This window comes from Aptenodytes patagonicus, chromosome 14 (assembly GCF_965638725.1).
Source record: "Aptenodytes patagonicus chromosome 14, bAptPat1.pri.cur, whole genome shotgun sequence".
NCBI lineage: Eukaryota > Metazoa > Chordata > Aves > Sphenisciformes > Spheniscidae > Aptenodytes > Aptenodytes patagonicus.
This window is the reverse complement of record NC_134962.1, coordinates 11,422,139-11,490,362: the sequence shown is the minus strand read 5'-3', so window position 1 is coordinate 11,490,362 and position 68,224 is coordinate 11,422,139. Positions and strand designations below refer to the sequence as shown.

At 53.3% G+C, this 68,224-nt stretch overlaps 3 protein-coding genes across 4 annotated transcripts in view; 1 reads left to right on the top strand and 2 right to left on the bottom strand.

Annotated features, from left to right (window-relative positions):
* CCN5 (cellular communication network factor 5) overlaps window positions 1-2,121 on the bottom strand; it is a 5,742-nt gene extending 3,621 nt beyond the window's left edge. The window contains exon 1 of the mRNA XM_076351816.1: window positions 2,022-2,121. Coding sequence (XP_076207931.1) covers window positions 2,022-2,081 — 60 coding nt within the window. The 5' untranslated portion in view covers window positions 2,082-2,121. The remainder of the gene's footprint in view (window positions 1-2,021) is intronic.
* A 22,595-nt stretch (window positions 2,122-24,716) lies between these two features.
* Window positions 24,717-46,972, top strand: ADA (adenosine deaminase). The gene is made up of 11 exons (XM_076352150.1): window positions 24,717-24,778; window positions 32,439-32,500; window positions 35,801-35,923; window positions 36,073-36,216; window positions 37,055-37,170; window positions 39,351-39,475; window positions 41,987-42,058; window positions 42,339-42,440; window positions 43,191-43,258; window positions 43,761-43,890; window positions 45,175-46,972. The coding sequence occupies exons 1-11, from the start codon at window positions 24,743-24,745 to the stop codon at window positions 45,274-45,276; spliced, it is 1,080 nt and encodes a 359-aa protein (XP_076208265.1). The 5' UTR covers window positions 24,717-24,742; the 3' UTR covers window positions 45,277-46,972.
* Window positions 46,973-49,022: 2,050 nt separating this feature from the next.
* Window positions 49,023-66,633, bottom strand: PKIG (cAMP-dependent protein kinase inhibitor gamma). 2 transcript variants are annotated; one of them, XM_076352178.1, is made up of 4 exons: window positions 66,462-66,633; window positions 60,965-61,032; window positions 51,100-51,275; window positions 49,023-49,956 (listed from the first exon to the last, which is right to left on the bottom strand). In XM_076352178.1, the coding sequence occupies exons 3-4, from the start codon at window positions 51,248-51,250 to the stop codon at window positions 49,877-49,879; spliced, it is 231 nt and encodes a 76-aa protein (XP_076208293.1). In that variant the 5' UTR covers window positions 51,251-51,275; window positions 60,965-61,032; window positions 66,462-66,633; the 3' UTR covers window positions 49,023-49,876. The 2 variants fall into 2 exon arrangements, with proteins under 2 accessions (XP_076208293.1, XP_076208294.1); XM_076352179.1 differs by lacking the exons at window positions 60,965-61,032; window positions 66,462-66,633 and adding an exon at window positions 55,364-55,500.
* Window positions 66,634-68,224: the final 1,591 nt, after the last annotated feature.

The window sequence follows — 68,224 nt, the reverse complement described above, 5'->3', positions numbered from 1 at the left end:
CCCATGCCTGCTGCAGGGGCAGCGGGTTGTGCCCAGCCAGAGATGTGGCTTCGCGGGGGCTGAATGCACATGGTGAGGGCGCAGCACCTCACTCTGAACAGTCTTAACAGCTCTCATTCGTGCCAAGAAACAGGGCATCGCATTAGCAGTGGGGGAACTGAAGCCAAAGGAACCTCACTGCTTTCCTTCCTGGTCCAGCTGCCTCCCCTGCCTGTCCCTGGCTGCAGCATCCTCTGCCTGGCCTGGCCCGCTGGGTGAGGAGCCCTGAGATAGGCATGTTTTCAAGGACTGGGAGCTGCATTTCCCCCCCCCCAGCTAGACTGAGAAATTACTTTGGCAGGGCCGTGCACTGCAGTTGTTTGCCTACTCAGCCGGCTGTTAGCCAGGGCTGTGCCTGCAGGAGTTCACCCGGGCAGGTAGGTGTTTATATCCACGGCTCATTCTGCTTGCACAATTACCCTGGCACAAACAGCTTCTGCAGGCAGCGCTCGTGCTCCCGTCATGTCGTATCTGACAGGGCTGTTGCATATAGGGCCTGAAGCCAAGTGATTTGGCTCTGCAGTTTCGAAGTGAATTCTTTGCCAGTACTGGCCTAACAGTGCACATGTGAGCCCCACGCAGCAGCTCTGAGCCGCTCTCCGGCAGCCCTGCCGCTCTGCTTGCTGCATGGCCAGCACGTGCAACGCAGGCAGCAGTTCAGCAAATGTGCAACCAAAAAATTCAGCCCTGTGCTGGTCAAGATGCTGGTGCCTCTGCTGAGACTGCTGAGAGATCGATGGGTTCAGCTGGACCATGTGGATTTTAGATACCATGTTTCTTTCTCTTTTAGTTTCTCCCAGTAGCATCAGGTCTGACATGACCAGTTACAGAGAGAAGGTGGGTGCTGGTGTGCTATCTGTTCCCCATTTGCAGCAGTTCAGATGTTTTTTATGGGCCTGTAGAAATGTCAGTGCCAGGAGATAAAATATATCCGAAATGGGCTGGGCAGTCTGAGTCTTGTTCTAGTTTTATCAATGAGCACCATTGTGTGGCAGAAACCAGAGAGAGACTCGCGGCAGGGACCGAAGGACTGGCTGTGGTGGCCAGGTTTGGGCTGGAGGCACGAGGGCTCTTGGTGATTCTCCAGGCGCTCATGAGCGCCTGGGGCAGGAGTCATTTCTCCGTCACAGCTTACCCAGGCAGCCAAGGGCATTTTTCATCTTTCAGGAGGTTGCTATTACAAATCAATGTTTTAGAAAGATTAGCCAAGCCAACTCCATTAATCCATTTCCCCCCGCTCTTTGTAATTAACTTGTCTTTAGATGACAATGTAGCTCCTATCAGAGATCTTAACTGTCTGGGAAAGGAGTCAAATAGGCACAATGCTGCCATGATGTCCCTGCTTGCAGGTCTGCCTTGGGATTCAAGAAGCAATTAGAAGAACTTGGAGCTGAGATACCCAACACTTTTCAACTTTCCCATTCTCTGCACAGCAAGTATTTTCACACAGATCCAAGAGGGGAAAAAAAACCACACTACAACAACCCAAATCCTGTTGGAGGCATTGGCTTTGCATGAGCATCCTGGGGAGGGGGGGAGAGCTGAGTAATGCCGAGGCTGGTGCTCGCTGCTTGGCCCCCTGCCTCGGGAGCTTGGGCAGGGACCAAGGAGTCTGCAGGAGCCGCTACCGCTGAGCTGCTGCTCGCTGACTCGCAGGGACGCATACCACAGCCCCGGGTGTGGGAGAGCTGCAGGGACAGGGCGAGCAAACAGAGCGCATTGCTGTCATTCCTGCGTGCTCCGTGGACTTGCAAAACAGACGCCTTTGGCCCATGGCCGTTAAGACCCTGCTGCTTAATTGCAAATGTCTCTCACAAGCATAGCTCTGCCCCCCGTGGGATTGCATAAATACAGCCGGTCTGCCAGCCGGCATTAGCCACCGGGCTCGTTGAAACACCCCAGTCCTCCCTGCATCTCACTTTCAAGAACCGTGTGCTTTCCAGACGAAGGCTAAAGCCACCCCAGGGCCCCGTCTCCCTTACCTTGGAGAGGATGCAGAGGAGGGAGAGGAAGAGGAGCTGCTTCTCCAGCTGGAGCCTCATGCTGCTCTCCCCTCTGCCACTTCAGCACATCACCCCCCAGGCAGTTTGGAGGCAGCGGCGTGTTCGCAGGTTTTAAAGCCCCGAGTAGGTCCTGCTGGTGTTTATACTCTCCCCGCTCTGATGTCACTCACAGGCTCCAATATAAACATGAGTAGGTTTGGACAAGCCTCAACATTTTCTTTTTTTTTTCTTTTTTTTTTTTTTTCCAGCCCACATTCCAGCTGCCATTTCCACTCCCCTCAAGGTGAGAACGTGCCGTCCACCAAGACAGGGAGCAAAGGGAAGGGACCGTCTCCCCAGGAAGCATGGGAGAGGGGCTGGGGAGCCAGGCTGGTGGGGTGAACCCTCTCCTTGCTGCTAGCCATGACCGGGAGGGAAGGTGCATGCCTCTTCCTGCTGATCGATGTCTGCCCAGACAGAGCCGGTATCTTTCTTCTGGGTTTTGAAGGGTTTGGCGGGGCTGTCCCCGCTGCCAGTCTGGGACATTGCCACGACCAAGCAGGAACAGGGCACCCACCCCTATATTTTATGCTGAGCGCAGTGCATGGCAGGCTGCGGGAGAGGGGCGAGTTGCCCACACTGTACAGAGCCCTGAAGTCAAGGGCAGGATCCTGTCCCTCCATCGCTGGGGACACCGTGTGACTTGCTTTTGATTGCCAGCAACTCAAGCTGCAGTAGTTTGCCAGGCAAGCTCTCCAGGCCGTAGAAGTGCGATTCCCTTCTGAGTTTCTCTGGCACGGCAAGAGCATGAAAGGGATTTGCTGGGGGGGGTGGTGGTGCTGCCACAGCATCCCCCGTCCTGCGTGGGGCTGCGGCTGCCCAGGGAGGCTGCTGGGGCAGGGGGGGTTGGATGCACATCGTGTTGCATTGTCCCGAGGCTGGTACATGATGCCGAGGGGGCTGCAGTCTGGCCCTTGCAGAAGCGCTGCTGATTTCAAACCTTGTAAACCCCAGTTCAGCTCCTGAAAATATGACCGGCTTGAGCAATCATGAGAATTTAAAATCCAATTTCGAGGAAGAGGAGCGGGTGCTCAGCATTTGCCTCCCAATGCTTTACTGCTTTGCCATCTGCCCTGTCCAAGTTTTCCTCGCTCCCGCTGTGTCTGAGGACTTGAGGCTGGCTCTTAGGAAAGAAAAAACTAAACATCTCAAGACTTTCAGGAAACTGAGCCCCTTCTCTACATTCCCATCCCCCGGATCTTATCACAAGACGTAAGAAGGGGAATTTGTGAGTTCAGAGCTTGAAGGAAAGGCCTGAGCTCACATAAGGATGTGGGGTGCCCTGCAGCTCTCCCCAGCCCCTCTCCTGCACCCCCTTGCCTGCAGGACATGGTCTGGGGGCCAGCAGTGCTGCTTCTGCCCTGGCCCAAGGGACAGATCCTGGCGGCTGCGCACAGACATTCCGTGTCTTGCAGGCATGGTGAGAACTGCTGCTATATATCATATTTTATGATATATGTTGGCAAACACACAGGAGGAACTGGGTGCTGTATAAGCAAAGCACTGAAATTGTGCAACTGGGAGTGATGCCCCATCCCTCCCTTCAGCCTTTTGTCCCTTCCTTTTGCTTTGCAAAACAGGTCCTCAGTCATCTGAGCAGCCATCCCAACCTCAGCTCCGCCACTCGCCATAGCCTGGAAGCCAGGGCACGGAGTGGGGAGGGCAGAGCCCGGCAGGGAGGAGCACGCAGTCAGAGCTCTCCCGTTACCACCCCGATTCCCCGCTTTGGTTTTGCTTCGTTAGCTGCAATCAGTCTGTTAACGAGGTCATGGCTGCTTGTGGAAATACCAGGCCACCTTCCAAAGGCTGCTGTCACTTATCCCGGCGCTGGAGTCTCCGCTCCTCGTGGAGGAGCCCCAGCTCCCTGCGTTACCCAAGCCCTGCCAGGAGGCAACCCTGCCTGTCGCAGGGGAGGCGTGAGGACCGTGCATTGCTCCGTCCTCGCTAGCAGGGGGGTTCAGGCCCTACTGACGGGTGCTCACAAGCCAGAAGGTTGGATGCCAAAGGCTGGAGGCACATCTCGTGCTGCCATTTCCTCCTCTGCTCCCCAGAGCTGACGCCCTCCCGCCGGCCGCTGTGTTTCAGATGCTGCGGCTCAGCCAGACGTCCCAGGGGCGGCTGCGGTGGCTCTATCAGCAACGGCTCGATAGCAGCCAAAGCGCTGATCCAGCCTTGCCACAGGGGGACAGGGAGTTCAATTAATTATTCCAGGCTTGTGTTTATTAGGGACTTCTGATCAGTGGGCTTGACTTCATTTCCCAGTTGGAAATCAGGTGACAGTGCTGGCAAGGGAAATAAAAACCTCTTGGCGCCCTCAGTGAGCAGCTTTGGGAGCAGCCAACACCCCCATGTGTGAGGCCTCGGGGGGCAGCGAGGCACTCCCCGGGGAGGCTGGGGCTCAGGGCTGCTCAGGGAGCCCGCTGCCTGCCCTCTCTTGGGTACAGGTTCGGCTTTTTGGGTGGGGGCCCCTTCTTCACCCTCTCCCTCAGCTTGGGACAAGAGGGGACATTGTTTCCCTCCCCCCCCCCCCCCCCCCCGATGTCACTGAGATTTCGCTGCAGTAAGGTGGCATCACTGTGATGGTATGACATCACCAGGAAGCCAGCAGAGCTCAAGCAGCAACAGAGAGCTGCGGCACCGAGTCAAGCAGCGGGACAGGGGCCGAACCTGCCGCCCTACACCCAGCCCGCTGCCCATACTTCAGATGGCATCGGCAATCCCTGGCGGTACCTTGCTGCATTTTGGGGGTGCCCAGAGGAGCCAGCCGGAGGGGTACCCACAAAGTCCACCGTGACTCTGCCTTCCCGAGGAGGCTTTTCCGTGGGCGACATGGGCTTGAGCTTCCCTTCTCCCAGCTCTCGGGATCCCACATGCCCGCCCAGGTCACTGTGCCGGGGGGCCAGGGGCTGCAGGCAGGGCCCGGGAAAGTGATACAGCCCTTGCACAGGTTTTGATTTGTGAAGCTGCACGAGAGCAGCACATTAGCAGTTCATTTTATAAATACTCAGTTATAACCCTTCCCCTCTGGAGCACGTACCCCATATGTGTTCTGTACCATACGTGTGATTTCATAGCTAGTAATTAAGTCCATATGTTGTGCTCCGCAGTTTCCATGGTATTATTGTCAGGATTTTTGGGGGTTGTAATTTTTTTTTTTTTGTGGTCAGTTGTGCAAGAAAATAGTTGATACAGGGATCTGAATACATCTCCTTTGAGTTAGCCGATGGCAAGCTCTGCTGTTTCTATAGAAATGAAGGAACTGACCCAGTGAATTTACATTTTAGACAGCTGGGTTTTTTTCATGTCTGTGCCATTTAACATGCCATTGTGAATAACACTGCAAAGCTCTCATTTGTGCACTCTGCTCAGCTGAAATTGCATCCATCTGTGATGGATATAGACCATATTCTCCTTCCATCCCCTTCCTTTGCTCGAGACTCTCCCCTTCTTTACTCTACACTATGTGTTCAACAGCCTCCCTAGAGCTGGCTGAAGTCAGACCAGGGTCTGGATGTCCATCTCTGCCGAGGAGCACCTAGGCTGTCCTGGGTCCTTGCTGGGTCTGTTCCTATTCATATCAACAGTGGAATCATGGGTCTAGGGTGAGACCAGCTCCATACTTTGGTGGGGATGACGTTCCCTTTGCTTCTGGGCACCCCTGGCTCAAATCCCTGCTGCAGGGGAGCAGGGCTGTCCATGGAGAGTGGACAGCACTGGTGGGGAAGCTGGACAAACACCCAGCTTGGAAAAGCCAAGAGCCCCGAGATGAAAAGGAGACATCTCAGGTCTCCCTCAGCTGTTGGACACTTTGGGGTGGCTGCTGGCTGTTTTTCATGAGACTTCTGGGAACACCCCGGCTTTGGGAAACTTTGAAATACCTTTGTTTTTGGCAGGATGGGGAAGTTGTTTCCTACCCAGTACGAATCCGGCTCCAGTTTCAAACAGCACTGAGAGAGGTGGTGATGGCCATTTCCATCCCTGTCTGGCCATTTTTATTCCCTCTGGTTCTCGCACCTTAACTGGGGACTGGAGCCGGGCTGGGAGGACTGGCGACCCCGAGGGATGAGGGACAGGCCAGGCAATCTTTTACCTTGAGGTCACTGCTTCCACCCCAGACCCAGGCTGGGAGAGACTGAAAGTATTTACCATCTGGTGCCTGTCCAAGTGACTTGCGAGAAAAGAATTCAGGGCTGCCGTCCAGTTTCTGATGGTCAGGCAACTGCATCAGAAAACCTCGGCTTCAACTGGGACCAGCTGACCCCTCCAAGCTCCCAGCCGCCGCGGCGAGTCCAGCGAGGGAGCGAGCAACAGCCAGGCATTGCCCTCTCCAAAGGAGAAAGGGTCTTTCGGATGGGGAGCGGTGCATGGTGGTGGGGACACTTGATCCTTCACCATTTTCCAGGCATTTTTAAGTAGGTTTCATTAGAAAGAAGCACTGATAAATGGGACTCGGTGCTGGTTCTGGTCTCAAAGTCTGACATTGCCAAGAGGAAGGAGCTGAGCGATTACACAGGGAGCAAACGGACTATCACAACCAAGAAAGGGCTTGCTTAGCCAAAACTATAGTGAGATCTCATTGTTCAGATGGGGGGGCTTCTCATTAGTACAGCCCAGCCTTGTATCAGCTGTTGTGAAGGGACAAGGTTTTTTCTTAATAGACATATCAAACCCTGGGCAGTAATTCTGTGTGATTTTTTTTTTTCTGCAGTCCAGATGACAGCAATTCATAATTGTGCCCCTAAGTTAAACATTCAGATAACCCAAAGAATAAGACTTTTGTAAAACAAAGCCTGGAAACTTCAGCCAGATGAGTCTTTCCATTATTATTTGGAAAACAGTGTCAGAAATCATCACGTATCAAACTTTATGATCCTCTGAGAGTTTATTTTTGGTATCAAACATCATCAAACATAAACTTCTTTTAAAAAATCTCGCTAAAAGTTTTGTCTTTCAGACAAGATATAAACCCCAGATCCTGACCTTGTGTGGTTACTGACAGGCCCTTGGTATTTTCCATGGAGCTGCATGGCTAACTCATGTTTCCTGATCAAATTGCTCATTCTTTTTGACTATCTCTGTTTTTCTTGTGGTTTCAGGCTAAAATAGACAGTGTTTTTCCTTCAGTTCTTGTCTTGCTCGAGCGTGCTATGTGTTCTCAAGCAGCTGCCATGTCCCTTGCAGCATCAAATAGGCTGCAAATTGAGGCATGCACTAAGGTACAGCCAGTGATGCTTTTAGGTCTCGCCAAACTCACCTTGTAATTGCAGCCAGCTCTGCTTTAGAGAGGGAGAGGTTAGGTGATGTCTGTGTTTCCTTCCAGCCCTGTTTTCTGTGACTCTGGGAAGACCTTTGAGGATGCAAGTGCTGCACCCTTGCAGCAGCTAGTGTTGTGCCTGGGAAGTGGGTGGTGCTGGAAGAGGTTTGGGTGACACGGGTTGTGTCTGTTCCTAAATGTCACAATCCTTCACGTCCCCAGGGCTGGCCTTGCTCGCCATCAGCAGGAGCACTGCGAGCCAGAGCAGCCCAGGGCGCTGGTGGATCCAGGATGCTGGGACTGTCTGCAGGGAAAGGAGGGTGATGGTGTTGGGACAGGACGGGGCTGGGGAGGGGACAATGACCTGGGGCAAAGATAACCCTCTGGGTGGCATATCTCCAGTGGATGGTCTGTGCAGCTTCCCTGCAAACTCCTGGTTGTTGCTGGGACCTTCCCAAAGACCTTGTGCAGCAGGCACTTCTTAGCATCCTTGTTGACTGGAAGGAGTCTGGCTTGTGCAGGGAAGGGGCTTTCAGCTTAGGCATTGGGCACATTGGCAGGACTCAGCGCGATCGGCTGGTTTAGGGAGGACTGAAGAGCTGCCAGTTCACCTGTCTTGCACCAGTGCTTCGTTCACACCCAGCACTTAAAAAACCCAAATGACTGGTCACCACCCAAAACCAGTTGGCAAGGGGACCTGCTGCTACTCCCCAGGGCTCGCGCCAAAGGCTTTGGGGGTGAGTCCCGCTTCCTACCTCCACCCCAGGGAGTAAAGCAAGGGCTGGGCTTGCTCTCCATCTCCAGAGCAAGACTAGAAAGGCTGAGGCCAGTGATGCCTCCATGTGCAGAGGGGTCCCAGGCCCCCAGCCCTCCCCTATGCCCCCTCCCGATGCCAGAGACATCTGGAGACATCTCCCAAGCATGCACTTCACATAAACCACCTCCTCTTGTCCACATCCCCAGCCAAGTCAATAAAGACACGACTGAAACCTTTAGTGTGTGTGTGGGATCCAGCTGAGAAAAACAAACCTCTCGGTCTCACTATGGTTATGAAAGCAACGATGTCGCCTGGAAAGTATGTACCAGCAAGCAAAGAGAGCTGCCTGTGTTGAGGGGCGAGCAGAGGAGGTGGGCACCAGCTCAAATATGACTCAAAATCAGGGGAAATTATTTCTGATGAACGTAATTACTTCGGCTCCAGCCCTGATCAATATGAGGAGCTAAAATGCTCATAAACCGGCCGAGAATGCAAACTATGCAGAATGATTTGTAAAAGGTGTTTGGCTGGGCACGCTCTCGCCCGCCTGTCAGGCTGCCCACGGGGCAGGGTGACCTGCTGCTGTGTGAGGTGGGAGAGCAGCGACTTGCTAATTGCAAACCGGTGGCCACTAACGAGAATCCCCCCCCGAAGGAACAGGGAGGCGGCTGCCTCACACAGGTCCCGAGTCTAATTAAAAGCAACCAGCCTGCTTGGCTGGGCTTCTTCTGTGCTCTAACCTCAAAGCAAGAGCCAAGACTGGCCCTTTACAGCCAGGCTGGCTTATGCTGGCCCCCACGGTGTGGGGATGTTTTGGTGGGCTGGCACCCAGTGCAGCCTGGGCAGGGGCTCTGCGTGGGCACGTGGCGGGGGGGCTGGAGACCTGCAGGACCACAGGGACAGAGCTGGAGGGGATGGTGTCCTCAGACCTCATGCTGGCTGAGCCCGAGCTGTGTCAAGCGTGGTGTCAATCTGCACGGGAGATGCTTCCTCCTCAAGGGCATGGCTGTGTCTTGGGGAACTGCACCCACAAAAGCAGATCAGGAGGAGGAAGCGCAGCCTGGGAGATCCCCTGCAGCAAGTCCCTGCAAAGCTGGTGCCTGCGGTCATCTGGAGGTGGCAGGAATTTCCTCCTGAGAAAGCAAGCAGAGGCTGGGGGACAGTGTCCTAGGGCATGGGGGTCTCCCATGAACTGGTGGTTTCCCCGATGTGGTGAGGAAAGGGAAGGAGAAGGGCTGTGACAGTCTCATTTTTGTCCTGCTGTTCCCCAGGGAGACTGGAAAACCCCACCATGAAAGTCTCCCACCAGCCAGGCTTCTTCTCAGGAGAGCGTCCCCGGAAACCACAATGGCAGAGAGGCAGAAATAGGTAAAGAAGATGAGCCACCTGTGCCCTGGCACCGTGGAGCAGGAGGAGGTGGAGTGGTGAGTGCCTGAGCTGCTCTGCAGGCTCCGAGCTGCCGCTGCCCATCAAACAAGGTGATGTCTCCATCTTCTGCAGTGACAGCTCCATCTTTACCTGGCAGTGAGGCTGCAAGTTACAGCCACCACCTGATGCTGTTGCACTGCAGCCACCCCACCTCGCTCCCACGAGATGCTTGATTAGCAGTTGCAGGAAAACTCCCCAATTCTTATTTAATGGGACTCCGTTGTCTTTCAGCCTTTGTGGGGTCCCTGCACCCGCAGCCCTCCCAGCCATGGCAAGAGAGACTGTTCTGGAAGTTTTTCCTTTTCTGACTGAAGTTTTTTGAGGATTTTCTTAAAAAAGGGGAAAGGAGAAAAAAAAAAAAAGCCCGTCTGTGACTCGTGACTCACTGGGATGTGTCAGGTTCTGGATTAGCATCTGCTCGTTCTGGGCTGGTCCCCTTCGCCATGGATTGCCTTTTCTGCTTGCATAACCGGTCCAGTTCTGTTTCTGGCACAGAGATCGGCACCTCCCTGGCTCTGGCCGCACCACTGGGAACGGCTCCTCCAAGGAGCCTGCTGGTGACCTCCCTCTAAGAGCTCAGACAATCCGGGGCGAGAGGAGCCCGCCGAGCATCGCTGCCCCACCAAGCTGGCCACAGACCTCCAGGACCACCTGCAGAGACATCTCGGCGAGGCGGGCAGGGCGGTGTTGTGAAAACCATGTGTGCCTTGACAGCAGCCCAGATCCCTGCAGCCCCAGGCAAAAAATAGCAGGAGCTCCTGCCGCGGGTCACCAGAGCAAGGCTCCCGCCCGCGGCCATCGCCTCCACCCTGGGAAAAAGCCCAACGGCTCGTGGTGGAGCTGCAGCGGGACTGCCTCCTGCCCTCAGCCATGCTGGGAACTGGGGCAGCCTGGGCTGTACTGGGAATTGGAGGGCATCCTTCATGTAGTCCTCAAATCAAGACCCTTTGGGATTGGGTTTCCACCTGCTGCAGGGCTTTGGAGAGGGAAATATAGAAAGGGAGTGTTTGACCGATGAGACTGTCTGCACCTGGTTGCCCAGGGCTGGCAATGGCAGCCTGACTGTGACTTGGCTTGTCCCAGGAGCTGCTCCTGGCCAGGCTTCCCTCTCCGCTTTGGAGTCAGCCAGAGCCCGAGAGGAGCATCTCACAAGGCAGCTCCTCTCGTGGACCAAACTCCAGGAAGGGAAACACAGCCCAGAAGCCCTGGCACTGTGGGCCAGGACAGAAGTCTGCTCTCCCTGCTCTGGCCGAGCCCAATAAAGGATGACATCTCTTACAGGTACTGCCAAGGTGGCAACTTAGAGCGTGGAGAGCAGTGTGTGCGTGGGGCAGCAAGGCTGCTCTTCAGCCCTCGCTAACGGCCCAGGCTGGAGGGGACGTTTTGAGGTGCTTTTGCCTGCCGTGCATACTGTCCGTGCAGCATTTCCTACATTATCTCCATCTCCTTCCTGGGGCAGGGAGCTCCCCAGGCCACATGGAGAAATCCTGGTCTCCCCGTGCTGTGATTTTGCTGGAAACCACATCTAGCACAGCGTGGTTGGGGTTAGGAGAGCCGTTTTCCCGGTGGTTGACTGCACTCTCCACTGCCAGAAGCTGACCGCATTCAAACCCCGGTTTTCTTTACATCCCCCAGTCCTGCTGAGATGTGGTCTGCCGCCTGCGCAGGCGAAGCCACTCTGCTGGCCTGCCATCCAGAAAACATGCTCTGGATCGCCTGTATGAGAATTAAACACAAACACTTTGCAAACCGCAGTCCTTGAGTGCAAGGCAATGAGCCGAGAGCTGTGAAAGCAAAGGGGAAGATCCTCTGAGCTGCACAGGCGAAGCCGAGCCAGCCTGGTACACACAAGCAGGGAACCGACAAACGCAGAGGCTGTGGCTCCAAGTGACATCAGGTACCCTCTACGTCCAGCCCTGGCTTTGAGATCTCACTTTGCTGCTGCCGCTGTTCACCAGTCCCGCGTGTGATCCCCATCACAGAGGTGGTGCTGGGCGTGAGAGGAGACCAGCGGTGCAACCTCTGCTGCAGACCATCCCCCTTCTCCAGCAGCTTGGCCCAGGGATGCTCTGCTCAGCCCTGGGTCTCCGCAGCGGGGCTGAGCCGTGCCTCTAGCCTCGGCTGCCGCAGCCTAAACCTGTGCCATGACGGTGCCGCTGTGCCTTCCCCTGCATTGCAGTCACCCTTATGCCACCTTTGATAGCACCAAAGGTGCTACAACTCACAGAGAGGCAGCTTGAAGGTTCTGTGGTGACATGCAGCTTCTGCTCGGACCTGACCATGTCCTCTGCAGCCTGGTTGTCCTCCCTGTCCCCACGCAGGGCCACGGGCACCTGCTTCGAGCCAGCTTTCCTCTCCCAGGACCTTCCCCTCCCTCGGCTCGTCTGCGGGGTGAGAACCCAGCCTCTCTCCTCCTGCCTCTGAGGCCTGGGCCCTGGAAACATCTGCAAGGAAATAGCTGAAGGTATTGAAAGGGGAGACAGGAAACGCTCTGAATTTTTTTTTTCTAAATATAATGACACTAATGTTGTTTGCAGCATTAAAAATAGAAATCAAGGGAACCTGCCTTTTTCCTGTTTGCTTTCAGCTCTCGCTTTCCTGCCTGTCTCTGCGTTCTGGGGATCTGCGTGAAAATAAACCCAACAAAAAAGATCTCAGCAGTGTGCAAAGCAAAGCCAGATGGGTTTGGCTTCAGCTCCACCTTCCCCAAACTGGGCCATGCCCCCCCGTGCAGCACGGGGAGCTTGAGGCTGTGAGCTCCCCACCTTGGGCAGCTGTCCCCGCAGGCTCTGTGCTGCAGTGGGACCACACACTGACCCAGCCGCCGGGGACCCGGCCACTCTCACTGGGTGTCTCTGGGAGTGTGGCCGCCCTCCCACACCCCGCGTCCTGGCTCCGGTCACTCTCCTGACTTTCCCAAGTGTCTCAGTGCAGCAAGTCAGATCCGAGCACCGCTGCTGCTCTTCCTCCTGTGGCTGGCAGAGCTGTGCTTGTGCCTGCGGCTGGATCTGCTGGTGTGCTACCGCGGGAGCCCTGGGCACAATCCCCCCACGCCCACCTCTCCCGCTGGAGATGTTTCTCCAGATGCCTGTGGCTGGGCAGGAGCACATCCCTCTGCCATGCCTGACATGTGCCCGTTCCCAGGTCTCCCTCCCAGCCTCCGTTGGTGCATTGGGAGGATTTTGCTGCCAGTCTCTCACCAGCTCGTTAGAGAGCAATGGCCACGCTCAGCACCTGCATCGCTGAATTCAGAGGCTGATGGATTCAAATTCACTTTGGCAGCAGTGAGCCAGACCGGGGCACCCAGAGCTTGAGGGATCAGGATGTGGGAGCCAGCTCCCTGCCCTGTATGGGGAAAAGAAAAATGCTGGAGTGCAGCAAACCGGCCAGGGAGACAGTGTCTGAACAGCAACGTGCCTTTCATTCAGGAGGCGATACCACACCCCGGGTCAGTGCGGCTGCCTGCCTGCTGCAGGTGTTCAGATGAAAAGCTAGGCACTCATTTTTCAGCAGAGCAAACCGGGATGTGCGTGTCTTGGATGGAGGCTGCTGCCTGATTTATTGCAGACTCAGCTCTAGGTGCCTCAGGAGAGTAAATCTTGGCAGAGGATGAGAGGCGAGCGTGTATATGGATGGATTGCAGTGCACAAAATGCTGCATTGTAGTAACGCTGCCTGGAACGCGCCGAAGCCGGGAGCGGGGAGGATGAATGAGTCCTCCGGCCTGGTTTGCATTCCTCTGCCCTCCTGGTTCCTTTCTCGAGTTGGTGAACAGAGTAGGCAGGCAGCCCTGGGCTCTCCGTCTGTCTCGGAAAGCCATGAGGCAGACAAATGCCAGCCGGGAGCGTTGCTGGCACTGGCCTGGCAGAGCACGCGGAGCATGCTGGCAGCACCAGGGGACCCGCTCCGCTGTGCCGCAGGTTCCAGCCTTTGTGCAGCATCCCCCCCAAAGGCTGCTTTTTGCAAGGAGTGGTTTTCCGTATGGTGACAGCTTACCAGGTTGACCTCAGGTTGTTCTTTCAAAAGTCTTCAGTTAGCTGGAAATTAGACGTGTAAAATGTCACTGGACTATCATGAGTCACTGTCTGGGCCACTTTTATATCACAGAGCCAGTTCTCCTGTGTGTCATTGGAAAGTCCGCACTTGAACCTGGCATGATGTGATTTTAAAAACACCTCCACAAGAAGCTTCCCTGAGTTTCCTTCCCCCTCCAGCTGCTTTCCTGGCCCTGGCATAGCCCCGGCCCCTGGTAGCCAGCACGCCTCTTCTGCAGCTTTTCGGCTGCCTCTTCCCTGCCAGGCGTGTTTGGTCCCGCTAGCGCCCGGTCTCTCTGCTGTCAGCAAATGTTCGGGTCTTTCAGCAGCGGTGTGTCAGCAGTATCCAAAGGGGCCATTGATCTGCAGAGCGTGACAATGTCCTGGGCTGGCGGATCATGCCCAGCTGCTAACAGGACACCCCTCTGCTGATGGGGTTTCACTGGGGGCTTGCTGACTGTGCTTTTGGGACCCATTTGGGCACCAAACCTGTGGTGGGAATGGGATCCTGACCCCACCTGGTGCTGATCAGCAACCTGTCACGGTGTTAACTGGGGCTGAACCGGAACCATTGACAGAGGATGGACATACAGCCATGGGGACTGACAGCCCATCCCTGCGAGCTCCTCCCCTGCTTAAGGCATTGTACCTGCACAGTCCCTCTGTAAGGCACAGCGGGGTCACTGCCCCTGATTTACAGATGGGACCTGAACCGCAGGGACTTCCCAGGCTTATCCCCTCTGCCCGGTCCTGCTGCTGACCTGCAAGATATCCCATCCACAGCCAATGTCTTTGGTGTGAACGGGGAACGGGACACAGCCTTGGCATCTGGGCTGAGACCGGAGGAGAAAACAGCCCTTCCAAAGGACTTCAGCCATAACTTGTGTATTCAAATGCTCATCTTCTTTTCCCCAGCCAGGCCTAGCAGACGAACCGAAGGTCTCCAGGACGGTGGGCAGCGATCTCGGTCGGGGACCACCGCAAGCGGCTGGCCTTCCACGGCGCAGGTGCTCCCCGGCTGAATCGGGGCGCATCGCCCGCATCGCCCCGGCTCCGGGGGGGGGGGGGGCCTGGAGCCGCGGTCTGGGGCGGGGCGGGCGGCGGCGGTGCCGCAGCCCCGCCGCCCCCGGCTCCGCAGCCCCCGGCCCCGCAGCCCCCGGCCCTCAGCCTCGGTCCCGCCGCCCCGGCCCCGCAGTCCCCGGCCCCGCAGTCCCCGGCCCCGCAGTCCCCGGCCCCGCCGCCCGGCCCCGCAGTCCCCGGCCCCGCAGCCCCCGGCCCCGCCGCCCCGGCCCCGCAGCCCCCGGCCCCGCAGTCCCCGGCCCCGCCGCCCCGGCCCCGCAGTCCCCGGCCCCGCATCCCCCGGCCCCGCATCCCCCGGCCCCGCCGCCCCGGCCCCGCAGCCCCCGGCCCCGCCGCCCCGGCCCCGCAGCAGCGCACGGGCTCTGCTTCCCTCTCGTGGCCGCTCCGCTCGGGCTCCGCCGGGCGCAGGTGAGGGGCTGCACGCCTGGCCCCGCATCTCCCTCTAGCATCCCTGCCCTGGGCTCCCCGACTGCCCCCCCCCGGCACCCCCGCCCTCCCCCCCGGCACCCCCGCCCTGCACCCCGGCGTGCCTCCCCGTGCCTCTTCGCTGGGTGCCCACACAGGTTTAGCATAACATTGCGCCCACGGGTGCTGGAGGTGTGAGCAAGGCCAGCAGGCTTGCAGGCAGAGCCTGTTCTTTCTTTGCTCAGCACCGTTCCTGGATATTTACCTTTTGTTTTTAAGCAAAGCCTTTCTGGTGCCACTGGGGAAAAACTTTTTATAGCCAGACTTGCATCACGCCTGGGGAATGATTGGAAATGAAGCCAACTTCACTAGAGACAGCTGTCTAAAAATTGAAGCTGTTTTCTTCCCAATAATCTGTTTTCAATTTCTTCTGCAGCCCTTGAAGCCAAGAACAGAACAAAACAAGAGCTCCAGGAGATTCTATAGAATATTAATTGGGTCAGGGCCCTGGATTAGATAAATTAAAGTGTCTCCAGAAATTTCCAGCTCAACACAGCGAGGATCAGTTTCCCTTCAAATGTTTTTTGCTCGAGCAGGAAGCCGTGCCCAGTCAGCCCTGGGGCTTGCAGCCGCCTTTCGCCAGGGCAGCAGCCAGGCAGCCCCCCGTATGTCCCAGCAGCACCATCCCTGCTGGGAGCCAGCACTGAGAAGATGGGTGGGAGCACCTGGCTGTTCCCCTTCTCCCTCTGCTTCTTCTCCCCTTCACCTGCCTTTTTCTCCCTTCCTGCTATTTCTCCTTTTAATAGCACCCGATGCAATAGCCCCTAACATTGATATTTCTGCCGGTGGTCTGCAAGCCCAGTTTGAGGAATGAACATCTCCTGGGACCAGGACCCCACGTGTGAGTGCTATGACCCTCAGTTTGAGATCAGCCAGACCCTAGCTGGCACTGCAAGGTGGGTGATCTGGGCATCTTGGGATGGCAACCTTGAGCTGGGACCAAGGAGGACAATTTAAGTTACTGCTCTTTGGGCATGAAAATAGCTCCTTTATCACTCAAAACCACCTACAGTCAGGGATGGACCAGTGCCAGGACCAAACCCTGCTGTCTGCCAGGTTTAACAGCTCCACGGGGTCTCGCTGTGCCCCACATCAGGGTGGCAGATCCCCCAGCTTTGCTTTGCAGGACGTGACACTGCAAGTGTCAGACCCCTGAGAACACTAGTGGGCTTTAATGGCCCTGACCAGCCTCACCTGACCCCACACCCATGGGCCCAGGAGCTCTATTTAAGCTCAGCGCAGGGCATCAGGCTCTTCCTGAGTTATGCTGGAGTAGTGCTGGGCTCCAGGTCAGCTACAGTCAGTGCTTGGCTATGGTGCCCTTGGTCCTGACCTCAACCTGCTGACTGTCTTCCTGGCTTGGTGTCAGCCCTGTCCCATCACTATGGACCTGCCCGGTGCTTCTGGACCTGATCCTAACCCTGATGGGTAGACTGACTTCCCAGCTTGACTTGGGACCTGTCTACTGTGATATTGCCTTGTGATCTGTGCTCTTGGTTGGACCTGGCTGCCACCTCTGGGTCTGTGCTGCTCTCCTTGATGGCCCAACACCTGGGTTTGGGCACAGATCTGGATGTCTTGCCTGGACTGGGATGGAGATGAAGGTATGGGAGATGAAGGTATGGGACAATGATGGACTCTTTAGCCCTGGTCCACAGGTGCTGCTGAGAAGACTAGGGACTTCCTTCAGCTCTGGCACTGCTGTGCTACAGCCTGAGCAGGATGGCTTGGTCAGAGCCTGTACTAGTGGAATAACCCAGCATTAGATCCCTGATGTGGTGGGGTTTCAGACGGAGGGGATGCCCTCTCCCTCCTGGTGCTGAGAGGCCCCACAGGCAGCACCTCCCCATGTGTGACCTGTCCCATGCAGCGGCTCCCACATCCCTGCAGCAGCTGACCAGCCCCACTCTCATCCCTCTTCCCCCAGTCCCACCGCGAATGACTCTGTGGTGAAGGGCTGAGAGCTCGGTTAAAACCCCTGAATAAGCACAAAGCTGATCCTGTGGATCCTGGGGGGAGAAAAAAAACAACCAAAAACAGGCTCCAGAAGATGGCACCCTGCGGAGAGGTGAGATGTGGCATTGGGCTCACCAAGAGCTGGGAGCTCCCAAATCCCCTCGGGCCCTGCCTGCCCTGGGCTGGGGAGATCAGGGTTTTTCTGCTGCAACAGCATCCTGCTCATGAGCTGGGGCTGCGATATTAGAAAGAGTCTGAGGGGGGCAATATTATGCTGCTGTTTTCTGCTGCTCAGTCCCAACCAAAGTATCTCTAAGAAGGTTGGGTTTGGCAAAAGCGTTCTCCCTTTCTTCTTTTTTTGCCATTGCAGTGAAGAAGGGGGCTGTGTGGTGCTGACCTGCAGCATCACAGCTCTTCTGAGAAATGCTGTCCTCCTCCCCCCTCTGTCCTTTAGTGGCCCGGGTGGCAGTGTTTGGCCCAGCGCTTGTAATCTAATTACCTGGCTTATGCTGGGGGCTAGAGGGCAGCTCAGCCCCCCCAGTGCAACACGTGCAGCTAAACCCTGAGCACACAGAGTCTCCTCTGGGGCTGGAGAAGCTTGTTCCTGCTGGTCACAGCTCCCAGGTGTGTGTACACCACCATGACCAGGCGTTTCATTTGGGATCCTTGTTACTCTGCAACTTCTAGACAGTACTTGGCCACGGGACAGGGTGTGAAAACTGATCTAGCTCCTTCACAGCTGGGGTGGCCTGTGAGGATGGAAATCTGCTCCCAACGCAGCCCTGCATAATGGGAGGAATAGCTGGGGATGCACCGTGGATTTGGGGCTGCAGAGCTTTGCATACGTGTAAAACTGCACAAGCCTTGGCTCCTTGGGCCCTGATAAAATCAGAGGTTTCAGCCCATGTGTCTCCTGGTCCTAGTTCAAAAAGTGGATTTGAATAGAGACATGTGTTAACCAGCCACAGCTGGGCTTACGCTTAGCCTTGGGAGCTGTATCTGTGTTGCTCTGCTCAATGACCCCCTCGCAAGAGCAGGGCAGCCCGCTCGGTCTGGAATTTCCTCAAGAGAAGTGCTGCAGGAAGGGGTGCGTGGGGGAGTCGTTCCCGACGGGGCTTGGCATGCTTCCCTCTGCTCCTCCCCTGCAGGTCCCAGTGCGTCGGGCTGGGATGCTCTGAGCCAGGCCCAGAAGGGCTAGACCACCTCTGCAGGAGAGATCAGGTAGGTCTGAGTGGGGCATTGAGATCATGTTCCAGCCCCAGCCTGGACACCGTGCCGCTGCTTCTGCGGAGGTTTTGATCTGCAGGTGAGCTGTGCCTTTCGAGATGGTGCTAAAAACCCTCAGGAGAAGCACATTGTGCCAGACTGGGCTGAATCTGGGTGCAAATCTTGGTCTCTATTGGTGCATGGTGTCTACAAGGAGGGCAGCGACCTCAGTAGGGTGAGAAGGGCCTAATCCCCTCCATCCCGGCAGGATGGTTCCCCCTCCTGCAAAATGGCGAGGACGGCTCTGCCCAGCCTCACCCCTTGGCTCCTCTGAGCACTCCTGAAAGGCTTTGCTCAGGGTGGCAGAGCTGCGGTGCTGAGTCCCAGCTTTGTTACACCCAGTGCCTTGAATAGGGGATGTGTTTATTTAAGGAGCAACATAACAGAGGAATGTGCCCCGGCAACGAACCCACTTATTGCTGGGAATTGGACCGAGCTGCACTGGGACCTGTCCCAGCGTGGTGTGGGAACCCACTGGGACATGCTGGAGCATGCCTGGTTCACATCCCACTCTCCTCTGGGTTTCCCTTTGTGAAAATTGGGGCCAGGGCAAGGAGGGACTGGTGTGTGTCTGGGCTGGGCTCCCCTGGGGTGCAGGCACCGGGACGGTCTCCTGTCCCACATGGTGGGAGTCTCTGGACACTGACCCAGGCAGCGGGGCAGGAGGGGGGGACCTCTTATCCCAACCATCTACTGGTGGGAAGGTGGCTCCAGTCCTGCAAGTAGCATGAGGTTCAGTAATTCCCTGGCAGCAAAGCCTTCCTCCAGTGCCTGAGGCACCATCCATTGTGGTGGAGTGTTTCTTCCAGCATGCTTGGCCAGCAAAGCCTTGTACCCACCTACCCGCTTATCTCCTGGCCTCCTCAGGATGATCTTGGCTGATAATGATGTTGGCCTTAACCTGAGAAGAGGTCACGTCCCGGTGAGGTTTCTGTCTTAGCTGCTGCAGCTGGTTCAGACTTTTCTCAGTTCCTTCTCTTGACAGCACTGGCACAAGAGGGACGGGGCCACATCTTTCCACAGGATGGAGTCGGCTCCTTCTCTTTGCCCACAGGAGGAATCAAAGGACAGCCAGAGCCCAAGGGCCTAGGAGGAGACGAGCTGTCTGCACCTCACCTCCATGGCATGGCAACGTGAACCCTGCTTCCATTTGTGGTGATATTACCCTTGGTCTTGAACTTGCACACTTGATTTTAACACTGTGAAACAGGCTGACAAAGCGGGTAGGGCAGAGGGAAGGGTGGTGCTCCCGCCAAGGCAAAGCTGCCCCATGCTGTGGGGACTGTGTGCTCCTCTCACCTGCGGGCGCCGGGTCCATCTGCACCCTGTGATCTGAAGAGCTAGGTGCGAGCAGGGCTGCCTTTGTCCTTGAGTAACCCACAGCTTCCAGGGTGGGCTTTGGAGGCATTTTCAGGTCTGAAACACTGCCAGATCCAGACCACTGCTCTTTTTCACCTTTAAAGCTGTGCTATACTAATGTCCTGTGGGCCCTGGAGCAGCCTGATGTCCCCACAGCTCAATTCAAGCATCCCTTCTGGTCCAGGAGATGTTCCGAATAGTTTGAAATGCATTAGCATGGCCTGATGCTCGGTGTGAATTGGCCCTCCATGTTACAGTCTTAATCCGGTTAGGGGATCAGTGTGACAGGCTTGCAGTGGCCCACGTGGCTCTGCTGGCAGCTGCATCCCGGGATGTGCCCGTGTGCCCAGGCACCCGTGCTGGGCATGTTGTCACCAGCCTGGTGTGCATTTCTGTGCTGCTCAAAAATGCCCTGAAATGGGAAAATGCAACCTGTTTACAGGGTAGCCTCATCTGTACCCTAGGATATGTCTCAGGGGTGGGGGGTTCCACTGTGGAGGTTAATAGGCCTTTCTACTTTCAGGCTAGTGTTGCATTTACTGGTGCGAGGGTCGTGGTTTCCTTGGGAGCAGTGCCAGGCAGGAGCTCCCAGTGCGGTCTGCCCAGCGGCAGCTCTCAGGTGTACCCAGGTAGCCATCAGCCCTCCAAGGAGCTGCTCGGTGGCACCCTGTGGTTGCCCTAATGCTCTTGGGGCTGCAGTTGCATGAATATGAATATTCTTAGGAAAAGCTCATCACCCACTCCTTGCTGATGGAGAGCTGGGGGAAAGCCTGCCTGGGACCGTGGTGCAATGCAGGAGCTGCTTTTGCTTTCAGAGGCCAGTGTCGGGTCTGCTTCCAGCTCCTTTGAGAGCAGAGGGGAAATGAAATCCCTTCAGGGAGCAGGGTGGCTCCTCATCTGGGTTTTTGCCTTTCCCATTGACCGTAGGGTCCCCTGATCCCCAGCAGGAACCAAGCAGGATGCAGCTGAGTTCCCACCAGTGACTCCAGCATGGGGACTGGCGATGGCTTGCCCCGGGGCAGAGGTTTTCCCTACCCGGTGGGGAAGCTGCAGGAGTTAAATGGGAAATGCTGAGATAAGTTAGGGCTTTGTCTCAGAAACAAAAATTTTGCAGAAGCAAAGGACATTTGGGCTGAGAGCGTCCACTCTTGCAAAAACCACCAGTATAGCAGTGTGTTGTGTTTATACAGGACATCAGCATTTATAATCCCTTATTGGTAGAATAAATCTAAACACTTTTTCCACTCTTAGCCACTTACAATGGGCTGTAGTATGACACTTTGTATGGGTTTTTTTTTACCAGATACCAAACAGAAAACCCCAAAACCAAACAGCAAGGTGCTTTTTTCCTTGAAAATCTGAGCCCAGCATAAGCACACTTTTTAGTAGTTTTGGAAAGTTGTTTGCGGGTGTCAGCAACCCTGACACACAGCTGGTCTTAACCTGTGGGTGCAAGAGAAAGGGAGGAGGTTTTAATATAACCCCTGGGAAATAAGCGTTGGAATATCTTCCAAGATCAGTTTTACCCTTGCTTTGCTGCCTGGGATTTTCCTAAAAATACAAAAGATAAACAATCAACAGCAGGACCAGAGCCAGGGGCAGGCTCCCCCAGGGATGGCCCCAGAGCATCCTCATGTGGTGCCTCATGCTTGGCCAGATCACCCCAAGCATGAGGTGTGTCCTGTCCCTCTTAGCCTCCCTGCTAGCCTGTGCTGGCTTTCATGTGTGGTAATGCAGCCTGGGGTGCCTCTTGCATCTCCCAGCCCTGTTAGTGTGTGCACGGATCCCTCACCCTCACTCCAGCAGCCCTGGGAAGCAGCAGAGCTGGTGCTCCTGCAGCTGCCCAGATGTGCATCCTCCCGCCTGGGACTGCCTCCTCCTTCTGCTTGCACAGGTCAGGAGAGGCTCTGAACTTGGGGCAGCGACGTGAACCAAGTGAGCAAAATCACACTGGGGCCCTTCATAACTGTATTTTCCCCCCAAGCTGTGGCACGCTTTCTATTCCTAACAGCGAAGCTCTGGGGACCATCTGTCATGCTGAAGGGACAGAGGGGTTTGGTCTCTTTTCCGCTTCCAAAGCACCATTCCTCAAAGCTGAAGCCAGCACAGGGCTGGCTGTCTTTACACATGACTTAAAAGTACGACCAAAATGGAAGGGAAAGCAAATGAGATCTGAAGTGTTGGGCTGACACAAATGTCCAAGCAAGGGTTTGGGTGGAACAGAGGTCCCTGTCTGTGCCCCTCCGGCTTCCCAGGTGGGAAGTCACCATCAACCATTAAATGACAGACTCTTGTTCTTCTTCAGCCTTTCGGCTACAGAGAGATCTGGTGTTCTCTGTAGGAAAACATCCATTTAATATCAACAGTACAGCAGTTGTCGCAGCCACCTGATTAAGCCAGTGGTAAAGATGGATAAAGTGGATCAGGGTCAGGTCGATTAAAACCAGCCCAACCCCAAGCCTTATTTCTAAGGCTCTGCAACACAGTTACGTGCAATGAATGCGCTGTGCGGTCCTGGTGTTGACGCTCCTGGAAAGAGCTGAGTCTGCAGTGCACATGTATTTGCTAAGCAGAAAAAACCCATCAAAAAAGCCCTTACTGCGCCATTCCCGGCCGATGGGGCCAGTTCAGCTCCATTTGCCTCTTTCTGACCTTCACTAACAACGCTTCTCCCGGCAGAAAATTACCCACATGCTGTTTTTACCTGGTAATTTCCTTTAATCTCAAAGGCTCTAAGTGACCTCTGTCCTCCCAGTGTAGATGACACATGGAGCAAGGCTGTGCCCACAGAAGACCATTAGACAGCACCATGTATTCGCACCGGGACCATTTATGCTACAGCTGCTTTGAAGCAGAAGTCAGACCTCAAACATGTGATGCTGTGGGACATTCTCCAGGCAAAATAGATGTTTTTCAAGTGGCTGCGGAAAAAGCCCGTGATGTGGAGATGAAATGGTCCATGTGAGCCAGAGCTCACCTTCCCAGGGACAGTTTCACACCCAGTTGCTAATTTGCACGCTCAAGCATTTTATTTCTGCCGAGAGCCTCTGTGTGCACCCAGGGGAGTTTTGCCCAAATTCAGCATTTGTAAAGCTTTAGGAGCCTGGAACAATGTCACCTTCTGGTGACTCCAGAAATCACAAGTTTTAGTGCAGAAAATACCTGCTGCCTATTCCCACTGGTTTCCCGTGGGCCCGGCGCAGCGCTGCTCCATCCCACAGGCTCCTGAAAGCCCTGAGCAGTGCTGGCACCATGCTTGGCAGCTAACAGTTACTTTCCCCTGCCAGTCACTATTTTGTAAAGAATATTTTTGCCAGTTAACTGTGGCTAATAAGCTTTCATCTCTACCGTATGGATGCAGTCAGGGCATCTCTGAAAGGTGGTACTTAATAAAAGAAAACATGTTAATGAACTTTCCTCCCCAGCCAAGCCCTGTGCTTTTCCCACGGGCTCCGCTGCAGTGCACATACCCAAATGACCTTGGGATTCGAGCTGAAAAACTGCTGTTTTCTCAGTGCCTACTTGGCTTTGGGGCAGAAATTCCATCACTGCTCTCATGGCAAAGCTGGGGAGGAGTGACAAGGGATGTCGGTGACATTTCCTTGTGGTGCAATGAGTGTGCAGCATGTTCCGCATTTACTAAGCAGTGCCTAGCACTAGCCCCCACCTTTGGGGGGGGGGATTGCAGCCCCCACCTTCAGGGCTGCTCGCTCCCCTGGACTGTTTCATGACACCTTGCTGGGGCGGCAGTGTGGCTGTGACAGCGCAGGGCTGGAGGAGTGCCCAGCCCTCCCCAGCCCTCCCCGTCCCCGCAGGCAGGGCTCCGGCGTAGCTAATCCCCTGCTGCCAGCTTCCACAAACAGTGTCCTGCTGGTGTAAACACAGCTGGGGAAGGAGACGAGGAAACACTATTTTCCAACCATTTGTGGTAGCATTCACGCCTACAGCCCCAAGTGCTTTCTCTGCTTACATGCCAGAGCAAGTAATAATAGTATTTTACATTGATACAGTGGTTTTCATCTCCAAGGTTCCCTGCAGACCTGGCCTGTGGTCTGGGGATGGCCTCACCTGGGCAGGTGAACTCCAGTCATGCAGAACAAAACTGTGGTCCTTGGCTCTGCAGTGATTTTGGAAACATCACCTGCCTGCTCAGCACCTTCTGGGCAGCTTGGATCTCATCTCGCCCAGGGCTGCACGAGGACCCAAGGGAAGTTCCTCAAAGCTCACTCTGGGGAGTGGTTCCACGTTGCAGATTTGCCTTTAGCTAACTGGGTGTGACTTTGAGGGTGCTTCAGGATGGGAGTGGCTGAAAGCTCTGCTCTCTCCAGAACCGCAGAAGCCATGCTCGGTGGGAAGAAGCAGGACTCTCTGCCCCACTGTCCCTCAATGATGTGGGCTGCCATGTGCATCATCTATGGGAGAAGGCGGCAGGAGGCAGAGGAGCAGAGTAAAACATGGCCAGGTCACTAAAAATGAGAAATTAAATGCTGAGCATGAGTTTGCAGGAGCTGAAAGCAGGTGTATGATGGACCAAACAAGTCCGAAAAGCCATCGGACAAAGCAAGCGAGTCACCGAGCAGCAGCTTTGCAAGCAGGAAAGGGGGTGAGGGATGATCGCTCCTAACCTGAACAATTAAGTCCTTTTTTAGGTTAAAAAAAATATTGTCGCATTGGCTTAAGACTGCAATCAAAGCCGGAGATGACATTCCAGTTCTACGAGCTGAGCTGTTGTTTTACCGTGTTATATTTTCCGTCGGTGTTACCGGAGGAGGAGGGACTCCGCCCGGGCTCTCGGCTCCCGAAGGAAACGCGAGCCGGGGGGGGGCGGGGGGAGGCATTACCGGGCGGGATTTCGGGCACTCGGGGCGGCAGGAGACAGCCCTGACCGCCGGGATGCCGCGGTGCCGCGGTGCTCGGCGCTGCGCATGGCCGGGCCGGGGCAGGGCGGGGCGGGCCGGGGCGGGGCGGGCCCGGCAGGGGGCGGGCGAGCCCGGCCGGCGGAGCGGGGCGGAGCGGGGCGGCGGGCGCGGAGCGGAGCGGAGCGGAGCGGCGGCGGCAGCGGCATGGAGCGGGGGCTGTGCGTCTTCGGGGACCCCAAGGTGAGGTGGCGGCGCTGCCGGAGGCGCTGGGCTGGGAGCGCGGCGTGCACCGGGGCTGAGGTGCTGTGCGCGGCGGCTGGGAACCGGGACGTGCACCGGGGATGAGGCGCCGTGCACCGGGGGTGGGAGCCGGGGCGTGCACCGGGAGCGAGAACTGGAACGTGCACCGGCGCTGAGGCGCCGCGCACCGGGTCATGCACCGGAGCCGAGCCGCCGCATATGCACCCGGGGTGAGAGCCGGGGCATGACCCGGTGCTGGGGCGGCGTGCAGCGGGCTGGGAGCTGGGGCATGCCGCGGGGCACGGCGGCCGAGCCGCGACGGTGTGCCCTGAGGTGTCACTCGGCGGTACCAGCCGGGGTCTGCGCTGCCCCGGCCCGGGGCTCCCCGCAGGGACACGCAGGAGCTGCCCCGGGTGTCCCGGCCACCCCGCACATCCCGCCGCCGGAGCGGTGCTGGTCCCGGCTCCCCGCCGCGGGGACATCCCAGCGCCCAGCCCGGGCCGCTCTGCCGCTCCGGGCGGGAGGTGCGCTGGTAGCCTGGCTGGGGCACGGCTGGGGACGTGGGAAGCCCTGAAGGGTCCAGCACTCCAGCTGTTGCCTTGGTCTACTAAAACAAACGTTTTCTCTTGTTTTTTGGGTTTGTTGTTTGTTTTTTTTTCCTTGTTTTGTTTGGGGGTTTGGTTTTGTTTTATTTTTTGATTAATTTTTTTTTTTTTGGTGGTGTTTTTTTTCTTTTAAACATTTAGTTCAGTTATTCCTCACCCAACATACCGTCTTGGTGACTGCTGTCAGAGGGTGCTCCAGTCTTTCGCTCTCACCATGTGCTGTGTAAATACATCTCAAATAGGATCATACAGTAACATGTTTATTAATCAGATTATAAAAAAGTTGAGAAGAGGAAGATGAAACAGATGTGGTTAGCAATAACCCTGTATCTGATGGCAGAGCGCTGCCTTTGCTGCAGGACAGCTCAGCTCTTAGGCTGTGGTCTGGCTATGCTGGTGTATGGGGAGCAGGTTTTCTCTGCCTGGCTGCCTTTGAGCTCTGGCGCTGACTGTCAGGCGGCGTTGGGCTCTTGGTGGGCAGCGAGGGGCCGGGGCAGAGGAGACCAAGAAAAGTGATGTGAGGGTCATGGTGGTCCCGATCTGGGAGAACCTGAGTGGTGGCAACTGCGTGCAGCTTTCCTGGGAAGAAGATTGCCTCCGAAAACCCAAAAGGGTTTTTTTTTTTGTCGCTGTTTGCACCTCCTACCACTCCCAAACCATTTATCTCTCAGTTTGAGCTCGCACCAGAAACGTCTAGCGTACTTGGAAAAGCCTGTGTGCATGGGTCTGATCCATGCTTCGTTCCATCGCTGTGTGAGGTTTCCCTCTCGGGGAAGGTGACCCATGCAATAGCAGGCAAACCTTGATACCGAAATCCAGGGAGCATTGACATCTGCTAATGGTTAAAGCCTTTTTAAGGCTACTTCAATTTTGGGAGATGTTGGCATTTCACCAGCTCCACTAAGAACAAAAGCTGTTGGTTCACCCCAGTGATTTTAAACTTTTGGCTGAGAGAAGCAAGTTAAGTTCTTCTTTCACTTGTGCTTCTTCCTACTTTTCCAGTGTGTGGGAGAGTGGGATGCTGAAGAGAGAGACCTAGGAAAAACTGTGCAGGGTTTGACCGCTAAGATCAGGCTTCTGTTGTCTGGTTGCTGGCAATTACGAGACTGGTTTTCCTGAGTCAGGCAGTCCTTTTCAGTCCTGTGAACCTGCTAAGTCAGGCTTGGGGGGAAAAAAAAAAATGGGTCTGAAGTCAGTTAATGAGCCCTATTCATTCCCCTGGACCCTCTGCCATTGGAAACGATCAGTTTTGTGTTTTAGAGATGTTTCTGGTAACTGGAGCAGCTTCAAGCCCCGGCTGAATGCGGGGCCGGGGCTGCCTCCGTGTTTTTTGGGAACTCGCTGACTCCTGGCTACTGCAGTGGATGAACAGGGAGCTGCTGGGGCTGCCGGTGAGTGACTTTGAACCCTGCTTATCATTGGCCATAAAAGAGCAGAAAAGACTGCCGTTCCTTGGACGCCAACCATCAGCCTCTTCCCTCTCTGCTCCACAACCAGAGCAGAGACGGTGTCCTCGCTCGCTGCTGGCTCCTCTCCCTGCAGACCAGCCCCGGCCTGGGGGCTTCGGGACACATGGCTCTCTTCTCCTGCGGCTCCTGTGTGCCTTGAGCCACATACGGGGAGCTGGATGGAAATGGGGGCTTCTGGGGTCAGGCCTGCACCCTCCCAGCAGCTCTGCTGCTGGATGCTTGTTTCCAAAATGAGCCCAGGTCGCGTTGGGCAGGTGTTCCCACAAGCCCTCCCGGGGCACACTGTGTGTGTCACGGCATTTCGGAGCCTGTCCCTCTCCAAAGGCAGGCAGTTGTCTCCGACATGTCCTTTGTATCTGGGAATTGGGAGAGATGGCCAGAACTGGCTGTAGCTGCGTGTGTCCCCGTCAATGGTTAGGAGAGCACCTGGTGACCAAATCCAGATGACACCGAAGGTGTCTGCTCTGCTGCAGAGCGCTGGCTGTACCCAGGCTGGTTTGGGTGGGCGTCCTGCCCTGCTCCCTGTAACACTGCAGCCTCCCCCTGCTTGAGACAGACCTGTCCGTCTGTGCCGAGCCGATAGTACAGGCATTTGCCTTGGGTGCAAAACTTAAAAACCAACCAAACAAACAAACAAAAAAATTTAAAAGGTGATCCTTATTGTGGGGAGTGCAAGTGCACGAGGGTGTGCCGAGGATGATGTTTTTCTTCGGCTCATCCACTTCTCACGCCCAACCTGACCCCTGAGTGGCTTGGCACGGGTCAAAGCCTGGTGCCGCCGAGGCTGCATTGAGCCCAGCCGTACCTTACGCAGCGATGCAGGTACTCATCCCTTCAGTAATGCTCTGCAGGCACACTCTCAGATAACCTTCCCGGCTCCACTTGTCAAACGTGCTGGCAGTAAGAGGCTGCCTTGGTGCTGCTCGAAGTGCAAGGACTCCGTTTATTGCTCCAAAGCGTTGCCTCGTTCCAGCCACGTGCAGGTGCGAGGTCTGTGATGGCTCAGAGAGGGATGTGGCCCTGCCACGCCGTGGGAGCTGTCCCTGCAAGAGGGTGACGCAGAGCCACCGTCGCCTATTAACGGCACCAGGAGCCTCGTAGCGAGGTTGGTGGAGGCTGGGAGGAATGGTACTGACAGCTGCTCAGCATGGGAGCATCCTCCTCAGTCACCAAAGCCGTGTATCATATGAATGCTCCTCTAGAAAGCACGAATATTTCTTGTAACGGAGCAGCGGGTGGGTCTTGTAGGCTCCCACGTTTCTCTTTTAAAGGCTCAAACCTTAAAGCGTATGGCAGATTCGTCTCCAAAACGCATTTGTGGGTGTCATCAGGTTTGAGGATAATACTGTGCCTCTTCCACTTCACATCCCTCTTGATCCACTCTCACCTCTTGCTTCTAAATGAGCATTTGTGGCGAGTTTATGATGAGGATAACTTTGTTCCTGACAGCACGCTTTCATAAAACCGGTATTTGGGGAACACAGTTCATTCTTTTTGCGGTGATTTGCATTTGTCTTATCTCTTGTTGAATTTTGCTCTCTATCAACATTTTCCTGCCATGTGTATCTAACAATTGGCAAATGACAGCTCTAATTACTCTGGTTTTCAGTTATTGAGATCAATAAAGTGAACTTTAAATTATCACCTTTTAATGTGCTGATAAATAGTCCTGGCCAAAGTCACTGCTAAGGTTTTTAAAATGATGAACTTTAGCGGCTGCCTGGATTATCTATTAATATCTGCTGGAAACCATCAAAATAAAAGGTGAGGTTGGTGTTACTTTTACCATGGTGTTAGGGCTGACTTTGTTCATTGTATATATTTAAAAAAAGACCCTAAAACCACCTGATACAGAAATTCCCTCGAGTGCCTTAGCTTGGATGGTACTTTTTATGCCACATAATAGGTGAACTGAGCAGTTAACTGCTCTGCCATGGTCCGCTGAGCAAACCCTAGAGTAATAGAGAAATTCTGTTGGGTTGACTGTAGCTGAAAATACTTTGAATGTTTGGTTAACTTTTTCCTCTTAATGTCACTAAATTGAAAATAATAAGACTTGATCTTTGAACGGAACACACTTGTTTGCAGTACCTCATTTTGTGTTTGAATTTATTTTTGAAGCTTATGAAGTTTCAAAGAAAACATTACAATATTTTCAGAAGAGAAAAGTCAAGCCAGAGCCCTTAAAACTTCTCCTTTTTTAAAATCTGACCAACTTGCTGATATCTGCACTAACAAGTCATGTGCCGTGGTTGAGCTAAAACTTTTTTTGCACAAAAATGGAAAGTGCTCGGTTCGCTCTGACAGCCTTGCTGGGGGTTGTCTGTGCTGAGGGCACACAGTTTATGGCCAGTTATGTCTTTTGAACTCATCCCTCTGGCTTTTGACAACTCTTTAGTAAAACTCGGAGATGTTATTGACTTGCCCTATGGTTTTTGACGCACTGGCTGGCGGTCAGTGAACTTGCTCTCAGCTGCAGCGCTGTGGAGGTGCAGAAGAAGGGCTGACGGGTGGCTATACCGTGCTGAGCCCCCTCCAAAGGTGGTCCTGAGGGCCCTCGCTGCATCTAGGGGAAGAGCAGTGCTCCTGCCCTAGGAAAGCGTTTGAGAGCTCTGCTGCTTTCTCGTTCTTCATCAGAACAAACGTTACCACATCCAGGTTTGCTGTGAGAAAGGAAGGCATCGCTGGTCCTGGCATGGCTGAAGGCTCCAGTGCTGGTGCAGCCTGTGGTGCCATAGGGGTCCTGGACCAAGTGTTGAGATCCTTATTTAATCTGTGCGCGCAGGCTTCCTCTCCAAATAAACTGGAGGGCTTGGGGTGGGAGACCACGTGTGCGTGGACCTCTGTGTGCCGAGGAGCAGAGCCCTGGAAGAGGTGCTGGGCTCCTGCGTTCACCTTATTTCTGCTTGCTCAGGCATTGCCTCCTGGAGCCACAGTTCGGAGAAAACTTTCATCTTTATCTGGGTACTTTCCTTGACTTAAAGCAAGGTCATGTCACCCACTTGTATCTGGAAAAGTCTTGTGCTTTGTTTACCCAAAACAAACACGCAGGAAGAGAGCTGAAGTGTAATCTGCAGCGAGCAGCCTCCCGCAGACCTGGAAACCTGCGGGGTTTGCGAGCAAGGCGCCTGGGGGAGCTGAGCTGCTCGGTTGTGCCTCTGCTGATTGCATCCTTATCTAGGGCCGGCTCTTGGTGGAGACCCTTGTAGGCACACCTTTACTTCTTCACTTGATTATCCTCTGGTAATCTAAATAGCATAGATTAGTTCTCAGCTGCAGAAAACAACCCCCCGAGCACTGATCTTGAGGAACCCCACAACTTTTTGGGTTGAGCAGCATTGCACAAGTGTTTCTTAGCACTTAGTTTAGGTCCCTCCAGACCCAAAGAAATGCATTGCAGGGGAGGAAGAGCCTGTTGCTGGTGTTGGAGAGGAACCTTGCTGCTTTACGTGCTTCTCGCCTGCAGTAGTGGCAGAAGGAGGTGGCTTGCATGGATGAAGGACGCCACTGAATTTGCTTTCACATTGATGGAAGTGTCGCGTTGGGATGTTCTTGCAGAAAATGCTTGAGAAACGTTTGGAGTGAGAAGACCTCACTAGGTTTGGGTTGCTTGGTTTTTATATCGAGCACGAGCAAGTTTCAAGCCTGTAACTCCATCAGAAGGTCACGAGGGCTGTTGAAAACCTCAGGGAATGGAGCTTGCATGGTTTTGAAATAGGAATCGGAGCTCAAGAGTGGAAAACGTGCCAGGCATCCACATCTGGCGATGCAGATCATGTCCGTAGTCTGTTACTTTATCTGCTGCTTCTCAGGACATTTAGTCCTCATAAGCAGGATTCCATAACTCGAGGTGGGGGGAAAGATCAGGTTTTGCCCTTTTAAAAACTTCATCCCTGTAGATTCAGATCGTGTCTTAAGGGTAGGAGAAGTGACAGGGATATCTTTTTACAACCTGCCAGCAGTGGTGTCTATGGGGATATACGTGACCCCTGGGCCAGCTGATTGCAACGGTGCAGGGTCAGAAGCTCAAGCTGCCCTGAGCCTGGCACCTGCATTTCGCATCCCACCAGTGCACATTTCAGTGGTAGCTTCATGGCCATGAAGCAGGTGGCCCGAACCCAAGTCCTGGCCCACCTCAGCAATGATGGCCTTTTGCAGCAGGAAGCGGTCAATGAAAACCCTGACCGTGAGTCAGAAGGTGGGTGTCTCTACCTGCATGGCAGGCATCTAGGGCTGCGGGAGGAGGTGGGGGTGGGAGCGAGCTCGTGGGCATCGGTGCTCGTCCCAGAGATGGGCATTGCCAGCCCTGCACCGGGGGCCGGGCCAGCGGCATTGAGCTCGCATCAGCTGCTCGTGGATGCGGATGCTTCAGAGGAGAACGAAAGGGTCTTGAGGTGGACAATTATGCATTGCCCTGCTTGTAGGGACCGCTTACTCATTTTTCTTCCAGCTCCTTGTAGTTATTGTTTGATACATACCCTGACGCTGGAGGGTTTGTGGGTTTTAATTGGTAACCCTGGGCGGTTTAGTTATCTGTGCAAATATCCAGTCCTCTTCTGAATCCTACTCAATTCTTACCCTCAGCGTCCTGCTGCAATCATCTACGCAGGAGAATTTGGACAATGTTATAACTAACAAGAACTTTGTGTATTAAGTTGCTGCTCTACAGTTTCATTAAAAAAATAAAATTGAATTAAATATGTATTTTGTAGGCTATTCCGTTGCTTAAAAGAAAACAGTTCTGGAAATATGAAGATCTAGCTGAAACATTTTACAGCTAATATTTTCCTTCCCGGTTTGACTTCCAAATTACATTTGTCATGTTCCTCCAAAAGCCCCAGCTGCCTAACGGAAAAAACTTGCTTTTGCTTTTCTGGGGCTCTTTCTCCAAAATTCATTGTTTCAGCAATAATCAGGAAACAGGGTTTCAGAGTGAAGCGATCTGAGTTACTGTCCCATTTTTAATGAGTCAAACTTTAAGTGTTTTATTTTGAAACCGGCTTGTTAGCTCTACGGGGCAACTCTTGTTCTTTTTATTTTTCACAGCACCTTGTGCTATGGGACTGACTCCATGTGTAGGGTTAGAAAGCCTGTATGCTCTGATAATGCCAAGTAATTAACAATATATCAGGAGCTGATTCTTGGAAGTGAAGTCAAAGTTCTCGTGTCATGACTCTTAGCAAATTAATTGATGCTTGGGTGTCTGTGATTCAAGAAGGAGCAAGCTGGAAAGCGCAGGTGCTTAGGGTTTGCTTTTTTTCACTCTTCCCAAACTCCGAACCGTGCAAACTAAATAAGGATAGGGCAGTTCCTGAAGATTACTGGAAACGGAATAAATTTCTAAAGAGCCATTAAGTGTGTGAGCTGCAGCAGCAATAAGAAAATATTTAGACAAACAATACTTACTTAGATATTGAAAAATAAACTTTATAATGATGGTGTTTTAAAAATGTTTTTGTGCTTTCTTGTCATGACTTTGTCCCCGTATTGGCTGCGTTTATACCTGTGTTAGCACCAGCTGCTTATGTCTAAACTTTTGCTGGAGCTCTAAGAGTACCTCACCGACTTCTCTTTATCTTATTGCAGGTCGAACTTCATGTCCACCTGGATGGAGCCATTAGACCAGAAACAATCTTGCACTTTGGCAGGTGAGTTGCGGGGGGAAGAAAGCTCTGGGAGCTGCAAGTCCAAAAGCATCAGTCCCTACTCCCATGCCTTCTGCTTGTCCAATTCTCCAACAGAAGAGCTTGTGCTGGCAGGCTGGGAAAGCTCTCTCCCTTGCCGTGGAGGCAGCAAACCTGGCTGGCGCTGGTCTCATCTCTGCACAGACGGGTCCTCTGGCTGCACGGTGCGAGGATATTGAGCACATCCCAGAAGGCGATGTTGCAGCGGGGCTGCACTGGTAGCAGGAGCGTGAGCGAGGTGGTCATCGGTCCCGTGAGCCAGGCAAGCTAAGAGGAGCCACCGTGGGAAAAGTACAGAAGATGTCTCATAAACAGAGCTGTCTGCCTTTGAAGTGTACCTGGGAAATGGCAGAATCAGTGTATTCTTGTTTCTTTTTCCACATTCCTAATTGCAAAAGCAAGTTAAATGAAAGCAGGCTGGGAGCGTCTTCTCAGTGGTGGTGCTGTACCACAGTCTTGGGAGGAAAAACCAGCTTGGGTGCTCCTCCCTGCCCTGCTGCTGCGTGCCTTTGAACCCCAGGCTGTCTGCCTGGTGCTAGCAGTCAAGGAGTCGTGCTCGTGTGAGGGTGACCTGGGAAAGCACTTGGCAGTGACTTAGAGAGGTTGTTTCCTTGACAGAGCCCACGTGCATCTTCTTGCTTCAGCGTAGCTTGTGTGGGAAGCACCAGGGTGAATGATTAACTGGTGCAAGGACCTGGCTCCACGGTTGTAAGCAAAATAAACTTAAGACTTCTTCCAGCTGTCACTATTCAAAAAGCTAACGGAGACTAGCAGATAGCCTCAGATCGAGAAAGTGGCAAGCTTACAGATTTCAGGAAACAGCTCTTGGGCACAACTCTGGTACTTTGGGGAGGAAATCGGTTCTGAGGAGGATGGGAAGTGGTTCTGGCATCCTGTGAGCCCAGCAGGCTCCAAGGCAATGCGATCCTAGGGGGAAATACTCTCTCTGCAGCTTTTTCTGCAGGGAGTGGCCATACATTTTGCAGTGCAGTCAGAGTAAAGAAGGTGGATCAGAGATGTCCATCTCATTTGTTGCAGGACATTGGCGTGGCGAGCTGAGTCAGAGTTCCTGCTGGCTCTGCCCGTGCCACTGGTGGGCTTGCAGGACTGGAATACAAGTCCCGATGGACAGGAGAATCGGTGCTGACTCCCTGGGGCTCTGCTGGGTCCCTGTTGCCAGCAAAGGACAAATGTTGGTGTAGTCCCCCAGGAGGGTTGTAGGAGCCCAGGAGACACCAGTCATCTAAGGATCCGTGCTTCTCTCTTGCTTAGGGCAGCAACTTTCTTTGCCCAAGTGTGTGCCGAGTTCCCTCTTATTTTTAAACAGCCCTGGCATCCCCCGGAGCTGCCAGCCCTCGGGTGGAGCAAGGCTGTGCTATTCATGGGCTCCAGAACTAACGCTCACACAAATGTAAAAGCAATGGAGCAGTGTAGGAGACTGTAGGGGACTGCCTTAATAACCTCACCCTGGACACAGAAAGCTGCTTGTGGTCTATTTTTAAAGGTAAAGAGCTGGAAATAAATTTGCCAGGTGGTGGCTGACCACATACAAATAACCCGAAGCTGCTGGGATGCACAAGCCCCCTTGGGCAGTGGCTGAACTCCGACGTTTTTAGCAGCTTTGGCTCCAATTCTGCAAGGTCTGGGTCAGGCTTTGCATCCCCCCTGCCTAGCCAAAGGGTTTAGAGCCGTGGCAGACCCCTCGTGGGACTGGGTGTCCCCAGGAGAGGTGCGCTCTCCGTGGTGGGATGGTGTGCGTGGTGCTGCCCATGGCTGGAGGTAGCTCTGGGCAGGATGCCGAGGTGCTGGCAGGCATGAGCACGTTCCCCTGGGGCAGCTTTGCTGCGGGAAGGCTCCCAGCTACCAGGTGGGTTGGATGGGGCAGCAGCAGCAGCTCCCAAAGCCATGGTGGCAAGATCCACCAGACCCCCTCAGTCGGAGACCTGGCTCCAGTGTCTCTGCGCTGTGGATCATCCCAAAGTGCTGTCGCCGCTGGCTGTGTGGAGGCAATCCTTCAGGAAGCACACGAAAGGGGTCAGGGAAATGGCTTTGCTGTAGGAAACTTTCCCTGGGCAGGTGGAAGAAGATGCGGGCCAGTTCTTGGAGGAGAGACCGATGTGTCAGTGCCACGGAAAGGGCAAGGCGGGGAGGAAAACCGATGCCTTGGCAGTGATGAACGTCCCCTGCCCGAGTGCCAGCAACTTAATCTTTGCAGACTGCATGTGAAGGCTGAGCGCGGGGCTGGTTTCCTTCCTGCCTGGGCAGGGAATGAGCAATGTGCCCTGGGCCCGGGAGCGGGGTCCTTTGGGCTGCTTCCCTGCGGATTGCTCATCGGGACGGCTGCTGGCATCGGGACGCTAAAGCTGTCTGTGGTGTTTTGTCGCTATTAGCAGAGAGATCCATCAGTCGGCTGTAATTCACTGTGGCAGGGAGGAGGATTAAAAACAAATGTCTAGTTATTACTCCTAATTCAGGTTGGCATTCATGGGCAGAGTGACAGCCTGTGAAGTGGGGGTGGCGAAGCCTGCCTGGGAAGCGTGCAGCATCCTTGGCTGGCACGCCCCTCGAGCCTGGCTGTCACCCCACCGGGGACACTTCCACCCACCCGGGACTCCAGGTGCTCCAGGGACAAACAGCTTCTTCCCTCTTGGAAGAGTTTAGGTGGGCTTTACCATCTCCATCCCTTTGGTGAGAGCGGTTGTTGGGACCGCCGTTTGCCCCTGCATGGGAGGTGTCCCCGTCAGAGAAGATGCCACCATGATATTTGGCTTGGGAACCAGCTCGCTCGCAGGAGCTGCCGGCATTAAGCCCGTGAGCCACGATGCTTCTGCGCCCATGATTCTGTGCCTGGGAGCATCTCCACAGTGTTTCAGGCCTTTGAGCCTACATAAGTAGAAATTAACTTTTCTAAAGAATTTTGGCAATTCTGCCGCTAGGACTAGGCGGTGCTAAGAAGTAATCCAGAGCCTCTTTAGATGAACTCCTTCTTAAGCTTAAAATGTGCTCTGGCTGTGTTCCTGCCGGGTCAGTCTGGGCTTGTATTTCGATTTGTTTGTGCTTTGCCTGTATTTTGGATTGCCTTCCTCCCCGCTGAGATTCAGGGCTGCATCTGCGAGGAGATTTTGGAAGGACAACGTGTGCTGTATCTTTTCTGTGAAGAAATGGAGGTTGATGCTGCCAGCTCGGGACACAATTGCTGTACGAAATGGACTGATTAAGAATGCGATAGCCTTCCCCTTCAGTAACATGTGGCTTCGTTTCCAGGAAAAGAGGGGTTCCTCTCCCTGGCAGCACTGTTGATGACCTCCTGAAGCATGTTAGCTACAAAACACCACTGACACTTACCGAATTTCTAGAGAAGTTTAATCACTATATGCCTGCCATTGCGTAAGTACCCCGCTTTTTGCTTCTTCCCCCTCAGTCCTTGGCAGGACCCCTTGGCTAATGTTGTTCAGCCTTGGAGGTCACCTCGCCCGTCCCCAGTGTGCCCTGAGGGTGATGAGTCCCGGTGATGGGTCCCACTGCCGTCCCTGCAGGGGTGACCGTGAGGCGGTGAGGAGGATCGCCTACGAGCTCGTGGAAACGAAAGCAAAAGAAGGCATCATCTATGTGGAGGTCCGGTACAGCCCTCACCTCCTGGCCAACTGCCGCGTGGATCCCATCCCCTGGGGCCAAACCGAGTGAGTGATCCCGCCGTGCCGGGGAGCTGGCGGGTGGCTGGTCGGGCATGGAGAAGCCAGCGTGTGTTCAAAGTCTGGAGTAACCAAACCTCCTCTCTCCTCCAACGCAGCAAGCGCCAGCACTCTTCCACCTCTCTTCCCCATCGATAGTATTTTTCCTCTTATAATATCTCTGTGTGCTGCTATGTTTTAACGTCCCTTGCTTTGGACACCTAATTCTGCATGTGCAGAGCAGCTGTCCTTAAACTTCTGGCTGAAGCGGTCTCTGTGTGAGGGAAAGCAGCGTTCAGATGTGGATTGCCTGCCCGCAAAATGTGAATTTGAGCTGGCAGAGACGGTGGGCAATGTTGGAGGGGGCTGGCAATCTGATCCCTTCTTTACCTGTCATCCCCACTATGATGTGTGCCTCTGATTAAATCAGTGCTGAGCTCTGTGGCCCCTTGCAAAATGTGCTGTGATGGGCGTTGAGCCCCCATGCTCGTCCCTGCCCAGCTGCAGGCAGTTGTGTGCCCCTAATAAGATGCTCTGGCAAAGAGCAGGTTCCTCTGCTCAGGCAGGATTGGCATCCAGTTCCACGAGGCTTTTCTAAATCTTACTATCATATTTGCATGCTTTTGTGCCCAACATCTTGTAAATCTGGGCATGGCATGGGTTTAAAAGGTGCTTTTCAGCTCTGGGCGGTCTCGTCGGGCTCCTCTGGATGTTAAGGCGAGCGGGACCCCGGACAGCCCGGGTTTTGCGTGGGGTGTCCCGTGGGGATGCTGGGCTGGACCTGCGGCTCCTGCCTGCTTCCCTGGCGGGTGTCCGGCCTCTCGCTGACAGCTTTTCTTTTCTGCAGGGGAGATCTCACTCCAGACGAAGTCGTTAACCTCGTAAATCAGGGACTACAGGATGGAGAAAGGGATTTCCGCATCAAAGCCAGGTCTATTCTATGCTGCATGCGCCATATGCCAAGTAATGTATTGCAGCTCCCCTGCTGCTCTGCTCCCCTTCCCTGACGCGTGGCGGGGGGTGACGTCCCCTGGGTTCAGGTCCCCGCAGAAATGTGGGGAAAGCCCCGGTCCCGTAGCCCTGGGTCCGATGCGGGACCAGACAGTGCTGAGAAGGAGGTTTTTTTCTTGGTGGGGGTCCTCTGCTCCCTTTACTATGGGGAAAGGGTCAGCTGGATGTGAGAGTGGGGGTCTGTGGGTACAGCCAGTATCTGAAAGGTTTCGCTAGAGAGACAAAGCGGGCTCTTCTGTCCTCTCCTGGAGGAGGTGCGATTTCTGCTCATACCTCGCTCCCTGCCCAAAAGCTGGAGCTCTCCTTGCGCCGTTGCCACAGCGAGCAGTTGCATCTGCCACGACCGTCTGGTGGGTCCGAGAGCGAACGGTCACAGGAGGACCAGGCGTGAGATCTCACACATTCCCTGCTCGTGGTCATGCTGCTACAGCAGCATACTCCTTCACTAGCCTGGACCATGGGTCAGCCAGAGGATCTGCTGGCTGCCGTCTCTGCTGGTTTAAGCTGAAAACACAAGTAAAATATACTTAAGTCACATATATAAAATATTTTTTATAAAATCGGCAGCTCTGAACTTCGTTGGTAACAGGTGCTGTGACCCAGAATAGGAAGAAAACCCGGTCTCCAGTGGTTCATTGGGCTGCTGAGTTCTGTGAGCATCTTCCTCTAGGGAAAGATGCAGTCAGAGCGAGGTTGTATGACAGTAGCTGTTCTATGTGAAGACTTTGTTATGAATATCTTCATATCTCACAACAGTTTTATGTAGGCTTAGTAGGGTAGATGGTGGAAAGATTTTTGCTAATGAGTACACGGTTAATTTGTGTCTAGAAATGTGAAAAATTATATTCTTGGAAACTGGGAGATTTGAGAGTGGGGTTTTTTTTTCCCTGCCTGCACAATCAACCCCAAACAGTACTTGGAAAACTTGACCCTTAAATTTCTGATTTCTAGGAAGAAAACTCCTTTCTTTGTAGAAACTGGAAAGCTGTAAGGCAGTGTCACACTACAGTCCCTGCCAACGCACAAGTGGTAAAGGCAGAAGGTGGCGGGAGCACCCGAGGGCATATGCAGCGTGGGCTTGCACAGCAGGAGGGATTGCTTGTGCAAACAACTGAGCTGGCATTCTCATGCCTGCCAGGGCACCAACTCTTACTTGTTAATAAAACAATGGCTCTAACCCAGTGAGTTGGAAACGGATGAAAAAAAGAAGATGAAATTGCACATGTTTTCTTATGTGTTTGTATGATTTTGGGATTGTGTGTACACAGCAGGTGCCTGTTAATAATTAACATCACCGTTTATCGCTGTTTCTTGGCCTTTTTGCTAAGGCCAAAGTGCTAAATGAGTTGGTAGATGCATGTCCTTTCTCAGAGGTTATCCTCTATCCTGATCAGAGATAGCTCTGAAGTAGTTGTTGGCCGCTCGTTACTCTCTTATCTTCTTGGCATCAGTGAGAAAAACTTTGCGAGTGTTAAAGGTCAGCCTTCCAGGAGGCTGACCAGCTCCTTCCCACCAGGAGTAGCATCCATCATCTTGTCTGGGGGAGTCAAGGATACTCTGCAACAGGCAGGGCTGACTGTTGTACAGTCAGAGATCCCCCCCCCGAGATCCCTCCCAGCCCAAACTCCTCTGTGACACAACACGTCCGACGGGCCGGTTCTTCCCTTTCTGCCCCCTTGCCCAGCCTGGGATGGGGTGAAAGCTCAGGAGCGAGTTGAGGGATTTCTCCCGCATACCATGTTACAGCACCTGGGCTGTGCAGTTCAGCTTACCTTGGGCCAACTGCAGAGTCACCACCGTGTTTGGAGGTTTTTTTCTGTTTTCTCTTTTTCTTTTTTTTCCCCTGCTGAAAGTGAGCAGAAAAACATGATGGGAGCAGCTTTATAGCTGGTAAATGCATTTGATTTCCCTTTGATTGACGATGGACTAATCAGTTGGCAGCTTTTATTTGCCTGAAGACGGCAGACCTTTCTAGGAGTTTGTTAGCTTTCTTTTTGAGCATCAAATTTTAGGAAAGACCAAAGAAAATAGCTCTAGCCTTCTAGTTATATGACCAGGATTTGTTTAGAAAAATGCTGAAGGTGTGACTCGTACCAATGCTTTCTCCTGAACCCTGGTGCTGTCTCTTCCAGGCTGGTCTCCAGAGGTGGTGGAGCTCTGCAAGAAGTATCGAAACAACTCTGTGGTGGCCATCGACCTGGCTGGGGATGAGTCCCTGAAGGTGGAGAATTCCTCCGAGCATAAGAAGGCTTACGAGGTTTGTTTAATAAGCTTCTTGAAATGATGAGAAAAACATATATTGAGGGGACATGCATGAGGGGACACGCAGTATGTTTTTCAGACTGCAAACAGCTGGGACAGCTTAAAAATTCGTTGCAGCTATTAAAAACCTTCTGTTAAATAGCAAAAGTATTTGTTTATATTTCCTAAATGATTAATGGCAGGCATCATTGCTTAAACATGGCCTTAGAGCTGAAGCTCGGCACACTACCCCGTAGCACTGAGTGCAACGCGAGTAACGTGGAGCCCATGTTTCCCCTGGCAGCACCCCGCTGCTGTCGGCTGGGGTCTGCTCCTGGGGCTCGGCGAAACCATGGCTGAAGGTGGAAGAGACTGGCCTTTCCAGTCTGGCAGAAATCACCTGAGGAGCAGAGAAGAAGCTGCAGTTTGAAGTGCTTTTATCTGATCATCTCGAATGCAAGCGCTGGAATGGCTTCAGGAGCCTGATCGGAGGCTCTCACTAGACCTCAGCGCTTTGCAGCGGCTCAAAGGGGAAGCTTTGCGCCTCGCTCCTCTTTGCTGGTGGGAGTTTGGGGTTGTTGGTCCCCTGCATCAGTGGGAGAGGAGGTTGTGCACCATCACTACTAAAAAGGATGGTGGTTTGCAAGCAGCACTCAGGGCTGAAATGACGCGGGGCTTTCTCAGGGTTTTTGCCGCTGTCAGCAGGAGCCGATACAAGGTCTGCCTGTGCTGCTGTGCCACGCTGGATGAACTGAGTGGTTATAAACTGAGACGCAGGCACAGGGTTTTATTAACCGACGGGCAGACGTGTCTCATCCTGCCCTGGTGTGCCAAGCAGTATACAGGTCCAGACTCCTCCGTCTGAAGGATGCGTCTTGTCGCTGTGCCGGGGGCTCGCTCAAACTCTGAGATGCTGAAGCAAACCCCGCTCCCGTCTGTTGGCCCCTCTTGGCCTGCGTGGCAGGGAAGTACATCCCCATAAATACTGCTGCTACTCTCTGTGGGGTATGTAATGCATCCAGGGAAATTGGAGAGACTTGTGATGTCCTTTGGGCGGGCACGTTCTGCCTGGGAGCTCTCGGGGCTGCTGGGGGGGGAAAGAGCAGATAATGGTGAAAATTCGACTGTGGCTGCTGGCTGCGGAGGAGCACCGGGAAGTGTAGAGCCAAGGATCCTAGGACCACCATGTCCAAGGAAGCAGGGATCCTTGGAGGAGAAGCCAAGGGAAGCACCATGTGTCCTCAGACAAATGGGCTGAAAAAGGGATTAAAGCACTGCAGGGAAGATATGCCCATGGATAGACGTTAGACACGAGCTCCCTCCTGGATGGAGGGGCTCAAGCTTCGGCAGCCAGGAGCATTGGTGGGGGAAGGGTCCTGGTGCATGTGCTCTTCCTGACCCCTCTGCTTGTATCCCTGGCTCCTGTTGGGATAGTTAGGGATGCCTGTCTTGGGAGTGGGGGGGTGATAGTTTCTGGTTTCTCTTCATCCTGTGTAGAAACAAGTGGAAAAAATCTCTGTGCTGGTGTGAGTCTGTCTCTCTTCTTGGTCTGGTACTTCAGCCAGAGGGATTTTATTATTTAAAAAAGTGGCGAAAATTAGCTGTTTGGGAAAAATCAACACTCACTTAAATGTAGGGAGCACAGAGTGCCTTTCAGGTCGATGCACACAGGGCTCTTCTGTAGACGTCCCAGGCAGAGCCTGACCTGACCTTCGCTGGGCCTGGGTGTGCAGCGCATGAGGAGCTGAAAATTAAGTAACTGAAAAAAAAAAAAAATCATGACTGAAAAGCCCTGAAGGAGTGCCCGGGAAGAGCATCTGCTGCGAGATGGGACTTGCAGCCTGCCTGCCGCCGCTGGCTGGGTGGCCCTTCTCCAGCAAGGCAGGAGCCAGGCTTCCCTCGAGGCTGCACGGCTTCCCAAAGCCCAGGTGGTCTGTGGCCGCCCTGGCAAGGGATTTTTCGGCATGGCTATGGAGAGCATCTTGAAATGCCCCCAAAGCTGCACCCTCAGGGTCCTCCCAGCTGGGCTGCCTCCGTCCCCAGCCCCTTACAGGAGGGAGGCACTCAGGGTCTGAGCATCGCTTCATCTCTGCCCTGGGGGCTTTTAAATTCTTCCACTTGGCTGCAGCTTGCCAAAAAGGTAGAAGTTTCAAAGACAGGAATTGCTGCAAGGTTCATGCAGAAGGGCAAGTGGGTGGAGGAAGGAGAGCTTCGAGCTTGCTGCTGTCTGGAGAGGAGACAGCGGTGAGCTCACCCGGTATTAAAAGATCCTGGGGGAGTCTGGCTGGGCTCCAAGGGAAGGTAACCAGGCTTTCTAAGTTTCTCTGCTTCTGGCATCACTGAGCTCTTCTCGCAGCCTGTGCTACAGCAGAGAGCATGCAACTCTCGGGGTGCAGGGCTCGTGGTTTGGGGGCTCTTCACGCAGAGTCCTGTTGCTTGCTGTGCCCCCAAGAGCGGTGCCGGCCCAGGGGTTTGCTGACCTTGCTGGGGGTGATGAGACAGGAGCATGTCCTCCCTTGCTTTGCAGGAAGCTGAAAGATGCGGGATTCATCGTACTGTCCATGCTGGAGAGGCCGGCCCGCCTGCCATGATCAAGGAGGTACGAGGAGCTGCTGGCTCGGGGCAGATAGAAGGGCAGTGGTGGGAAGTGCCCCTGCATCCCCTGCACCGGGGAGAGAGGAGCCCAAGTCCTCTCCGTATTCATAGCAGAGCAAACATCGGGGACCCAGGCAGAGATCTGGCCCCGACGGCTCAGAGAAGGATCTCCCTGGAGCTGGTTCGGTGGCGTGGGCTGCACCCATGGTGGGGCAGGGATCTCTGGGCAGGCAGGAGTTGAGCTGGTGCTCGAAGGCTTTACGTGGTTTTCCTGTGCTCCCTAGGCAGTTTATCTCCTGAAGGCCGAGCGCATTGGCCATGGCTACCATGTCCTGGAGGACCCTGAGCTCTACAAGGAGCTGTTGAGAACAAAGATGCATTTTGAGGTAAGGATGTGTGGTGGGAGGGTGACAGCCAGGTAGCTGCTCTCCGAGTGGAAAATCAGCCCTTGCTTGGGCTGTGCTACAGCCAGGGACACGACCTGACACCCAAGTGCTGACCGCATGTATGGTGACATTGCCATTGAACCTGGATGACTAAAGCTCCACAGCAAAAATGGTGGTGACACCTGCCTTTTTGCTGGGATCTTTGCTGCGAGCACAGCAGCTTGCGGGAGGTGTGTAGCAGAGAGAAATGGATCCTGTTCTGGCTGAGGATAAATTTTGGGCAGCTTGTTCACTAATTTATGTACCTCAAGCCTGCAGGCTTCTCCTCCTGCAAAGCAGGCTGCTGTACTGGAGCCTGTCTGGGTGGAGGGTGGAAGTGCCTGGGAGTTACTGTGCATGGGCAGATTTCCTTGGCTTTTCCCCTGAATGAGTATATCCAACTAATATATGGAATACATATGTATATACTTAATGCCAGTGGTTTCTTAGCTGTGGTTGACACATGGCCGGTGGCTGACTGGCCATGGGAAATATCCCACCGGTTCCTGCTGCCGTCACGTGGGCCGTGGGCTCTTCGCATCCATGTCCTGGGACATGCACTGCTCCGTTGGAGCGGCGCTGAGGGGTAGCTGTGAACAAAGCTCTAAACCTGTATCAGGCTTTACCAGCGTGCTTAGCTATCTACGTACACAGCTGTGGTTCAGATCTGCGTGGTTGATTCTGGTTTTTGTGTTTAACTCCCCCAAACAGGTCTGCCCTTGGTCCAGTTATCTTACTGGAGCATGTCTCCCGGACTTCAGGAAACACCCCGTAGCACAGTAAGACTTCTCAATTATGTGCAATCTTAAATAACCAGGATTTGGGTTGATTATAGCTGCTTTATTGCTTTACAAAGGTAACACACTTCTAACCACTCAGAAAAATGTGGTACATCCTCACCCTTTGGCACAGAGGGGCCTGGTGCAGCTGGAGGGGGTGCGGGGGTCCCTCGGGGAGGCTGTCCTGTCCCTCCTGCCCCTGCTCTGAGCTGTGGGGCACAAGATGCTGCACACCGGCCATTAGCCCTAGTTTGTGGGTGAGAGCTGAGGTTGCTGAACCTCTAAGCGAGAGACACCCCGATGCTCTGCTGCTCTCTCCACTGGAGAAGCAGAGCGGTGCAGAGCGGCGGTGAGACAAGCCGAGCCCTGTGTTTGTGTCCAGCAATGCAAGCTGCAGGGACAGCTGCGAGGTCTTTGCTTTTACTGCATTTTACCCTGAGAAGTGCATGACCAGTGCCATATCCAGTGTTTTACCTACCGGTTCAACCTGGTTTCCTTACAGATTTAGGAAGGATCGCGCTAACTACTCTATAAACACGGATGACCCCCTCATCTTTAACTCCAATATTGACAAGGATTACAGCATAGTGAAGGACTACATGGGCTTCACTGAAGAGGAGTTCAAGAGAGTGGTAAGTCGGCCTCAGTTGCATGCTCTGCTGATGTCCTGGTGTAGCCCGGAACAACCCGCTGCTTTTCTTTATAAGCGGAAGAGTTTTTTAATGGAAATCAGAAAATCCTGCACTGGCTTTCTAAGGACGAGGCTGGGGGTGGCTGCTGAGCTGGCTGGAGGGGGATGCTGGGAGCGCTGTGGGGTGTGGAGAGCAGGGGGATCCGAGTGCAGGGTGGGCTCTGCCCGGGCTGCATCACTTGGGCTGACTGCTTTGGGCTTTATGGGTAACAGGTCAGAGTGGAAATTGTCCACTGACGTCCTCACAGCAGGTCTTAGCAGTAAGGAAGGAAGGTGCCTGTTGCTTTTCTTTCTGGATTTGGAATTGCAGGTAGGTTATTTCAAGGCCTGGCCCAGAAATTAGAAAGGTTCAGCAGGTGCGGAGGTGCTTGCGGTTTTTGCACGTATAACATGAATATGCAACAACTGAGCTGGAAACAAAGCGACTGCTGGCTTCGGTTTTGGCGCGCACAGTCATTTATGTATCTTGATTACCTGCTTGATTTTCTAATTACTTACCCAAGACAGAAAGACAGGATAACAGTTTGGCTAAGCTGGTTACCAGGGGAAGCTTTCCTGGTTTGCATTGAGAGTCACGCTCAGCACTTTCACCTACACGTCTCCCAAGATATTTGCTTGGATTGGGAAGTGCAGGATGCACTTTACAAGAGAGCATCAGTCCTGCTCTCAGCTCTGGCTGGAGGAACAAGTCTCTTTCTCCTACAGACATCACTCTCTGGGTCTAGAAGGGGGAACAAGGATAGCCCTGAGCTCTGGGATCCTGGATCCACAGCTGTTCTGCTGCCAGCTGTCCTCTCCTCCTGCTCTTGCAAAAGCCAGGTTGTTCCTGTGTAATAAAAGAAAGGTCCCTGCACAAAACATACAAGCATGTTACGTTGCACAGCCAGGCTGTGTTCCAGCAGCGGCGCATCAGGCTGCCACCACCGCTGTGCTGGGAGAGGCTCTTGTCCGAAGGGGAGCTGGGAGTGTAGGAGCATATCTTAAAAACTCCAAAGTATTTCAAGACCTTCACTTGTGCCTGCCTCGTTCCTCTTGGGACTGTTGCTAGTGATGGGCAGAGCAGTTGCCCTGTAAAATGAGGCTGTGGAAATGAATCTTGGAGTGGAAACTTTACACTCTCCCTCGCCTGCGGCTGCTCAGAGCCAGATGTTGGGATGTGCAGAACCACATGTTCGTGTCTGATGTGTCTTAATGCCTCCCTTGTGTTCCCCCTCTGCCTCCCCAGAACATCAACGCAGCTCAGTCCAGCTTCTTACCTGAGAAGGAAAAGCAGGAACTGCTGGACACGCTGTATGACGCTTACGGGATGGTCCCCAACGCATCGTGACCCATCCCTGCGAGCCAGCATGGAGCGGTGGCCCTTCTTCATGCGTGCTTGACTCTCCTCTGTGCTAGCGGGAGCACAGGGAGAAGGTGCCTGGAGTCGGTATCTATTACTGGCACCCCTGTGTTAACCCTTACAGTCCTAAGCAGAATCAGGCTATCACATACACCTACCTGTATCCCCACAAACTCTCTCCCAAATGGATATCCAGCTTCCTATCTTGCTATTGTGCAAGCAGACCGAAACTGCCTCCTGGCCCGACTCCCTTCTCTATCTGCCAGACTTTCTGTACTGCAAATGCGAACAGGAGAACCTCCCCTGCTTTTTTTTTTTCCCCCCTCTTCCCCTGCTTTATCTGTCCTGCCCCACTGACCTGCCTAGCCCTTGTCTGCAGTGCAGAAATAACCACCTTTAACTGTGACTGTGGCCTCGGTTAATCTTCGCCTTTCTAGGAAAAAGGTGGGTTAGTGCTGACGGGGAGTGAGCAGGCGCTTCAGAAACAGAGGTTTTATTCCCATCCATGTGGGTAGGAGGGTTTGGCCACAGCTATATTTACCCAGCGTTAGTCTTGTACTAACAAGACTGGAACAAGAACAAGCTGGAAGCTGGTGCTCTTGCCCGTGCACAGGTCTGAAGGGCATTTAAAAAAACCAAACAATTGTTTTGGTATCCTTTCTTGGATAAGGACTGCCGTGTATCAGGCCTCCCAGTGTCACTGCCGCAGAAGCGCACACCTTGGGCTCGGGCTCCAGCTGTGCTCACAGCTGGCCATGACGATGCTCTCACATGCATAGGAAGTTGGAACATACTTTTACCATTTTGGGCCAAAATCTGCCTTCTGGGACTTTTCCCAGTTTTGTACTCATCCCAGAGAATTCCTGTGAACTGCAATTTGCTCTTCCTTTATCTTTGTTTAGGACTTGGAAAAAGACATGATTGATTGCCTGTTTTAACCCTTCTGCCCTCTTCCTGACCTGATGTAATCTTTAGGCACTATTAAAACTGAATAAGTAAATTAATAAGCTAGGGCCCAGTGTCACATGTTGACTCAGGTCCCATCTGAATTGCTTCTCTCACTCAACCACAACGCTGGCTAGAAGTCAGATCTTCAGTTTGGTGGAGAATTTATACAGAAATACTCACCAAAATTGCTTAGGAATTTTGGTGTATTGTAGTATTTTGACTTAATATGCAATAGAGCCGTGCATCCAGAGAGGAGACCATGACTTTCTTACGTGAGTATGTGCTGTGCTTTAGCATCCCAGGTGCCTGCCAAGATGCTTACTCCAAAGATACTGTACCAAAAAGTTGCCTTTGACAAGGGGCCGTGGTTACCATTACCACGGACAGTGTGTGAGACTGGTCCAGTCGCAGCCAGCAGCGACCACGTGCTGGGAGTATTTCCATTCTTTCTGGGCTTCCATATTTGTCTTCTGAGTAAAAAACTCATCTCTGAAGTACATGGTGCATATATACACCTATAAATATATAGCTAGATAGATGGTTATGAGAGAGTGAATTTCTTACTTTTATAAAGCAAATGATAAAGCATCACTTTTAAGAACATGATTGCAGTAAGAACCAGGCTTTTTTTGGGTAATTTTTCTGCAAAAATTGTTTCTGAAGATGAGTTGCTTGTTTGGATTCTGGACAGTTGATTGTTAATCCTGTTTAATAAAATAACAAATTTATATTAAAAGATAAACCCTCTTGCCTTTCTGTTTAAGGGAGACTGTTAGGAACCGTGGTCCGTGGTCCGCAACGTGAGCCATCGTAGCCCTGCTAGAGCACGAGGGATAATCGGTAGGTGTGATGGGGGTTTGGCAGCCCGATCCCTGCCTTCTCCTGTTGCCAGGTCGGAGCACTTTGAAAGTTAACACGGGGCAAGCCAGAGGGAAGGTACCCCTGCTCGCTCGCTAGACAGGCAAGTTGGATTTATGGATGCACATTGTTCCAACCTCACGTGTCCTTTTCCCTTCAGTAATCAAAGGGACACGTATCTCACCGCTAGAAGCGGCAGCACCATCGCTGTGTACTCTTCACTTTTTCAAGCACATATCAAAAATAGTGTACAATTTTTTTTTTTTCCCCCCTCTCCTGAGTTTTGCACAGTCAGTTGATGCTGAGAGCCCGAAGCGGTGCAGCCTGGGCTGCCTGGCTGTTGGACTGCACTGTCAGCTCAGGCAGGGGAGTGTTTGCTGAAAGACTTTCTGATCATTTAGTGCTCGGTTAGAGTTTCGGGAGGTCTGGCGTGCCCCTGTGTTCCACTGAACTGAAGGGCTCAGAGCATCCCTGTGCTCAGCAGCTTTGCAAGTCAGGATGTGGCTGGATTAAGCCAGTGCCCTTGGTCTTTCAGCACAATGGCGACGGCAGCTGACCTGGCTCTTTCACTTGCAGGGGGAACCTGATGCCTCTCGCCTGTCCTCTGAGGGTAGCTGGCCAACGGGTCCCTAATCGTCGGCCTAAATATAATTCTGGAACAGATATTTTCTGACCAAGGAGACCTAAGATTAGCCCATGTTTGACTGCTGGAGGCCTTGCGTGGTGCACAGTCCCTCTGCATTGCCTGTCGGCTTTCTTTGCGTGTGTCAGCATGAGCCAAAAATACTGTTCAGTGGCAGTGAGGAGAGCTGGAAATGGGGCTTAAAGACCCAACCGTGCAGTCAGCCAAGTCCAGGAGCTACCTGCTGTTTTGCCCCCGAGCACGGGGAAATGGGAGCAGGCTCTTGGCCGTCGTCCGGGCACAGAGCTGCAATAGTATCCAGGCAGCTCCGGGAGCCGAGCTGGTTTGCAGCTGCCAAAGCAGCAGATGCAGCCGCTACCTGGTTGCCAAATCTTTGTTTCCTGTGGGGGGCTGGAGCCATGGACATCTCTGTCCCGGCCCCGTGGCCATTGCTTCCCAGAGGCCCACAGACAATTGTCCCTCTGTCTGGCAGCCGCTTCTCTGCTTATTTATGGTCTTGTTTTCTCTGATAAATCTCAAACTCGTAACATACAGTTCTTCCCTAGGCTGTCAGGGTGATGCTTGTCCTTGTGTCACCAGTGGAGAGTATTTCTCAGGCCGGCTCTGCCTTGTCCCTGCCCCGGCCATTCATCCCAGCCAGGCTGTGGCTGCCTCCCGCAGCTCTGGCAGGATCGGCTCTGCCTGGGCTGGGTGAAATGCCAGCGATGTCCTCGTAGCTCTGTGCTGCAGAGGGAAGATGTGCTGCAGAGGGAAGATGCCTCTTCCCACTGGCACCTCTTCTGCTGGTGTCTGGGCCACTCCGCCAAGTCCCAAGCCAGCCTCGTGCTTGACTTCTGGGGTGGTAACGTGGAGGGGAGCAGTGCTCCCATGGGTGCATCATAGAATCACAGAATCGTTTAGGTTGGAAAAGACCTTTCAGATCATCGAGTCCAACCGTTAACCCAGCACTGCCAAGTCCACCGCTAAACCATGTCCCTAAGCACCACGTCTACACGTCTTTTAAACACCTCCAGGGTATGAAACACCCGTGGGAAAAGCGCTGCCTGGCAGCAAACCTGGGAAAGTGGGGGCAGGCTTTTAGCATTTTCTGTGTCCAACTACATCTGCTTCCACCTGGGTGCTGCAAACCCGTGGGGTTTCACAGACCCAAATGGAAGGGTCTCTCTTGTAACGCAGCTGCTTACCTCCCTATTAGGGGAAGCTGGTGTAACCACCCTGCAGCTCAACCAGCTACAAGGCAAAACAGAGGAAGAAGAAACATCCAGGCAGAAAAAAACACCTTCAGTACTTAAAGGCTGTGTTATTTATTCCAACAGCTTATGTAGTTTTATCAAACCATCTTTAACACAAAACATGTCTCCTAAAAGAGAGAATGGTGTGAGATCCTACCAGAGATCATCTCAGCTAACAGCTTGCAAAGTTAAGCCTGAATTTCAACAGTCAAACCAGCAAATTGTTTCTCCCCTCCCCTTAAGAATATCTTAAAATGCTAGAACCTGAAGAAAAAGATGCCTGTGGCTGGTGCTGCTGGGTCTGTAGGTGGAGCTCATCCACACAGAGCTGTGCTTTGGTCCTTTCCTGATGCTAAGCGGCAGCAGCACAGGTGAGTGGTGCTTGACATGAAGGCAGCGGGACTGGCCGGGTCCCTTCTCCACTGCCCACCCTGATGAGGGGCCGCATGGACAGTCCAGAGGCCAGGTCAGGTCTAAGATGCAGATGAGGGTGAGGCTTAGAAAAACCAATAATCTAAATTTCTAATCTATGGAAACAGAATAAATAATAGTCTAAATTTGCAAAGGAGGAAGGTACCTTGGACAGGAAAGTCTGATGTGTCTATTATTACTGAAATTGTTTTTTCCCCTAGGGGAAAATTGCAGCTAAGGCATCTTGAGAATGGCTCATATCACTACAACCACGGCAGTGTTGCTCTAAATCGTTAGGGATGGGAGCAGAAGTCTTTTGGAGGTGCCAGTCCTTTCACAGCATCTTGTGGCTCTCTAAACAAAAATGGTTGCAGCAGAGGCATTTGACAGACAACTTGCTGTTCCAGGTTGGCTTTTGTCCACAGATTCAATAGCAAATTCTTGTTTAATGTTCACAGCAAGGCCCTCCTCCTGCCCATCCCACCCCTGTACACTGTCATGGGGAGGGGCTGTTTTCTTGCCCCTTTGGTCTTGCTCCAGGGTCGTTCTCAGAAGAAGTGGCATCTCTTTGGCTTTCTGCAGAAGGGAGGATTGGGAAGAAAGCACGGTTACACTCTGCTGAGGACACAAGCGATCAGTAATTGATACAGCTGATTTTATTTAGATTGTCATCTGAAGACCTATCGCTACCCTCCCGTGGCCAGATATTTGGCTTAAGAGTATTGGGTTCTCCCTTCACGTCCCTGGAATACAGTCGCTTCTCAACACATCTGGTCACGCTGGGAGGGAGCCTCGGGGCAGGGATGCGCTCTCCTTGTCTAACCTGTGACTGCAACTTGCAAGTGCTCCAGGAATGTCTGCCCCACAGCCTGGCAGCTACCTGAGTTGCTCTCTGTTAGAAGAGCTCTAATTTGTGCTTATTATGGACAGGTGGATGGTCATGTGCTAGTATGGACATGTTGGCTTAATGGGTTTTAAAGTATTTTTATAGTTACAGATTGTAGGTTGGAGGAGTAAAAGAGAAAGGGCAAAAAATGAGTTTATCCCCTGCAGCGGTGCTGTATGTTTCGTGGCTTATTAGTGAAATCAGACTGGCTGGTTTGCTTGGGCTCTGAACGGCCAATTTATGCTGGTTGTAGCCAGCTGGTCGGCATATATTGAGCAGGGTGGTGCTGCTGCCATGTTTGGGCTACGGGGGAAGATTTGGAGATGGCTGGTGGTGTTTAAAATTATTTCTGTTGTTATTTAAAACACTACGGAACTATTTTAAGGCTGATTTAAAAAAATAAAAATACAACAACCAACAAAGAAAAAGCAAACCACAACCCAACCCACACTTGATTTTTATAAAGCCTAAGATATATCTGATGTGTAATTTGCCCTGGGAAGGCTGTCGGTCAGTCCGTGTCCTGTTTGAGCACCAGTGCCTCTACAAACCAGCCGAGCAAAGGGCCTTGGCTGGAGCATGCAGGGCTCGTGTGCCGGGAACCCCGGGACCATTCCGTTGGCTGCAAGAGCCCCTCGGCCCGGGGAGTCTCCCACTAGCTGAGCACCCTCCAAGCATGAAGGCGCTGACTGCAACGAGGAATGGGATGTTCCTCCTGAGCATCTGTGTGATGCTCCCAGAGACAGCACTGGTTAGCTGCACTGCCATTTTGTGCCTTGCCCTTCCAGCCTGCGTGCCAGGAGCTGGGCTTACTGGTGTCCGCGGCAGCTCACCTGCTCCTTCAACGGCGAGGTCCCCTAGGTCCTCGGTCAGCTTGCGCATGCTGATGGTGGTTGCATCTCGTTGGATGTCGTGGACAGCATTCCTCCGACCAGCCCGATCGCAGGAAATGAAGTCAGTGTACGTGCTGGACTCTACCTCCATTGCATCTCTATATGCCTGCAAAGCGCTGCAGAGAAAACACAGCTGTGAGGTCAAGGATGCTCAGCAAGCCTCGAGTCATGGCTCCCTCCAGGTTAGGTTACTTTGTGGAGTTAAATTACAGCATGAAAAAAATAGTCCCTGTAACTCTGCTCCGGTTCTTCTAACAGGAGCTACTGCAATCTCAGATATCAACCCCGTCACATGGGGCACCGTGCTGGGTGACCCACCGTGTCAGGTCACCCACTGTGCCAGCTGAGGGCAGGTAGGCAGGAGGGATCCGTCCCAGCTGCCTTACCGGCCCTTGTTCTGTCTTCCCATTGCAAAGCAAGGCAGAGAAGGCATTTGCCAATCCTTTTGAGTTTCTGGCTTTCTCCTTTAGGAGCTGCAGTGTCGTTTGCAGCAGAAAAAGCCCTCCTTCCTCCTCAAAATGCCATGGGAGCTTTGAATGGAGGCCAAATTTGGCTCACTGCATGGGGGATGGGGTGCCGATCCAACCTGAATCTGTAATGGGAAACGATCAGGGCCCCAATGGATATCCGCTCGAAAGCTGGGGGAGCAGGGGAGTATTTTATAGGTACAGGGCTTTGGATCAGTACTGGCCTCCACTGGTTGTCGGATGTCACTGAAAAAGCATTGGGCTGGACTGCTTTGAGATAAGCACTTTAACATGTGAAAATCAGCCCTTCTGTGAGATGTTTGGATCCCTTCACTCCAGGCTTGTGTCTGTGCCAAGCACAGAGCACGAAGAAAGGCTCGGGGCGGCCACTTGTCACCCACAAGCGCTGCTGCGAGCCAGCTCTTAGTTCAGCCTGATGAGTCCTTAAGTTGTTGGTTTTTCATTTAAGCTGACGGTTTAACTTGCCAGCATTAGTACAGCACACAGAGTCCAGGGACCTCAGCAGCTTGGGGAACATATCGCAGGCGTCTTGGCTCCTGGGCGCAGAGCTAGCGAGCGCACGCTGCCTCTGCACTGGAAACCTGGTGCTCTTGGTTGCGCCTCCTGTTTAGTCAGTTTGGCACTCAGTCTGTTTTTCTGCGTGGAAATTCGAGATTAATAGTTGTCTTATCTCCAATTTTGCCCACTAAAAAATGCCTTTAGCCCTGCTGATGTTATCAATACCAGAAGGAGGTCCTGATTAGAAACGCTCGTGTGTAATGAAAAAAAAAATTCAGTTTCTTGCCATTCACTTGCTTTTGTGTCTTGGGGTTAATGTCCCACTGAGAAATTTGCTTAGCTCCTGTACAAATCCTGCTTAATATTGACCTTCCTACCAGGGAAATCTGCTGGCAGACCACCAGCCTGGGCAGGAGTCACACTCCTCACTCTGTAATCCCTGATGTTATGGCAGTAGAAAGAAGATGCTGACGAAGATGCAATAGCCGGGATAAAAGAGGTTAAATTCTCCTCTTTCCTGAGCCTGAGAAGGGTGCAGTAACCTCCAACCTTCATAAACCCAGTACGCTTCGGTAGCCCCAGGGCCTCCTCTCTTGGTGCTGATGCCAGCTCAGGGAGCACTGGCAGCGGCTCACCGGTGGGACGTGGGGCTTGGCCCACCCAGACCTCCCAGGAGAACCTGCTTCTCCAAATCCAGCAACTCCTTGCAAACACCTGCCTCCTCCCAGGGCTTGGCATCCATCTAGCCTCTGTTAAATGAGCCCCAGGAAAAGCTGCATCCTTTGCCCCAGGAAGAGATCCCAGCCATTGTTTTTCCTCGTCTTCCCTCCTTCCTTTCCAGGCTTGGCCTTCCCGGGAAGAGGCGCCCGCTCTGGATGCAGCAGGCTGGCTGATCTCAGTGAGCAAAGCACCTTTTCCCCGGGACAGGACGAGCATCCATCATTCCCAGACAAGTCCTCCTCGCAGCTCATCAGAGCCCAGGGGCTGCTGACCTTCTGTAGCCACCGGAGAGATGTCACCTGGACTTGGGAGGCTTCCCGAAGAGCGGTCCACACAAGCCTGGGTCCATCTCCACATCAGTGAGGCCAGTTCAGAGCTGAGATGCTCAGGAGTCCTCCTGCCCTTGCACCAGGGGCTGGACCACCTGGTTCATAGGATGGACTCCACAAACCGGGGAGCAGGAGCTGACCAGCCCCCAGGATGCAGCGTTTTCCCGGTGTCCCCTGATGTAGCTGCCGACGGTAGATGTGCTCAGCTGCGGCAGCGCTGTGCCAAGTGACTAAATGCCCCATCACATGGGAAAAGGATGGGATCTTGATTTAAAATAGGGGAAGGACCCAAGTGTGCCGAAGCAGGTCCTGCTCGGGGCAGGTTTGTGTCCCGGCTCGGCGGCCGGGAGATGGCGCGGGTGGTTTATTTATTTTCCGTGGCTGGGAGGGTTCCTGCCTTTGGCTTTCCACGCAAAGAGCTGGAGAGGGGCGGATTTATGAGCAAAGCTTTCAGCTGTGTGCAGTTCCTTCAGGATTTTCAAGGTGGGCGGTTCCCAAAAGCCTTGCAGGCAGATCCCTCCCCGCTGGCAGAGACGCTCCAGCCTCTACCCCCGGGAAGCTGTCGGACCGAGGAGGTGATGGGAGCAGTCACCTCAATTTTTGGTAGAAACCCCTGATTTTTTCAAAGAGCATTTCCACATTTCAAGGCAGGTGCAAAACAGTTCAGTGGGTTTTTAGTCAGTGGAAACATCTTTTAACATCTGCCAGTGACAAGAAAGGAACCACCTTCCCTCTTGCCCACATAGTTCAACCTGAAACTGTGTCACCGTGGACAGTCATTTAGCGGTGGCAGGGGGATGCGAAGGGGGGGTGCATCACCCGCCGGCTCCCCACCTTCGGTTTTTCATACTCCTGTGGGCTGGCGGGAGGGAGTGATGTGCCAGCTCTTGCCAGGCGTTGCAGGAATAAGCCTGCAGCACACAAATACACTGCGCAAGGGTTTCCAGGGCACTTCAGAGAGATGATTCAACTTGTCCCCAGAGGGTCATTTCCTGCCTCCCTTTCCTCCTTGCTGCTGATGGTAACAGAAAGGGTCCCTGTGCCCTTGGCGCAGCGTGCCAGCCCGCGGAGACGGGGCAGGGGATGCGTGGCACAGTGACAAAGGCCATTGGCAGCGGGCTGGGACCTGCTGCCCCTTGCACGTTCCTCAAAAGCTTTTCTGTGCTGCTTGGAGGGAGGCTGTGTCCCCTCCATCATGGGGACACAGTGCTGCCTGTCCCAGGGCAGCTGGCCACAAGTGAGGAAGCCCCTCGCAAGCTGCGACAGACACCAGACGTGTCCCCAGAGCTGCCTCTGCTCCCGTGCCCTGCTGAAATAACCTGGCTCTGCCAAACCTGCCATTTGGCCTGGATTTATTTTTCCATAGTGTCTTGTGAGGACTAAAAAATCTGGAGCTGTAATAGTCTTGGCTTTGCTGGCGTGGACTCGGCTTCCGGAGCTGGTTTTGCCGTCGGACTGCAGCTGGGCTGCTTGCATTTTCCAGGGAAGCCACCCAGCAACTGATGGAGCAGCTGGCTCTGCTCTGCGGGGGTGCAGCTAAACCAGCCCTACACACACTGGGGCTGAATTTTACCCATTTAGAAGGTGGATGCTAAGAAGTTAAAGGGTTAAACGTTTCTTCTGCCTTTTGGTAGAAGAAACCGGGGCATTTCTTTTGGGTCAGCTCAATGCCCCTCTTGGTCCCACTGACAAACCAGCAGTTAATTCCCATTTCCCCCTCTTGTCTGCTTCTCCACAGCACAGATCCCAGGGACTACAAGCAAACAGTTACTGCAAATAATGTGAGAGTGGCAGATAAATGACCCAGAAACCTCACCGTCAGGTTAAACTCAGCACAGGGCCACACGCCTGCAGGGCAAACAGAAGCCCTGCGACGTGAGCCAGCGGCCGGGGTCTAACTCCGAGGGATCAGATGGATGTTACAGTCACACCCAGCCTTAGACTCCGGTTTCAAGGAAACCCTTCACACGATATTGCATCTGTGCCTTGTCTAGGTTAAACTGTAAGCTTTTTATGGCTAGGAAGGGCTATTTTTGGACTCTGCACTGATGCTGGCTATCAGTAGGCTGTGCTGAATTCAGCCTGCTTCCCCTCCGCTGCCTGCTTTGCTCTTTTTTGCTCTGCCTCTCTTACCTCTTGTTTTCCTCAGTATTTTCCTCTCCACCTAACCCGCCTTTGCAGTGAGCGCAAAGGGCCTCTAGGTCAGAGAAAGTCCTGTTCCTCTCTGCATGGCATCCGCGACACTTTCTGGTGTAAGGTGGCTTAGCCCCCTGCTTAGACATCCTTGCCCCTTAGGGTAGCCCGCACAGCGCATGTGGGCTGCTGTAAGGAAGGAGGTTCAAAGGTTAAACACAGCAATGGATTTCCCTGCTTAACTAAGCCTAAATCATCCCCTGCTTTCCTTTAGAGACCTCCCTGTTCCTCTGGGGCAAGCAGGAGCAGTTGCTCAGCCTGCCGTGCTGTCCCCTGGGACACCCAAGGAGGGGAGCCCGGCACCTCGGCCACCTCTGCGGCCACAGCAGGCAGCCCCCGAGGGCAGGGACTGGGACGCTGAGGTCCCCGGGGGCAGGAGCCCCAGCAGACTCACGTCCCGGGCTGCTGCTGCCCAGCTGTGGCCCCGTGCCAGCCCGTTGCCAGCGGCAGTTGGGACCAACAGCTGCGGGTTCTGGTTGGAGACGGCTCCCTGGTCCCACAGCCCGGCCGGGGACATGCTCTCCCACCTGCTTGGTGTCACACCAGAGGATCTAACGATCTCTTTTGGCCCCCAAACTTCTGGAGTCATAAAGCCACGAAACCAAGCTAAATCTTGCTGCGTTTCCGGGGTGAAATTTCAAAGTTCTGCCGGGGAACCAGGATGCAACCCCTTCTTCTGCTCATGCAACCCCTTCTTCTGCTCATACATTGCATCCCTTCATTGCCAGCCTGCTGGGACCAGGGCATGAAGTTTGGATGGTCGTCTGAGCTCTCCACGTTGTGCAGTGCCCCTTGCCCTTTCATTCCAGGGTACAGTGACTATTATTAGACCTCTCCTGCTGGGGCCGGATCCATAACAACAGCAAAACATACTCAAGAGCCCTGCTGGGCTTTTAAAATATTTACAGTGTAAGATGGTTTACAGCAGAGGGGGGCCTGGTAGAGCACAGAGACGGGAGCACCGGGATTTCTGTGCTCCCTGTGGGTCTGCTGTGAGGTTTCCTGCTGGGAGAGTCGCATCCAGCGATGAGGGAAAAAATCCCGTAGGGCTGAAGCCAGCACTTGAGGTCAGGGGGTTTCCACCAACTGTCTGACAACTTCCAGCTGGAATTTCAGCAAATTTTCCACTGACTCTTGTCTGGGAACATACATGAGGGGTTGCACATCAAAGAAGGAGGGCTCTGTAACAGTGTTATCAGGGTTAGAGAGTATTTTTAGACCTGTGCTTGTGCCTTGAAGGCCTCGCTGTGGCTCATGACCCCCGTGTGCTAGAGCTTAGATCCGCGGCCAGAAGCCGAACAGAAGCTGCAGATGTCCTGTTGGGAGTCCGGTCTGGTAACGGCAACATACACAACAAGCGTTGGTAAGGCTGGTGACAGGGTCTGTGCCAGGCGTAGAGCTCCCCTGCTTTCCTGCTGGGTCTGTGTTCTCCAAAGTGTGGTGGTGGTGGGTCTTATTGGCCAGAACTGATGTGCTCCGAACTGCTGAGCCCCAAGTTTCCCGGCTGGGTGAGAAAACAGGCAGCAGCCTGATCTCCTACCAGGGCACGTGTGTCCATCTCATGTGCTGAGCAGCTTCTTTCCATGTGAGAATAGCATGGAAAAGCCTCACCACACTTTGGCGGTGAAGAGCTGTCAAGGTTAGGCATGGCACATTGGTATTTTTGGAAGGCTTTTGCTGTGGGATTCCTTGTAATAACTCTGCACCCTCTGGCTCTTACGCTAAATACAATGAATTCAGCCAGTGTAGACATCACAGCTTCTCCAGCCACTGCAGTGGTTTTGCAGGAACAGAGCTTTTAGGGTTCTCTAGAACTTAGTGGAAAATTATAATTCATATAGGAGGAGAGCAGATACAGCAGGGGGACTGAGGCTCGGTGCTCATAAACAGATCCCTTCTTTTACTTTGCCCTCGCTTTACAGTACAGATCATTTAATGCCTGTAGAACTGGTAACTAATTCCTTAACCTCAGATTTAAGATTAGGCTTAGACTGACTCCTCTACAACGTCACAAGCCTTGCGTTTAGCTCTACCAAGCTCCCCAAACTCCCGCCCCTCCCTCCTGGCTTTCAGTAGGTCCCCAGGGACCCCCACCGCAGTGTCTCTGCTGTCCCAAGGCACCTCCTGCTGCCCCACACCGTCCCAGCCACTGCCCAGCTCCCAGCTGACGTAAGAGATGCTCCAGACGGATTTCAAAATCACGGCCGACCCTTGGCGTCAGCATAGGGTGAGTCTTTATGTGAGCTGCTGCGGTCCCCAGGGGAGAGGGGAAGGCTTGGGGAGGAGTGGGGGAGGCGGGAGGGGATTGCTCAGCCCCGCCAGCATCTCATTAGCATCAGGACGTGTGGGTGATGGCAAGAGGGAACCACCCATCCATCCGTCCGTCCATCTGTCAGGAGGGCAGCCCGGTGCCCAGCTCTGACCACGTGGTGCTGCCAGCCTGCATCCCTGTGCAAGGAGCGGGTGGCACCCCTCCGCCAGTCCCCGTGGGGCATGGGTGCGGAGCATCTGCTCCAAAAATCCTCTGCCACGGGAGGAATCACAGTTTGCCTTGGCAACCGGGGTTTGATGGAGCTCTCTGCTCCTCCCTCCCCTCAGCACCGAGCCTTGACTGCAGGTTAAGCCTCTTTTGCAGCTTCTCACTAAGTTGATTAATGGAAATAATTGGTCTCTTTGTGCATCTAGAAACAGTTACCGTGACAGCAGTTGTATTTTTGTTTTGTTCCCAGGTCAAGTTTGTTTTTCACATCCCACAGCTTCGAGGTGTTAATAAATCAGGGCACTCTGGTTCCCCCCCCGGCCTCCGAAAGACACACATCCCTCCGAGGGATGGGGTGGCAGAGCTGGATGAGGCACACTTGGCTCTGCCAGCCCTGGGACATGGTAGGCTGGCACCTTTCTCCCCCCCATTTTTCACCCCCTCAAGCCAAGCTCGCAGCGGGTGGACACGACACTCTGACTTCTGCCCAGCGAAGAGCAGCGAGCCAAAGCCCTCATGTTCACCCAGAACAGCCATGAGCACCCGTCGCCTTGTGAGCTAGCACCCATGGGTCTCTCTGTCCCCTGCAGAGACCCTTTCAAAGCTGTAAGGAGTATGAGGGTACAAGTCCCTTCTCCATTATTTTTATTTTCTCCCAACTTCTTATTTAGTTGCCTTTATATGTCAACATATTTTTACATGAACAAAACCACTGACTGTGTGGAAGATCTGTTAATGCCTGAACTTGCAAAGCAGACGAACCACAGACCAGTCGCTTTAAACCCTTCAGCTGCAAAAGCCCCACAGTTGCTGTTGCAGGCATGTTCCAGGAAGACTCATGTATTGTCCCTGCTTGTGACGTGCGGACACCCCATCACGCCTGCGCCATGGGGTGGACTCCTTTGCAATGGGGATCCCCTTCAGACTTGTGTTCCCTCTTTCCCCAAATCATTCAGGGAGAAAAGTCCCTGCTGGATTTCACCTCAAAGGCCGGAAACTCCCCAGTGGTCCCACGGGTCTGATCACACCAAGGCACTGACCTCTGAGTGAACATCACCGACTCAAACCCCACTTGAATTCCTGGCCCAGGGATGCTCACCCCCAGCACAACCTCCCCAGCACCTTGCAGGCTTCCCTGGGCAAGGAGAAGTCAAATAAGTGCAGAGGAGATGCAGCGGGGGCTGTTTCCCAGCACAGCTGCCCTTGTCAGGTATAAAAGGAAGGTGAAGCCACAGCAGGTCTTGATGGGATAGCTCTGGGTGGAGGAGGACCTTTCTACACAGGGCAGAGGTAAGCAAGGATGGGTCTTTGTTTTTATGCCTAGCAGGAAAAAGGGGTATTTTGACCAGCTTTTCTTTGTGATCTGAGGAGTTGAGCTCTGCTGCTGTGTGAAAGCAGTGCTTGCGTGGCTGGGAAGGAGAGCTTAGCCTGGAAAAGGTGTTGTGCAGGCTCTAACTATGAAGTTTTGGCTGCCGTTAGTTGAGGAGGCTCTGCTTAGCACAGGGTGCCTGAAGCTGAGAGCCACCTGCCTTGGCTTTTCCTCATTCAGGCTTGCACAATCCCATAGGAACTCACATCCAGCATCCAAAAGTTGGTGTGTAAGGGGCTGCGCGAGAAGCTGTGAAACCCCCTGAGGTGCAAGAGCCCTGGCAGCTCCCAGCGGTGCCTAAAAATAGCCAGGGCAACTCTTAAGAGTGTCACTGTGGAATGAGGCTGATTAGCAAAGCCAGGCTTAGCTCTGCTCCCTGCACAGAAGAAAGGCACCAGCAGGGCTCCCAGCCCAGGGCAGGGGCAGTGCTTGCCTGGGAAGATGGGGGAGGGGAAAGATCTGTCTTTGGGAGCTGTGAGAAGGATTAGGTAGCTGGAACGGTGCTATTGGTGCTTTACACACAATAGAAATGGAAAACGTAGGAGTTATAAATAGGCTGGCAGTGAGAGGTGGCTGAGCTAAGCCCTTTCGGGTGGCCCCGTGCTTCTGTTACCCACTGAAATGAGCACTTTGGCTGTGCTACCCTGTTGGGACCCCTACCTGGGCAGAGAAAGCTCTGCTGGCCTGCACACCCCCTTCTCTGAGTATTTCTGTGATGGATGGAGAATTTTTGTACATGTGTCAGGTGATAGCAGCTTCTGATGCTTTCTGCAGGCAGGGTAAATCTGTCTGCATAAGTCACCAGGGATATGACATCTAGACACGAGTTGAAGTGGCGCTCGAGACATGCCTGTAGCATTACACTGGGGATGCTCAGTGATCACTGCAAGTTATAGCCTCAAAAAAGGAAAAGCTACTAATGAAATGAATTGCCAACTATTTTATGGTCCACTGAAATGCAGCCTGGGTGTAGAAGGACACAGGGTGTCTCTAGCATACATGGAAAAGATGCTGGATACAAGAGACAAACTGCTCCGAGAGACCTGCAGGAGGAATGTCTACATGCACCAGAGTCCTGAGATCCTGTATTGTCGGATCTGCAAACAATACGGCGGTGGCAGCTCTGTGTAAGGGAAAGCTCAGTGCAGGAACAAGAGAAAGCAGCAAGGTGACCTGAGGACTGAGGAGATGCTCTGAGTGCAGGAGCCATGGGAGTGAAACCACAGAAAGGACTGTCTGAGCTGGCGGAGCTGCCATTTACACAGGCGCCACAAAAGGTTAAGCTTTGGGGGTTCCCTGGAGCTTGCTGGGCTGACTCTACGTGCAGAGCAAAACTCACTTACGTGGTTATTTACGGGCAAACAATATTCCCGTGCAAAGCGTGCGGGCAGCCTGTGAGTGGGATTTGCACACAGCGTCCCCATCGCTGGCAGGGGAGAGGCTGTGCGGCATGGCTTGCACTAGGGGCTGCCCTTAGAGTCAGCGTTGGAACATGGCTTGGTACAAGTACATGGCTGTGAAGTATGGAAAATACAGCAGGAAAGTCATTACAGCAGAATTGTTGATTTTTTTTTTTCTTTTTCCTCTTAGCAGCTTTCTAGCATCTAGTGATTCAGAATACAGAGGGAGGACAAATGACTCTATAAAATAGGAAGGAAAAAAACATTCCTGTTTATGTAATATCTCCCTGTGAATAAAAATTGTATCAGTTCATAGTGTGAATCCCTACCTGATTTAGTTGACTTTCCTTCTGGACATGACTTCAAATAAGCTTCATACGCAGCAGGGCAGCAGCTTCTGGGGAAGGAAAAGAAAATAAATGTAAGAAAACATTACCTGTGCTTTTGTTGGGGAGCATAAAGCTCAGCTGCTTTTTCCACCGTCTGCAACTAGGACAGCGGAGGTGACACGAGGTGTGGCAGGGCACTGCCCAGCAGGCTCAGCTGGAGCCTGGCGTGGCGAGCACGGAGACACCAAGTGAAGGGCTACAGGATGGTGGTGTTCGTATGGCACCTTCTCAGGAGGGTTTGTGCTAATAGATGTTTGGCCTGTTGTGTCTAAGAGCAAGGAAAGTCCAGCCAGGGGCCTGGCTTCACAGAGAAGTTCTCTTTGGTTTTGCTTCTCCTTTTGTTAACTTCATGTGGGTGTGCTGGGGAAAACCAAAGCAACTCACGGCTTCTGACCTGCACCACGGGGGGACTCGGCAGCTGCCTCGACAGTATAAATGAATATTGGTTTGCAGCTCCACTGCCCTTTAAAGAAGTGAAACTTCCATATCAGCTTCTCTGAGGCAAGTGGGGAAGTTTGATCTGGTACTTTTAGTCGCCTTGCTTGGTCTGTCTTCTGCTCCTTGGGTCTCTTTGCTGTTTGTGCACAGCTGTGCCTTCTCCCGCTGTCCCCGAGCCCCACTCAAAGACATTTCCTCTGTGGCCTTAACATCTGTGGGTGCGTTGCAATCTCCTGACCTGCAGAGCCCAGCCAACAAGAGAGTTGCTTATTTTAGCAGCTGTTGTTTCAGCTTTCAGACTTTTTGGAACATCATGGACTGTTTTTTTTCACTTTGTCCCAGGGACAAATATTAGAACAGAAAGCAAGAGATGAACCATTTAACCATATAAGCAGTAGCTCATCCAGCAATTCATCTGTCTGGCCCATCTGGGTGGAGTACCGCTCTGACTGGAACTATTCCCCATCATTTTCCAAGCTGGGACAGATCTACAGCCTTTCTCTCTATTTTTTTTGACCCACTTTTAAAACTCCCTAGTTGTTGGAGCCGACTACTCGCTGGCTCTGGCCCTGCTTCAAGGACAGGGCACTTGCTGCTTCTGTGTGTCAGTTTGCCCATCTGTTAAATGGAGCTATTAATACTCACTCCCCTCGCTAGATGCTTCAAATATTTGTAAAGCGCCTTCAGATCTGCAGATGACAGGCTTACAGAAGTGGAAAATACTAATTATGATCACGACAGTAGCCAAACAAAGACACAGGGATTTAACAATACACTTTTGTTAGTGTTTACCCCATTTACAGTGAAGTGCTTACTGGAAACACTGGACCGGAAAAGAAACAGTATTCCCACAACTCTGGGAATACGCATCGCCCTTTTGGGGCACCAAGGAGGCAAACAAAAGCAGGAAGGAAGAAAGCCAGCTTTGGAAATCCACGAGTCTTTACTTTCCTCCTTTGCTTTCCCGCCTCGCTCTCGCTCGTGTGTTACGCAGCCCAAACAGTTAAACCTCCAGCACTTCAGATGTGTTGCAAAATATCTCAAAATATGTGGCCCTCTGCCAAGAGAGGCTTGGAGCAATGATACTCTGAACTAGGTTATCACTGAGCAGCCCTCTTCTTGATGGGACGTTGGGGGGAAACCCCCATTTTCTCTCAAAAAAAGCTGATTTTGGAGACAGAAGTTCTTTAGCAACTGGTATTGGCTTTCCAACCCTGCAGCCCTGGCTCTGGCTAGATGTTTCTCCCCACAGCCCTTGCTTGGGGATGTGGAGTCTGCAAATCTGAAGCTGAGCCCCTTGCTCCATCCCCAAAGGCTTATCCCGTCCCGCTGCTCCCGGGGCGATGGGCAGAGCTCTGAACGCCCCTCTGTGCAAAGGCCGGGCAATATCCCACACTGGGAGTCTGGGGATTTAAGGGTGGTGAGGTGGATCAGTCCATGCAGTGTGACTAAGGACGGGCTAAAGTAACTTGTTAAAGAACACTTTACAATTCCTAATCTAGTCCTATAACCCATCAAGGTACCACAGATTATTTTGGGACCCCTGTGGAAACGTTCATTGGATAGCTAAACATCCATACCCATCCGGAATGAATTACAAGGGCACCAGCATGATGCACATGTTTGGGGTCCAGGTACCCTCCATGTTTACCAGCTGTTACCCAACAGGAACAAGCACACAAAACAAACTCGGTGCTCTCAGCATTGCTTCGAAATGAATTTATGTTCCAAAAAAACCCAGAATGCTGTTTGGCAGAATTCAGCATTATTCTACACAACAGCTGTTCTGGTGCTGCTTTTGATCCAGAGAGGAAATCCTTTCTGGTTTCAAGCAAGGTGACGGCAGCAGAGAGAAGGTCGTTCTCGTGTCTCTTGACTCGTGGGTAAACAACAGGCTGTATGCATCGCTGATCAGAGCGGGAGCCCGGTCCTCCCAGAGCAGACTGAGAGACATTCTCATTTAGGGCCCTGTCCCCCGCAGCAGCTGGCATCCTTGGCCTCAGAGGTACAAGAAAACTTGTAATTGTAGTAGAATGTTTTTCATCAGTTACTAATTACCTTGAACCAGGAGGTTTTCTAATCCTTAAAATGCAATATCCTCTTAATCATACCCAGGGTTATTTTGTTACTGAGATAACTACCTGGTATCTATTAAAATGCCTCCTGAGCTCTTTGTCAGTGATATCTCGTGGCAAAGAGCACCACAGATTAATTACACTTTGTGGAAACAGTAATTCCAGTGAAGTTGATGACATGCCGGTGGGGATATGTTTGGCTTATTACATCATTGCAAATATCAACAAAAGTTGGTATTTCAGCCCTCGCCGGGGAGTTCCCGAGGCAGTAGCTTGCAACCAGCAACGTGCCTGCATGAAAGCTGGTGTGGAGGAGCTGTGCAAAGAGCACCGAGCCTCTCCGGGGCTGTGCTGGGAAGGCAGCGTTTGGGAACTCGCCCTGCAAACCAGGAACGGGTTGTAAAGTACATATCCCCGTAGGCTTGAAGGGAGTGAGAGTTTTGAAACAGGGGGATAGGTGGTTCATAGTCCAGCTGCTGTTCTTCCTGCTCGCGCTACAGGTGCCAGCTGAGTCCTGGAGCGATGTCTCGACCTCTCCAACTGCCATCGTGAGGAGCTGGGGACAAAGTCCATGCAACGGCTGAACCTTCCCTTCTCACTGGCTGGTGCTGGCAAGCCTTGGGAGCAGCTCCCTTTATGACTTGGCTTTTTCTAGTCATGGGCTAGACAACTAGGAGCATGGGTTTTTTCCCCTCTCATCCTCTCTAAAATGGGTACTGTGATGGAAAATTTGTTTTCTGGATCAGTCCATATATACAGCTTTGGTGACGCTAAGGAAACCCTTAGCAGTGTGGAGAAACAATTGGATCCAGGCTTTGAATGTGAAAATGGGAGAGACCAGAACAGCGTGGCACAGAAAGGCAAACAAAAAGCTGGGTCGAAGCTTCTGCTGTTCCTTACGGACTTGCAGATTCATCCCTGATTCTGCCAGACCTGTATGAATCCAGGAAAATCAGCTGCTTTGTGTGTAGCCCATGTAAAGTAGGAATAATGCTGGTGTTTGGTGGCCCAGACAGGCTGGAGGGATTAATGCACAGCAGAATGCTGCAGGAACCGGCTCTGAAATGTGGGAGATCAGGAAATGTTAGTAACTTGGAAAACATTTTCCATAGTTATTTTGGGGGGCAGGGTTGTATGCCTGTGGGTATTCCTCTGAGTGGGCTCAAAAGTAGATTTACTTTCCTTTGGAATAGAAGGATAAAGGAAAAAAGCAACACTCCGCATTCTAGCTCACCGTGTGCCTGTACACCTCCTCAGAACTGGCCACTGAGTACAGAAATACCGGGTGGCTGGGAGATGCATGGCTATGAGCATTCTTGGGTTTTCATCTCTTCATGACCAAGCTGCCTACACTGAGAGCCTATGTACTCTGTTTAACGGTCTCCAGTTCTTTGAGGCATCTGAGTCCGCACTCTCTGGAAAGCATCCCTGAAAATGGTGGCATGGGGAACTCGTGCATCCATGTGGAACTCTGAAGGACTCAATGCCCTCTTCTGTGTTTGAGGTACAGCACTGGTGCATCCATGTTTGTAAATGGCCATTTAACCTACATATGCACTATAAATGAATCCAGCCATTGAGGATCTCTTCATGCATCCTTCTTTCCCAAACACCATCCCTCACGAGAGCAGAAATGTGACAATTTCTCAGTCGGGTGGCCACGCATCAGCACGGTGGCCCTTTCCAGCCAAGAGTCTCGGAAGCCAAGGTGTGCCCCACAGCTACCCAAGCCAGGCACGCCGACCTCGCTGCGAGCAAACAGCCCAGAGCCTGAGGGGCTGCGACCACCTGAGGGTCTCTGCCAGCCGGTCAAGCCATCCCCACTCCACAAGTCTCCTCTCACCCTTGCACTGCTGCAGCGTCCCCGCTGCAGCTGCCTCTTGCTCGTTTGACCCCAGCGTGTCGTCCTCCTAGTTTGAGTCACCAGCCCAGGCACCCAGGGCATTGCTTCTGGGTTCACAGCTATACTTGTCTCTTGGTCTGTGGACCTATTTACCCCTTCCAAGCAAAGGGAAATGTTTCCCAAACACCCCTTTGGGGCCAAGGCATTACATGCATGTGAAAGCTCACCACCGCGGCTCGCTACCAGCTGCTTAGGGGAATCCAGAGAGAGGAGAGAAAGGCACACAGCTCCGAGGTGGAGGAATTTGCAAAGCCTCCTGAGAATACCACCACACAGCAGTTCTTTTTTTATCCCAAGTCTTTGCCTTTTAAAACATTTGCTTGGAAAGCTGGATGCCAGGGAGTCTCCGAGCCCGCTTCCGCCACCACGCTCTGCAAAGCTCTCGCTCGTGCCTGCAGTTTGAAGGGGAGCCCTGGGCAGCCCTGCAGCTCCCGACAGCCCTAAGGATGGATTCACACCATGGCCCCACACAGACGGCACGCCGGGCGCCTGTCCCGCAGGCTGGCATCCATTCCTGTGCGAGCACAGAGACACCCCGATGCTGTAAGGGATTCCCTCCAGTGAGTCGCTCAGAATAAATGGACACATGTCAGAAATGAGGCCAGAAATCCCCATGGGGGTCACTGATCCACGGTCCTTTGTGATTTCTAACTGCCTTGCTCTCCTTGCTACCCCTTCGCAGCAAGTATTGAACTGCATTATTTTCCAAATGAAACAGCAGCCACCTCCCTGCCATCAGCCTACAAACAGCTTCTCCCAACAGCAGAGAAACAGGGATGCAGCTTAGTTTTTCAGCCCACGGTCTGTGGGCAGTAAAAATCTCACTGTTCACAGTCGGTTAGGTAAAAGTTAACTGTATCTCTAAACAAATCACCTCTTCGTAGCGCGGCTCTGGCTCCCATGCCGGGGGCAGCAGGAGAGCATCCCCTCGCTGCGCTGCCAGGCAGGTCTCCTGGCCACTGACCATCCCAGCCCGTTGTTCGCCCCACACGCCCACAGCAGCGTGCACAACCCCACTTACGGCCACCCCGGCTCCCGCTGCTTCTCGAATCCCAAGTTCCGTGGTCCCGCCGCCGAGGAAGAAATCGAGGCTGGATTACACCCTCCTGGCGTCTCTGCCCACTGTGGCGAGCGGCCAAGCCAGCTGGGGGAGTCGCAGCCAGTTTCAGACTTGCAGTTTCCTTGTACAGTGAGCTGCTAAATGAAGTTGCACTTCTGGGGCCGAGGGGCGTGTTCTCCTCCCCTCCCGAGTCAGTCCCTGCCTGCTGTAATCCAATGCTCATCCCGATGATGTCAAGCAGCTACCGCTCAGCTCTTACCTTACAGTCTGCAGGAGGGAGCCGTTTCCTTTTCGCAGCGATCTTTGTTTAGCTTTGCCTTGTAACCCCATCTCCCAGCAGCTGCATGTGCCCAAACATCCTTCCTTCGATGCTCGGCGCTGTGGCTTTTGCTGCAGGGCGCTCCCTCCTGCCCGCCGCTCCCCCAGGTTTCTCTGGCGCATCGCTCGGATGCACGTCCCAGCCGCATCCCGCCGTTCATCCTCTCCATCAGGGCCTGGCCAAAGGCACCATCACACCCCGTGCAGCCTGAGCTATTTTACCAGGTGTAGCGCCGGGGAAGTGCCTCCCAGGAAAAAAATAGCTTCGTGGTTTTTTTAGAGTGCCTTTTGCTCCGCAGACTCCCACGGGGTAAAATCCAAGCATGCTTCAGCTCATCTGCCCCTGGGTGCCAGCCTTATTTGGGGGTGAAATGCAGAGCTGGTGACAGCACCCGGATTTAAGGCGGGGAAGGTGCTTAGGGCAAGGCAATACCGCATATCAAGCACATACCTTTGTATCCACCCTGCTGTGAAGCACAGCCTGGGAGCTCTCGGCGAGCTCAGGGCCACTCCAGGAGAAGAGGAGTTTTTGGCTGTTCTTGTCACCCCAGGGGCCGAGGAACGTCCCTCTGGGTGGTATCACCTCCCTGTGTCACATCAGCCTTGAAGACACCACCGGGTGGCTGAAGCCAAACGAACAAGCTGGTTGCAGTGCCGAGTCTCTAGCCTTCCTCCTGGCCCACGCTCCTGCAAAGCCCTACCAGCGCAGTGGGAAGGTGTGTGAGCACACAAGGGTTTAGATATTGCTGCCTGCTCCTGCCTGAATGCCCAGGCTGGAGCAGGGCTCATTAGTGCTAATTGCTTTGCTGAGAGTGTGAAAGACTTGCTCTATCCCTGCTGTAAGGACACTCCGGTCCTCAGTCTTGTAAAGGGGAAAAGAAGTGGCACGACTCAACTGGAGAGCACGAAGGGCATCTGCCAAGGATTGGATCCAGTCCCCAGTTGAGCTAGACGAGCTTTTATTTCATACTGCGTGCAAAGTGAGCGGTGTGAGCCAGGAGGACTTGGCTCTCCCAACCTTCCATCTCGCTCAGCACCAGACAGACGCAGAAGCGGCGCCTCTGCCATCCCGCAGCTCTCCCATGACAGATGGGCCCCGGAGCCGTTCAGCGTCGGCGAGGAGCATCAGCCTCTCCTCTCACCCTGGCACCAGCTGTGCAGCCGGACCTGCTCCACCTCCACCGGCATCACCGCCTCCAGCCAGAACCTGTTTGTGTGCGCCTGAAAACATGCCATTTGTTGTGACAGATACCCACACCCCTGCCGTCGTACGCAGGAAGAGATAAAAACACCAACAAAAGCAGCAGGCAGTGCAGGAAACACCCCAATGACAATACCAAGGCACGGAGGAAGGGGAACGGACCTCAATAAAGCAAAACATACCCATGCTCAGTGCATCCCCAAAC

Excerpts from the sequence above, each read along its gene's own strand:
- ADA (XM_076352150.1), top strand. The coding sequence starts at position 24,743 with ATGGAGCGGGGGCTGTGCGTCTTCGGGGACCCCAAG. Across the intron at positions 36,217-37,054 it reads ATCCCCTGGGGCCAAACCGA|GGGAGATCTCACTCCAGACG; the intron begins GTGAGTGATCCC and ends TCTTTTCTGCAG. Across the intron at positions 43,891-45,174 it reads AAGAGGAGTTCAAGAGAGTG|AACATCAACGCAGCTCAGTC; the intron begins GTAAGTCGGCCT and ends CTGCCTCCCCAG.
- PKIG (XM_076352179.1), bottom strand. The coding sequence starts at position 55,476 with ATGTCTAAGCAGGGGGCTAAGCCACCTTACACCAGAAAGTGTCGCGGA. Across the intron at positions 51,276-55,363 it reads TGCGCTCACTGCAAAGGCGG|CGCTTTGCAGGCATATAGAG; the intron begins GTTAGGTGGAGA and ends TTTTCTCTGCAG. Across the intron at positions 49,957-51,099 it reads CCTCGCCGTTGAAGGAGCAG|AAAGCCAAAGAGATGCCACT; the intron begins GTGAGCTGCCGC and ends TCCCTTCTGCAG.